The sequence below is a fragment of the Zosterops lateralis genome, assembly GCF_965231275.1.
Source record: "Zosterops lateralis genome assembly, chromosome: W".
Classification (NCBI taxonomy): domain Eukaryota; kingdom Metazoa; phylum Chordata; class Aves; order Passeriformes; family Zosteropidae; genus Zosterops; species Zosterops lateralis.
Window position 1 is genome coordinate 11,548,355 of NC_139801.1, and position 71,823 is coordinate 11,620,177.

The 71,823-nt window shown below is 47.1% G+C and overlaps 1 protein-coding gene and 1 pseudogene across 2 annotated transcripts; both read right to left on the minus strand.

The window, feature by feature from the left end:
* Positions 1–964: 964 nt before the first annotated feature.
* Positions 965–22,243, minus strand: LOC310922079 (FERM domain-containing protein 7-like; annotated as a pseudogene). Its single transcript has 13 exons — positions 22,187–22,243; positions 8,836–8,940; positions 8,447–8,489; positions 7,117–7,195; positions 6,365–6,462; positions 6,129–6,237; positions 4,967–5,114; positions 3,706–3,801; positions 3,283–3,447; positions 2,986–3,054; positions 2,814–2,889; positions 1,540–2,008; positions 965–1,224 (listed from the first exon to the last, which is right to left on the minus strand). The product of its transcript is annotated as an FERM domain-containing protein 7-like (transcript).
* A 34,604-nt stretch (positions 22,244–56,847) lies between these two features.
* Positions 56,848–59,184, minus strand: LOC310922314 (ras-related protein Rap-2c-like). The gene is made up of 2 exons (XM_083882780.1): positions 58,897–59,184; positions 56,848–57,166 (listed from the first exon to the last, which is right to left on the minus strand). Exons 1-2 carry the CDS (start codon positions 59,167–59,169, stop codon positions 56,888–56,890), a joined length of 552 nt encoding a protein of 183 aa, XP_083738906.1. The 5' UTR covers positions 59,170–59,184; the 3' UTR covers positions 56,848–56,887.
* Positions 59,185–71,823: the final 12,639 nt, after the last annotated feature.

Here is a 71,823-nt window from a genome sequence, read left to right on the forward strand (position 1 = left end):
TTTAGGGTAATAGTAAGGTTTTTTTAATAAAAATACTTCCAAGAAGCTGCCTGTTCATTTCCTACCTGTTCCTGATATATTTTTTCCCATGCTGCTTAACTGAGGACAGATTTGGAGAAGCAAAGGACCCCAAAGAACCTCCTTACACATCTCTCTCCCTCAGATTTAAGCAGAGCTCTGAGGTACTGCGGCTGTCATGGTGCTGTCAGGATGTCAGGAGATGATAGCTGATGTGCCTAAACAAAATACAGAGTATGAACCCACTTCCCAGTGCTCACCATGGGGTGCTTCTAAAAGCTTGACAAGCACTACTGAGATATTTCTGGAGAAGGATAATGCTCTAAACTGGCCAGGGAGAAGACAGCCACACACAGAGCCTTGTCTTTGAGTGCCAGGTGCTCCCTGCAGCACTGGAGGGAGGTGAGGCACGTGGAGGAGATGGTCTCTGTGCTGGGGTTTTGTTCTGTCCACATGGCATCAGCTCAAGGAGCAGCCTCCCTTGAAGATCTTGCTCCTTTCCAAAAGGGCCTGAAACACCCTTCCCTCCAGTGTGCTGCCCTGCAGCTGGGAAAAGCAGCAGCTGAAACTATTCTGTGAGAAGTCTCTTTTTCTCCCTCCCTCTCAATGAAGACTCCAGCAGCTGAGCTCCAAGCATCAGCTTGGGCAGGACATATGGGCTTAGTGGGGCTTTAGGAGATCCCTGGTCCCTGGCTGAAGCAAGACCCCCCTCTCAAAGTGTGGTGGCAGAGGCAAACCAGTTTCCAAATGTGGTACAGGGGTTGAATACTTCTGAACACACTCCTGATGTCCATTAACACATCCTCTATAGCTAAGAGCACTCACACAACACAATCCCATCAATGTTTCATAAGCTGTAAGCAGACCTGAAAACAAAGAGTGTCACCATTCTTTGACCCTGGGTCAGCACTGGCCACCTCTGCTCCCTCCGGCTGGTGTCAGGCACCTAGGTGAAATACTTGGAGGCCCCTCTGGAAATCCTCTCTTCAGCAGCACTGGTGGCAAAGGACACCTCCTCATCCTCCTCATCCAGTTGGAGGCTGCCCAAGGAGAGCCGCACACGGGCCATGGGTGAGTGCAGCACGCGGCCGTACAGGGAGCAGTAGTCAGCAGCCAGCAGGTCCGAGTCAGAGTTGCTGGACTCGGTGCTGCTGCCAAGGTAGCACTCGGTGAAGCCCCGCAGCCCCAGAGCCAGCCCTTGCTGGGCTGGGATGTGCCAAAAAACACCCCCTTTCCTGCTGCTCAGGGCAGGGCACAGCCTCAGGGGCCTGAACTCAGAGCCGTAGGGGAAGCAGATGGTTCTCATGTCTGACTGGCTCCAGGACCACCTGGGAGGCTGCTCCTGAAGGCCATAATCAAAGGAACGAGCCAGTGACCTGTTCTCCTCCACCATGCTCGTGCCCATGGCTGTGCCTGCAGCCTCACGGTGGAACTGCCCAGCCTGGGTCCCGCTCGGGCTCTGTTGGGGGGAGTTTGCTACCATGGGGCCACTTGCACCAGCCGGTCCTGCTGTGTCCTCACCAGGGGCCAGTGCAGGGCCTGGGGACTGCAGTGCCCTGTCCAGATAGAAGAGCACAGGGGGGGCCAGGGCCACCATGGGCAGGGGACAGGGCACATCCATGTACACCAGCGGCCAGGCGCTCACTTCCCTCATGTTGCCCACAGAGGTGCTTTTACTGTTCCCAACGAACTGGTGGTGGGGCCGAAAGGATGTCAAGGGATTCCTGGCTCCGAAGAGGTTGATGGGCTCCCACGCCCACTCCATCTCCAGCTTGGCGTAGAGCAGGGGGAAGGCAGATGAGCTTTTGGAGAGGGGCAGGAAGGTGAGGGATGCTTTGGGCTTGGAGCGCTCCAGCTCAGTGGCAAAGGTCACCTCCATGGTGGAGCTGAGACACCGGCTGTCCAGGGTGTGCTCAGAGCCATGCATTCCATTGGTGTGGTAGGAATCCCGGCTGCCATAGGCCAGGTGCAGTGAAGAGGTGTCTTGTCTCTGCCTCAGCTAGCCCTGACACCTCGACAGTAAAGGGTACGGCTTGGTAGCAGGATGAACCTCACCAATCCCTGTGAGTTCTTTCTTGCTCGAAGGAGTGAAGCAACGACAGCAGGAAAAAAGAGGGAGGCTGTTCTGGGTTAACTGCTGGCTTTATTCATCAGGGTATCTGCCCCAGCAGACACCCCTCAGCAGAAGCAGCGGGGAGGAAAAGCGAGGGAAAAAAAGCGGGAAACCCCCCAATGCAGCACCTTTTATTGGGGGGAGGAACTCAGGGATGGGTCTAACTGGGGACAAATCAGGGGCCAAGGGGGTATAACTCTCCAGGTAAATGACATACATTGTAACAAATCAATAACTCGGGTGGGGAGACAGCTGAAGTCTTGTCCAATCACTTGGGGTCCTTATTGGAACTTTCCAGACTTTTGGGAGAGACCCCAAAGTGACAGACAAGGCCCAGGGGCTGGATAACTTCTGATTGACATATAACTTGGGTTGGGGTAAAACTAAAATGGGTGGAACATGGGTGACATGGGGCAAACCATTACAACTTATAAAAAGGAACATAAAACAAGGAACAAATACATACATAAAACTGATAAAACCAAAACCACACCACTACAGTGCAGCTCCTCCATCTGGGCAGGGCACAGAGGGGGTGGGTGCCAGGTGGGTGCCCAGAGCGGGATGGGAAGGGAGCTTCCAGAGCTTAGGGTCTGGCTTGGCCTCCAGCTGAACTCCTCCAGCTGGGGCAGAAATGCCAAGACCTTGGCACAGAACTATTGCTGATGCCATGGGGACTTACCTGCTTTGAAACATCCATCAGGAGGTCCGGGGAGGAGAGGCACTGCCTCTCATCGTAGTGGGATGTGTAGTGTTTCCTGCAGGACAAGAGCATGGGTAGGTGTATGGCCAGGAGGGTCCTTCCCCTCTCCCCAGTCCCCTCAGGCACTGCCCCCCATCCATGCCCCTGGTACCTCTCGAAGGGCAGGCTCTTCTTCTTAGCTTTCCTCCTGTGCTCCAGCAGCTGCCGCTGAGTCCTCCCACTGCAGCATGGAAGAAGAAATGTGAGCAGCAGGACCATCAGCCCCAGCCCTGGGCAGGCCTTGTGCCCCATGTGAGGGGATGCAGCAGGACCAAGACAGGGGTCTCTCCAGGAGAAGTAGCTGTTTTCACCCCCTCAGATTCAGACAGGGCTGACATAAAAGGGAGGCTCAGAGCCATCCCCAAGCCCTTCCTAGCCCCAGCAGTTTGGGTTTCCCCTGGGAATTTACCTGTAGCGGAAGCTGGAACCTTTGCTGCACAGAAGGACTTTGGGCTTTGACTTGGGCTCTTCAGAGAGCCTGAAGAAGGCATGGTACTCCACACATGTCTTCCAGAAGGCCTTGCAGGTGTCCTGGCTCACCATAGTGAACTCCAGTGTGCCAGAGACAAGACAGCTGGGGTCAGGAGCATGGGACAAGCTCTGCCATTTGCCCTCCTGATCCCCCAAGGGTTATATGGGCTGTCAGTGGCTCCAGGCAGTGCACTGTCACCTCGCTGGGGACACAGGAGTAGCACCTGTTGCACTCAAGAAGGAGCATCATCATGAGCAGCAGGAATGCATTTTACTCAAAATTGGGGACTTTGCGTGACTGACCTTCCATCCACAGCTGTCTGCTCCCAAGCCCAGAAGCTGCCTGTGGTGTGGTACTTACAGAGATGTTTACATGGAGCTTGATGAGAAACTGCTTCCTCTTGAAACTCAGTTTGCGAATTTTGGACCAGTTGAAGGTGTTGATCTTTGTATTGCCCTGCAAGGACAAACACAGCAATTACAGCTTGATGGGGCAACCTGTGAATACAGAAATGCAGTGGGCCAAGCCCTGAGCTCACAGGACACTGCATAAGACTCCAATGCAGCTCTTGGAGCTGCTGGAGTCTGGGGAAAGGGTGCTGAGGTTTGGTGTTTGACTCTCCATCAGCTGGTTCTACAAGTAGAAATTGAGGTTCAGAGCTTAACTCTGCCTGCTGAAGCTCTTTGTAAAAGTCCAGGATCCCCAGACAAACCTCAGAGAGGTCAAGTCAGGGAGTCCTATCTGTGCCAGCTCAACTATCACATAAGTTAAGGCAGAATCAGCACTCCAAAGAACTAATATTCTCCCCTCCTTTGCTGGGAAGTGTAGCAGTGCTCAGCTCACCCCCACACCTTTAGACCTGGTTCGAGCAGGCTGCAAACACGCTTTACCCTATTATCATTTTGCACAAGGTTAGATGCAGCCACAAAACACTGGTGTCATGGCAGAACCAGGAAAAATTGTTACTCCACTCTGGCACCAGGATCCTCTCAGCTTTCTGGGAGAGCCCAGATTTTAATGAGCTCACAGATGCTCTAATCATGCATGAGGGGTGTTTATGGCTCTGAATAAATAACCAGGTCTGGCAGCACTAATTACCAACAGCAGACCCACAGCTAGGTTTTATGTTTGGGTTTGTTGGGGTTTTTTTTGCTGTGACAAGAGGTTCCCAGGTTGAAATCAGCTGGTGTGGGAGCAGAGCTCTGCCTCATACTAGCTGAGAGGAAGTCTGTATTTACTGTGCAGCTCGGCCATGATTACAGTGTTATGTAATTGCACAGACGTGGGGGGCTATTTTTGCTGGAAGATTGCACGGTGAACACATGTGACAGAGCTGTGGAACCTGTGCTGCTCACATGGCTACCACACTCGTGGGACGAGGACCAGCAGAGCTGGGGCAGGTTCAGTGGCATGCAGCAGGTGCTGGGGGGACGGTGGGGCTGAGTCCCGCAGCCACATCCCAGAGCATTGCCTTCACAGCTGTGGTCTGTGGAACACATGCCCTCTTGTAGGATTTGGGAGAGTTTGGAGAGCTCTAAGGGGAGAAGGGTTGCCCCCAGCTAGAGAGGCCACCCCACCTGGGTGCTGGCAGCCATCCCATGTGTGTCACACTGGGGCTCACCCGCAACACCAGCACCCCCATGTGTGTCACGGCCAGGTTTATCTGTGTCACCTTGCCATCACTGGTGGGATGCAGGTGGATCCCATACATCTCCAGCTTCCTGGCCACGTCCAGCAGCTGAACATCCGACTCGGCCGGCGTCTTCCCTCTGGAGACACAAACACACAGGAGGTAACAGGAGTGACAAGGTGTCCTAGGGTGATGTTATGATGCTTGTATCCCCAATCATCTGTTCTGTGTGGGCTGTATGTTGTGTTCTGTACCTTTAAGACTGGTTCTGAGAGCAAAGCAGGGAAAGAAGTGTGCAGTTTGTTTGAAAAACAGTGTTCACTCCTCTGCTTTTTTTTTTCTTTTTTTTTTTTTTTTTTCTTCCTCGGGACGGTGTGTTCGTCAGATGCATGGACAGCAGCCAGAGAGAGGGTTTGTTTTTCCTTTTAGTTAGTCTAGCTAGGTGAGGCAAAGAAGCTTCCTGGACTGTTTGGTTTTTTTTTCCTTTTTCTTGGGACTGTTTAAATCTGCTCTGAACTGAAAAACCCAGAGGAGTGAGGCATGGATTTAGAAGAATTAAAGACTGTAGTCAAAATAGATAGTGCTGAGATAATGTAGCTAGGACTTCCCTTTTGCTAACAGAAGCCAGACTGAAGGAACTGATAATCCTTGGAAGGAACCGATCAATCAGAGGAGCTGTCAAACTAGGCTTCTGCATCCTGAATAATCAATAGACCCTATGAACACAATACAATCATAAATCAAACAGTCCTGGGAAAAACAGGATTTAGCTGTCACGAACACTAAAGGTTAAAAAGTCAGAGCTGAGGAAGACAATCTTACTTCATCATTTTGGGACCCCACCCCATAAAAAGACCACCGACCCATTTCAAAGAACAAACTACGCATGCTTGGTGGCTTTTTGGGCTAATTACCATACGAAGCGGGGAATGGGAGGTATCAGAGCTATGAATATGCATTTGTAGTTTGTGTATTCAATACTCCTGTAGATAAAAGACCCTGTGATGATCTGTAAATTGTGCGTGTGTTTCTGGGAGCTATCCCGCACGCTGCCCGGCGTCGTAATAAACATACACTTTCTAACTTTAAACTATTAGAGAGTCTTTGTCCGTCATAGTTGGATATTGATATTAGATCAATGTCCATAGTTTTTTAATAAATCAGGTGGTAGTGCATGATCTTGTTGTCCAGGTACTCCTGGTTGGGCAGGTGTGTGACCAGGTGCTGCTGGTCTGTCTCCTTCTGGAAGTCGCCCAGCTCGGCTTTGGGGACACGGGGAGAGCATGGATTAGACTGTGAGGGGTCAGTGCAGTGGGAAGCCCTGGTTGCACAGCCAAGGCCTGCCTCAGGGAAGGGGCACTGTCCCTGCTGGCACTCGCTTGTCCTTACACTGCAGCAGGTGGGAGACAAGCAGCACCGCGCTCTTGTCACTGCAGGGCAGCCGCTCCTGTGCCATGTCCTTCTTGATCTGGAGGGTGAAGAGGTACCTGTGGAGGGGGACAGGAGCCCTGGGGGAAACTGGGTGTTGGGCTGAGCCATGAGGGCCATGCCTGTTCCCATATCTCAACCCATGGGATGCACATTGACAGGGTGACAGGATGAGCATGCAGCCCTTGCAGAAGGCTGCAGCTGGGCACCACTATGGCCAGCACATCCCTGTCATTGAAATGCTCATCAGTAGATTTCAAAATTAACATTCCTTTCTGTTTTGGAGGGCATGTGCCTCTCTTGGGGCTGACGTTCTGCAGAAGCACTGTCTTGGTTTTATTCTTAGTCCCTGTTTGCAATACTTTCTCTAAAATCATAAAAGCTAGCAATGTCATTTTTAAAAATAAAACTAAAGTTGTTCTTTCAGAACGCTGCTTGAGGCAGGAGCTAGACTGAGCAGTCAGACTGTGCCCAACTGCTAAAGTGTTTGGCAGTAAACAAATTGCAGCCTCATAAGACAGCTGATCCTTCAAATGGATTGTGTTTAAAAACAGAGGATCAAGAAAAGATATTCTCTGTTTTTGTTCTGTAAAGTGTAATACTTAGGGTACTTAGGATAACCACTGCTCACAGACAGTCTGGGGTGGATTAAGATAAAGAATTAACACACTGCAAAAACACAGAACTGTGTGGTAAGAAAACAAGCACTGTACCTGGTCAGTTCTTCTCTCAGGTGGCTGGGGTCCACTGGGAAAAATTTCACCATAAATTTGAAAAGAACCTCCTTAGGATCTTAAAACACAACATCTTCATAAGTTTTCTTTTACAAGTCTATTGAGAACATTTACAACTCTCTTCACACATGCTGCCTCCTTACAGATTAAATTAATCTGGACCCTTACAAATCAGGGACTACAGCCTGCCCCCCCCCCCAAACCAGCCTGCCCAGGCCCTCAGTATTACCAATGGATGCAAATAGAGATTTGGATATCTAAAGAATACTAAAGAGAAAAATCCCTCAGCAATTATTCAAATTGCAAAAATCCCTGTTGGGAGGAGGTTTCCATGAAATGGTGCCAGGGAACCTGGCCAGAGCCTTGGTTAATTGCCATCACTGGGTCTGTGTGTTAAACTCAGCTCTCCAAGCACTTGGGATGCAACAGCTCCATAGGAGGCTGCTTGGGCAAAGTTTTTTTTGTGGGATGAGTGAGAACAAGCAGCCAAGCCCAAGGCAAAGTGTGTGGAGGGAGGGAGGCAACTATGTAAGCACCGACTGTCACAGAACACCCTGGGATGGCTCAGAGGGACAGGCCAGCAGGCACTTGGTAAAGGAAATAGGTGCCTGCAACAATTCCATTTGTGGTGCACCCAGAAAGGGAAGGCTCCTTATCAGGCTTTCCCCTTTCAGGGAAATTCATGCAAACACTGTTCTCCAGCCTCCCCATGGCAAAGACTGGGGTCATGGCCCCAAGCTCTCAGTCACCTCCCAGCCATTGTGTACTTGGGGAAAATATATTGGGGATGGAAAGAGGCCTGTGCTGAAAGCAGCACTGTGTTAACACCGGTCATAGCCATGGCAGAGGAGGATGGGCCTGAATTCAGGTCAGGCTCTGCAGCATCTCCGTGGGGCTGGGGAGGAGTTGCAGGGCCTGCAGGGCAGAGGGGAGACCCTGCAGGTGCCTGGGCCACTCTGAGCTGCCAAGGGAAAAGGAGGGCATGCAGGAGAAGTGCCTGTCATGCTGCCAGCAGGGCCACACAGGCACTCAGCCACCCCTGCTCCTCTGCCAAGCTGTCAGGTTATTAACAGCTCCAGCCTAAAATGGTGCAGATACCAGATTGCAAAGGCAGTGGTATTTCCACGGGATTTTATATGGACTGAGATGTCCTTGCAAACAATCCTGCCTAGCTTCACCCTCTAAAATGAGCCTGGATAAGTGCTGGAAGCCAGAGATCCTGTCCCCAAGCAACAACACAGCATGAACATGTCTGTGTTAGACTCTCACTGGTAGTGATTAATAAGAATTCTATTCTTGAAATACTTACTTTTGACTTGCTTTGTTATGGGTTTTAGCGGTTCCAACCAGACCTGAAATAAGGCAATGAAGAGCTGGGTAAATAAACAGCACAAGAGATGGGAAATAAAAGCAGCAGCAGCATGGTAGAATGCAACATGAAAAAGTTGGCCAGCTTGGCTGCTGTGACAAGTATCCTGCTGGGCAGCATCACACAGATGGCTATGAATAGACCCCATGAGCTGTAGATATCACTGGGACTTGTGGCTCCCCTCCTAACTCTCATTTTCAGGCTTTTTCTGCCATCATGGCAAAACTTTCTATTTAATTTTCCATTTGGAATTTTAGGGAGGTGCTAACAATCCCCCAGCCACGCAGGTGATAGCAGCTCCAGGGTCCTGCATTGCCAGCTGCACTCACCTGGTTCCCAGCCTGGGTGTGAAACTCCAGCCTGAAGTACTCCTTCTCCACAAGATTGAGGTGGCTGCAGGTGAGGCTGAAGAGCCCTTTCCCACTGGATTTTTGCTAGCAAACAAACACAGCACAGAAGCAGCAGGTTAGGCAACGCTGACAGCAGCTGTGATGGGATTTCAGAGAGATGGGGAGAAGTTTCAGCTCCCTTCCTTCACCCCTTCCCTCACCATGCAGCAGCAAAATCTTACTCAGTAAATGCTGTTGGCTTCAGCATGTACAACAGGACAACTGCATGCTGTGTTCCCTGCTTCTGGAAATCAGATTCCTTCCCATCACTTCTCTCCTTTATTAAGGAACATAAACCAGAAAGGAGAGCAAGAGAAAATAAACCATGTTTTGACTCACTGTTTGCAGCTATCACTGTCTGGGCAGTTTGGTCTCTGGAAAACTGGTGAGTGATCCCCAGGACAAGCACCTGCTTGAACCAGGGACAGCCATGGCAAATGTGCTTAATTATGAGCCAACAGGAGCAGGCCTCAAACCTGTGCAGTGAGTCCATGTGCCCTAACAGGTGGGGATGAGTTACGATTATGGTTAATGGTAATTAACAGCAACAGGACCAGAGATTCTGTGCTGTGGGCTCTGAGTCATCCGTGGGCTTTAGCAATATGAATTAAGTGGTGCTACATGCTGATAAGGGAGGCCAGGCTGTAGTTATTCCCAGGAAACAGAAAGACTTGGAGGGTGTTTTCTTGACTTGTTGCCATGCTGTATGACTTGGCTGGAGAACAAACCAGGAGGCCCCTGAATCTGGAAAATGCTCCACAAAGCACCAGAAATTAAAATGGCAGTGAACCACCCCAACAAAACCCTGATAAACCTTCATCAGCTTGTGAAAAGCAGACCAAAAAGAAGTATGGGTTATTGCAAAAGCAAGCTGGAGCAGAGAGGCCAGATTAGACAGCTGCTAAATTATAGCATGTTGGGTGATGGAGGGGAAGACAGGCTGCAGCTCCTGGCTGTCCCCAGCAGGGATGGGAGGGACCTGGCTGCTGGTGGTGATGCACACTAATAACCACTTTTTCAGGGCTTCTCCTGGGATGAAATTGCTGACTCTGTGCTGAAAGGCTGCAGAAAAGTGATAGCATAATAACAGCATTTGCTCTGCAGCACTCCCAGTTCTCCTCAAAATTACTGGATCACAAGGATAATTAAAAAAATTATATATTTTTTTTTCCAAGCTAGAATTTTCTAGCATGAAAGGCCTTGGCCTTTGTCAGGCAGCCAGGAAAGACAAGCATTTCTCACTGGGTTATTACCTACCATATGTCTGCTGAGAGCAACCCACTCTGCTCCAAGCCCAGCACTGCCCAGGGACAGGAGCAGCCCCAAACCCAAGAAAACCTGCTCACTGGGAGACACAGCCCTGCTGATGCAGGGGATGCTTTAGAAGGAGAGCCTTTCTCTTGTAGAGTGTTGCTTGCAGGTGTCCTGTCCTGGATTTTGGGGTGCTGAGGCCAATGCTTCCTCAAGCACTGGGGTACAATCATGCTCAGCAGCGTCAGCCCTGCACTGCACCCAGTGAGAGAAGTGTGGTCTGTGCTGGAGGAGCACAGTGCAAGGCAGAAGCATGACATGTGGGGCTGTTTGTGCCATGTCCTCTGAGAATGAAGCAGGGACAGGTGAGCACCCATAGGCAGAAACTCCAGAGTAGAAGATGAAAAGGAGAGCCTGCACTGGCCCTTCACTCCTCGGTGAAAGCACCTGGGACTGTGAGCAGAATCAGAAAGCCAGAGGCACTTCCAGAGATAGACAGCAACACATGCGGCACATGGGACACACACACGCCCATGTCCCCAAAGGGACTCTGGCAACACCCGCAGTTGGATGGCAAAGCCCATTTCTGCATCATTCCCATAGGACAGGCTGCTACATCCAGGTCTGTGGTTTAGGGGTGAGCAACAGCTCATGGGATTTGGTGTGATCTCCCACCGTCTTGGGAGATGCCTGCCCTATCAGGCATGCTGCAGCCAGCACAGTGTGTCATGCACCAAAAGCCACCAACCCTAAGGCTCCCTGTGCCCTCGCTCCTCTATCACCAGGCCCACACACCTCATGTCAAGGAATTCCCAGCTTTACAGGGGACACACGACCACAGGAGACTCTGTCCTTCACTCAGCCTCAGCTACTAGTTTTTCTGGCTTGTTTGGTTTGCCCAGCAGCATCCCAGGCCCAGCCATGGGGTGTTCAGCAGGGAGGGCATAGTGAGGACATTCAGAGATGTGCCAAGCCCCTTCCCTCCCCTGCCCTGAGGGCTCAGACCTGTTATCCCAGGAACCACCTCCAGTGCTCAGCTGAAGGAAATCCTGGGAACTCAGTGTTCCCAACTGTCAGCAAGGATGCAGTGGAGGCAGAAGCCTTCCCGGGTCAGCATCCAACACCAGGAGAGGAACTTGTTCTCATGCAAAGCAGCCAGGAAATGAGACTCTGCTGCACATGCCTGCTGAGGTGTCTTTTTCTGCCTCGGCTAGCCCTGACACCTCAACAGTTAAAGGGGGCATGGCTCGGTAACAGGGTGAACCTCACCGACCCTGTGAGTTCTTGTCTTGCTTGAAGGAGTAAAGCAACGACAGCAGGAAAAAAGAGGAGGCTGTTCTGGGTTAACTGCTGGCTTTATTCATCAGGGTATCTGCCCCAGCAGACACCCCTCAGCAGAAGCAGCGGGGGAAAAACGAGGGAAAAGAATCTTTTTGAACCCCCCAATGCAGCACCTTTTATTGGGAGGAGGAACTCAGGGATGGGTCTAACTGGGGACAAATCAGGGGCCAAAGGGGCATGGCTCTCTGGATAAATGACATACATAGTAACAAATTAATAACTCAGGTGAGGAGACAGCTGAAGTCTTGTCCAATCACTTGGGATTTTTCATGGAAGTTTCCAGACTTTTGGGAGAGACCCCAAAGTGACAGACAAGGCCCAGGGGCTGGATAACTTCTGATTGACATAGAACTGGGGTTGGGATGAAACCAATGAGGGTGGAACATGGGTGCATGGGGCAAACCATTATAACTTATAAAAATGAACTTAATACAAAGAACAAATACATACATAAAACTGATAAAACCAAACCCACACCACTACATCTCCCCCTTTCTTTTTATTTAAAAGGACGTGGACTGCATTCAAGAGGAGGAGTATTCCGACTCGGACAGATCTTCATCCCATTGTTGGTCAGAGTGCCATTCCTCTGAAGGAATGGACCACTCTCTTAGATTGCCACCCTCCTCAGATGGAATGACTCCTTCTGGATCTGATCTATTTGTGGGAGCCGTTACTACAAAAACTTGGCGTACTTGAGAGGGTGTAGTGGTGTTGGAAATTAAACAGACAATTACACATCTAATTAACATAAAAGTAAATAAAATACTGACAAGGACAATCCAAATTAAAAGTCCAGCTTTGATCCTTGAACCCTGCCCATTTAGAAAGTCCCCAGCTCTCAAAAAGTTCATCCAGCCAGTCTTCAAGCTTTTCGTTGCCACTGCCGACCGTGTTTGATGGTGCTGTGGATGGAGACGACAGGCTGACCCAGGCGTCTGTCGTTGATTGTGGGACAAACCCTCCACTGGTCGGTATCTTGAGGCTGGCGAGCAGGAAGAGCTGCAGAAGGCTAACAGCCAGAGGGACCTCCATTTGGGACAGGGCAAGATCTGGCACAACTAAATAGAACTTGAAACAACAACACGGTTAGAGAGCCAATTGGGAAAGGGTAAGGGGAGGGAGAACTCTTCTTGGGAGTTTGAACCCTTCTTTTTCCTCCGCCAGGACACTACTGTGACTTGTGACACTTTTTGTCTGGAGACTTTGGGAATGTAGGGCCTCACCCACTTAGAAGGAATCCACCAAAGTCCGGTGGGAGTGGAGACACAGGCGTACCCACGCCCCCACGTCACTACACTGTGAGGACCTTCCGTTCTCAAAGTTTCCGGGTCTTTGACAAGGACCTTTGGCCTCGCCTTTAGAGCCAGTTGTTGATTTCCTGCAAAATGGCGCACGATTGGCGGGTTCAGCGTTTCGAAAGAACAATTCAAGAAATTAATGGTGAACAGGGCCTTGGCTAACCGAATTGAAGGGGGTTCAACTTTCAAAGCTTGTTGCTGTTGACACAGAACCCTTTTTAGATCTTTGTGGGTCCTTTCTACAATTGCTTGGCCTGTCGGGGAGTGGGGGATGCCTTTTTTATGTTCCACTCCCCATTGCTGCAGGAAGCTGCGGAACTCCTTGGATTTGTACGCAGGCCCGTTATCAGTTTTGAGAGACTTTGGGATGCCCAGGAAGGAGAAAGCCTGGATCAGGTGTCTGATTGCATCTCCAGACTTCTCTCCTGTGTGGGCAGAAGCATAGACAGCACCAGAAAAAGTGTCCACAGAGACATGCACGTACTTTTGTCTCCCAAACTGGGAGAAGTGCGTGACGTCTGTCTACCACACCTCGCAGCTGTTTAGTCCTCGGGGGTTCACTCCCGCACTCAGAGTGGGGAGCGCATGCTGTTGACAATGGGGGCAGGTGGCCACAATCACTTTGGCCTGGTCTCAGGTAAGGTGGAAACGCCGAACCAGGCCTGGTGCATTTTTGTGAAAGAGTTGGTGGCTGATTTTGGCCTGCTCAAAGATGTTTGGCAGCGGGGCCATTTCTGCAGGGGCAGCTAAAGCATCAGCCCTTCTGTTTCCCTCAGCAATGAACCCTGGCAAATCCGTGTGCGATCTCGTGTGCATCACATAGAATGGTTGCTCTCGGTAGGAAATCAGCTTGACCAGTTTCGAGAGCAACTCAAAGAGTGCGGTGTTGGACACTTCTTGCAATATAGATTGTTCTGCTCTGGACACTACTCCTGCTACGTAAGCCGAATCGGTTACCAAATTGAATGGAACAGAGAACCTCTCAAAGGTCCTGACGACAGCGGCCAACTCAGTGACTTGAGGCGATCCTTCAACCTCAGCAACATCTGATTCCCACCGCTGAGTTTGAGGGTCTTTCCAAGTCATCACTGACTTGTGGGACTTTCCGGAGGCGTCTGTAAAAACAGTCAAGGCATCTAGAGGTTTTTTGCTCTGAACATTTTTGAGAGCCAATGTAAATTGAGCATCCTGATGGAAAATTTTGTGGGCAGGCCGATGGATAGAAATTTGACCTGAGTAGCTGTCCAAGGCAAATTGCAACGCTTTGTTTTCTTGAAGCAAGTGCTCCAACATCACCTTTGTAATTTGGCCCGAATTAAGCCTAATTGGGATGTGTATGCATTCAAAATCGCAACCAGCCAATTCCCTAAGGTGGGTCTTGGCCTTCCGGATGAGATTTGCCACCAGCTCTTGTGGCCGTGTCATCCTTTTGGACCTTTGGTGGCTAAGAAAGACCCATTCTATGATGAGAAGAGGGTCTTTTTTGCCTTGGTCCTTCTTGGGAGAGGTGGTATTTCCCTTGTCCCATTGAAAAATCACCCCATGGAGGTGTGGCAACTTTCCAAGAATGATAAAACGGAATGGCAAGTCAGGGTCACAACGGCTTGCCTGCCTGGTGGACATTGTTGTCTGAACTCTTTCCAATGCTTTTTACTCCTCTGGGGTGAGAGACCTGGGGGAACTCAGCCCCTCTCCCCCTTTCAGTAAATTGAAAAGGGGGGCTAGGTCTTCTGTGGACAGACCCAGCCAAGGCCTCACCCAATTCAACGCCCCACACAGTTGGTGGACATCCGCAAGGGTCTCAATTTTGGTTTTTATTGTCAATTGTTGCGGAACAATGGTCCGCTTACCAATTTCCAGGCCTAGGTACTTCCATGGTGGCATCCGTTGAATCTTTGACTCCTGCAGCTCAAACCCTGCAGTAACCAGTGCAGTCACTGTCAGGTCAAGCGCGTGGGTCAACAGGTCGTCATTTGGGGCACACACAAGGACATCATCCATATAATGATGGATAATGGCCTTGCCCGCAGCTGCACACACTGGAGACAACAGGGAAGAGATGTACCATTGGCAGATCACAGGGCTGTTTTTCATTCCCTGAGGTAAAACTTTCCAATGGTACCTTTTCCTTGGGGCTTCTCGGTTGATGGTCGATACCGAGAATGCAAAGCGCGGGGCGTCGTCTGGGTGTAGGGGAATATGAAAGAAACAGTCTTTAATATCAATTATGGCTAGATTCCAATCTTTTGGGAGCATGGTTGGGGACGGCATCCCTGGCTGGAGAGAGCCCATATCTTCAATGACATTATTTATTTGGCGGAGGTCGTGGAGGAGCCGCCATCGGGTTTTATCCGACTTTTGAATGACAAACACTGGGGAGTTCCACGGTGAGGTAGTCTCCTCAATGTTGCCCTTTTTGAGCTGCTCCTCAACGAGCTCATTGAGCGCCTTCAATTTTTGTTTAGAAAGCGGCCACTGTTCCACCCAAACTGGTTCATCAGTCTTCCAATTCAGCTTCTGGGTGGGGCGCTCTGCAGTGACCGCCACTTGAAAATGTTGTGGGGAGTCAGGTATGCTAATGGTGACTCCCCACTGGGCCATGAGGTCTCTCCCCAGTAAGGGCTCCGGATAATCTAAAACAAAAGGACAGAGACTTGTCAATTGTCCTTTTGGCCCCTCAATTTGCACCACACTCTCTGACTGTCTTGCTAATTGAAGACCGCCTACGCCTTGGACGTGTCCAGGCACGCTCTGCAAAGCCCAATGTGACGGCCACATTCTTTCAGGAATGGCCGTCACATATGCTCCAGTGTCTAGGAGACCTTTAATGGTTTTGGTCTCCTCACCCATTACCAGCCTACACATTTCTTTAGGCTTGTCTTCCCCAATCGCCCTTACAGCGTTCACTTCAGGGACACCATCCTCCACAGGTATACTTGGAACTGGAATTACCTGGGCGATTACCTGTCCCTTAGGGAGGAAGACTGGTGGGTTTACACAATGCAGCCAGAGGACAAAACGCTCGGGATTCGATGTAATGAGACCCGGAGCAATTTCGACCTCATGCGGGGTGAATGTGCAGTCCCCAATGACTACAAACTTCCCTTCAATTTGGGACCAAGTACCTGGTTCTCCTGAATTGACTGAAACAAAATGCCAATCGCGGTCAGTCAGGTGCAACGACTCTGTCAGGCGAAGCCTGAAAGGCTCATAGATAGAGGTTGTTGTCAACAACGGTGAGGCTAGGTCCCTGTCGGAAGGTGTCACATCCGGTGAATTTGTCACAGTCGGTGTTGGCTCCTGAATTGGAGCTGGTGTCAATTCCTGGCTAGGAAAACAAGAGAGAGTATTATTTTCCTCCCTCAGTTCTCCTTTTCTCCCTCTTCCCCTTCTTCTCTCTTTGGCTTGGGCCACCCAATTTTTGTCTGCATGCTGGGTGGACCCACGCTCGCCCTTTAGTTTTTTTGATTTTTAAAGGTTTTCCCCCCACCTCCCTCATTCCCTCCCCTGTTCTTGAACTTGTCAAAGTCTTTTTTCATGGGACACTGTTGACACCAGTGTCCCATTTCCCCACACAGCGCACACGGCCTGCTTGCATTCTTCTTAAAAGATCGCTTGTTTTGGGCCGGTGCGTGTGGGGCAGATGAAGCACTCGATGACTCAGCTTCCACGGCAGCAGCAGTCCGGATGGCAGCTTTCCCTCTTGCATGACTCACTGGCTGGCCCAGCCACGGCACTTTGCGCTCACACACTTGCAGCATGTCCTGGAGTGTTGGTGGGGGCTCCCACGACAAACTTAGTATAGCTGTGCGACACTTTTCGTTTGCGTGAGAGAACGCCATCTCTTCTAAAGTTTCTTCTTTTGCATGCTCCTTGCGGACCTGCAACTCAATGGCTTGTGAGAGCCTTTCAACAAATTGAGTGTAAGGTTCTGCTGGGCCTTGGAAAATTGTGGAGTATGCAGGAGGGGGATCTGGGGGCTGCATCCCTAAAAATGCCTTTTCTGCTGTGTGCTTGACCTTGTCAAGACCTGGGATGGGGATGTCTGAGGCCTGGGTTGAAGCCAATGCCCACTGGCCATCACCACTCAGGTGGTCGAGGGTGAGTGTGACCCCTTTCTCATCAACAGCAGTTGTGGGATCTGCTAGCAAGCTTTGGAGGGCCCTCTTCAGCAGGTCTTTCCACGATGCCTCCCAGAGTTTGTACTCTGTGGAGTTTGTGAGGCATCGGAAAAGATGCTTGAGATCAGCTGGGACTGCTGTCATCCCAGTGAGCTGGGCATTCAGCAATCCTCTGAAGTAGGGACTGTAACGTCCATACTCCTTGAGGGCTTTGCAGAGATCCTTCACTGCATGCTGAGGAATGGGTTGCCAGGATGTACTGGTGACATTTCCACCCTTTGACCTGTGATAGGTGACTGGTGCAAGGGATGGAATCTGGCTTGGGCCTGAATTTCCAGGTTCCAGCTCATCTTCCTCTGAATTCCAATCATGGGAATCAGAGGGGAGGGCGTGGGAACCGGAATCCGGGCGGGGCTTCAGACCGTGGGAACCGGAAGCGGGGCGGGGCCTCCGGACGTCAGGGGGCGTGGTCTGGCACTCGGATGATGTCATCCGGTGGGCAGACCTTGGGGCGGAGCGAGAGGGAGGAGTTTGGGGAGAAGGCGGGAAGGGAACATTATTTGAAAAAGGCGGGAACTGGGTTTGGGGGAGGCAGGGGTCCGAGGGGTAGTACAGGGAATTGTGGGAAGAAGAAAGGGAACAAAGGGATGGCGAGCGTTGCACGCGGTCACCGCCGCCATTGTTGGGGGAAGGGGCCGCCAGTGCCACGCGGCACGGCGGGAAGGGCACCCGCGGCCACGGGGAGCGGTCACCGCGGGGGCTGGGGGACGCTGACCGCCCCGCGCCGCTGCCGCCTCTGCCGCGCAGGAGCGGGAACGGCGCCCGCAGCGAGCGACAGCTGCGGGGGCTGGGGGACAGCGCCTGCCGCGCGGTGCCGCCGCCGCGCGGGACGGGGGAGCGCCCTCGGGGCGAGCGGTCGCCGCGCGCCGCCGCCTCCGCGGGGGAGGGGGGAGCGAGCTCGCGGCGAGCGGCTCCCGCAGGGGGTGAGTGACGGAGACCGCCGCGCGCCGCCGCCGCCGGGTGGGAGCGGGGAGGGGCCGCGCGCCGCTGTCGGGGGAGGGGAAGGGCCGCGCCGCGCCAACTCGCTGTGGGAGTGCCCAGCGCCGGAGCTGGGGCAGGGCGGGGGAGGGGAGCGCTGCGCGCCGCAGTCAAAACAAGGCGCTTGAGGCTCCGCCGCGCGGGCGTTGCCAGGCAACGTGAACTGAACTCTGGGGTGACAACGGGGTAAAGGCGGGCAGGATGAATCTCTCTGTGCAGCGTGGCCAGTGCCGCAGCAGAGGTCCCGAGCCGTTTTGTTTTGACTCGGGCGGGATGGGGTCGGCACTTTCAAAAAGCCAGGGCAGGCGGGTTTTTTCGCCGCTTTTCGAAGAATACCGGTCCCAGGGAAACGGGGTTTGGAACAGGGGGAAGGAGGGCTCGAACACGAACAGGGGAACATGCGGTTTTGCTCTTTTTTCAAGTCCCTGCGGCATGACAGCGCCTCGCGAATCTGCTGCGGCCAAAGCAAAAACTTTTTTGCTTTTTCACCGGCTCGGACCGTCTCTGCGAACCTGGCGTGCACGGCGGTCCAAAAGCAGACACTGTGCACCAGGTCAGAAGTCATGTGGGGGAAACGAAGAAAGAGCAACTTAACGAATTTTTTTACCTCGTTTTTCGGAAACTTTACGTTCCCGTCTGCTAGAACGCCTAAAAGCTTGTAATAAAAACCTCTTTCGGCGGTAGAAAGCTTTGCGCCCATGTTAAATCTACCACTTCACAGCACAGCCGAGAAACTGAAAATTCTGAACACAAAACTGTGAAAAACGAGGTTCACTTTTTAGTAAATTTTAAGGAATATGTTTAATAAAATAATTAAGACAATTAGGAGATAAGAAAAAACCAAGAACGGCCGGCCGGGTGACTTGGCATTCAGCCAAGTCCACCCCTTGCTTTCTCAGGGATACTCGTTAAATACCCTTCTCGTTATATCGATATATGAATATTCATAAAATTCCATAAACTAGTTTCCATATTCCAGGAACTGCTTTGCATGGTCCCTCCTTGGGTCCACCTTTTTAGAGCATGCGTGTTTCGTGGCTGTGTCCTTTTTATCGCGTCCAGCTTGGGCCTTGGTCCGTGCTTTCTGCAGGTGGTAGATGCTGATAGTTGGTGTTATCAGTAGCAGAGTCTTCTTTACATGTTCACTGGATGTTATCCCAACCAAACAGACAGTTTAAGCAGCTGCTACATCAACTACTCCCTTTATATCTAGTCTTACCAATAGCAGAAATAAACTTATATCCTTACTATGTTATTAATCATATAGCATACATCTTGCGAAAAGCCAATTTTATAATACACACATATAACAAAACCAAGCGCCCCAGACACACTTAAAACCGGAGTGAGTTCCCAAGAACCCCCACCCCCGGGGTGCCGCGCACAAACAAAGGAGGAGTCGGCAACAAAAACCAAACTGACCACTTGTCAGGGGGCTCCGACTCGCAAAACTAAAAACGTAATAAAAAACGAAAGTAAATAAAAGCCGCAACCGGGAAAATTGCCGGGGGGGGGGGGCAAAAGGCACCTCCCCCGGGACCGCGCGGTCTGAGGCCGGCTCTAAAATGGAGCTGGCTTCTCCCCAAGTGAGACTTGAAGTTTCGTGAGTGTGTCTTCCACTAGGAACCGCCCAACACTCACCAATCCGGTGCGGGGTCTAGGAAAGTCGGACTGTGGTGGAAATTCCTGCTTGGAAAAAGGTTCTTCAGGGCACTTGAAGAATTGTCTTCTCCTTCCTGCTAGCAGTTCACCCTCACGCCGGGGGCTGGGCCACTAGCAGGTGCGTGGTGTGCCGAGGGTCCTCTGCAGCCACAAGTGGAACAGTTCCAAAAGGACCAGAAGTCCACGTCACGGGGTCTGGGGCTCTTCTCAGGCCAGCCGTCTCGGCCCCCACGCTGCTGCTTCACTCGAACAGCTGTTTGACACCCTCAGCAATGGCGTGCTGGTCTTCTTCAAAGCCAAGCCCCACGAACGGGCGCCAATCTTCAAAGCCAAGCCCCACGAATGGGCGCCAATCTGCTGAGGTGTCTTTTTCTGCCTCGGCTAGCCCTGACACCTCAACAGTAAAGGGGGCATGGCTCGGTAGCAGGATGAACCTCACCGACCCTGTGAGTTCTTGTCTTGCTTGAAGGAGTGAAGCAACGACGGCAGGAAAAAAGAGGAGGCTGTTCTGGGTTAACTGCTGGCTTTATTCATCAGGGTATCTGCCCCAGCAGACACCCCTCAGCAGAAGCAGTGGGGGAAAAACGAGGGAAAAGAATCTTTTCTAACCCCCCCAATGCAGCACCTTTTATTGGGGGGAGGAACTCAGGGATGGGTCTAACTGGGGACAAATCAGGGGCCAAAGGGGCAGGGCTCTCTGGATAAATGACATACATAGTAACAAATTAATAACTCAGGTGGGGAGACAGCTGAAGTCTTGTCCAATCACTTGGGGTTTTTCCTGGAACTTTCCAGACTTTTGGGAGAGACCCCAAAGTGACAGACAAGGCCCAGGGGCTGGATAACTTCTGATTGACATAGAACTGGGGTTGGGATGAAACCAATGAGGGTGGAACATGGGTGCATGGGGCAAACCATTATAACTTATAAAAATGAACTTAATACAAAGAACAAATACATACATAAAACTGATAAAACCAAACCCACACCACTACACATGCCAACAGCTGTGACACCCATGTGAGCCAGGTATATGTTTACACTGAGCGTGGGTGCCGGGGGAATCAGACCCTCTGTTTTCTCACTTTTGTCCTTTTACCTCCCATTATACTGAAGTACTTCGCATTTAAAAGAGCTTTCCAAAGTCAGGGGGGGTTTAGGAAGAGTTGTTTAAAATATCTTGCTCAAAACTTAGCCCAAAGCACTCCTTTTATACTGGAGAAGTCACTAATTCAGCTACTCATTTATCATACCCACACAGCAGCAAATGCATGAAATGCCTAAAAGGGGTTTCCAATACCATTCCATGCTAAAAAAGGAAATTACCAGGAGTTCCTCTAATGGAAGCTATTTGCTGCAATAACATGTGCAGAGCTATAGTACTGCATTTTGAGCAAATAGGAAAACAGAGATGGAAAAAAATGAAGCAACATTGTACCAGAAGCATCTTTTGAATTGTCTCACTATGACCTGATCTAATCAATGGGAGGAGGAGGGGAAAGCATTTTAAAATTACTAGTCTCATTTTTAAGGTGACTCCTGGACTAGGATAATTAAACAAAATCAAACAATTTCCATACTGTGTCAAACGATGGAATTGCTTTATAATCCTCTTTTGTGCAAAATACTGTCACAAAGAAATGGAGCTGTGCATCTGAGAGAGCAGTTCTCAGGCTGTGCTATAAACCACAGAAGAGGACAGTATAAGAAATGCAACAGAACTTGAAAGAAAACCCCATTTTATATTAAACACTGCTCACACAGGTGATACAGGTAAGTACTAGAATAAATCTACTTGAATTAGGTAATTCAATTAGATACTGTGATTATCAAACCCTAACCAACAGTAAATGTGCAATCACACTTGTAAAAAGAGTTTCTAACACACAGTGAAGAGATACCTACTTTCAGCTATCTATACGCATATGCATAAATCTAACACCATAGATATTAACACTTAACATTTTAAACCTAGTTCAGAGCTAGAATTTTTAAAATGTGAATTATTAATCACAATGTGTTGTGGGATGTGGGGTGTCCCATTGATGGGACACTGCCATGCAGAAAATAAGATAGTGATTTTTTTCCTCAGCTATTCACAAAACCACAGAGTTTTCTTTTTCAACTGAATGCCCAGGAAGAGATGTGTGCGGATGTTTCTCACCAGGGATAACTTGGACAAATATGCTATTTTTATTCTGTTCCCAGACTTTATGTCCTTGCTGAATGTTTACACTGGCAGCCAGACAAATGAGAGAACTCGACACTTGTCAAGACCATCACTTTGTATTCACTGATTTACTAAAGATCACACCAGGTAAGTAAAAACCATTCCTCCTTCTTAACAAATAATGCCAATAACAGGGGAGCGTAGGAGTGCATTGATACCAAAAAAACACTTACCAATTAGTACCATAAACTTTCATTTTGAATTTGAGATTGATTTTCTTGTTTGTTTGCTGGGCATTTTTTTTAAAGCTGAAAACCAGAAGCTATCAGAGACCATGCAATCCTTCAGAGCAACAATGCCTTAATAATTAACACCAAAAAATCAGTAAGAATATTATATCCACTTACATCAACTACAAAGATCTTCTGGGAATCATCCAGGAACTGGACTTTCAGGTGCAGCATCCTCGAGCACGCGGCTGGGTGTGTGGCAGGCACAGCAGTCATAGCAGTGTGAGCCAGGAGCCAGGAAAGGAGCCCTGACTCCTCTTGCACACATAATTCCCTCTCAGCTGGATGGAGAAGGCTTCAGTCACAAATGTGGAGCAAAGGCTGGAGCAAACAAGCTGACTACGTAAAAACGAATTTAAAAAAACCCCAACAAACCTCCCTTGGTTTAAATGTCACCACTCCAATAAAAGATGTTTTCTGCCTGTGAATTATTGATGTATTAATAGGGGGAAGATTGGCAGTAATGGGGCTGAGATAAACACTCAGATCTTACAGCTGGTGGTGAGCAATGTGAGGGCAAAGCAAGCCCATGTTTGGTACCACGGGGTCAGGGGAGATGAGCTGAGCATCTCTCCTGCCAAAGTCACCCAGCAGTGAGTGTCACCCTTTCTCTGTTCTGGTTAAGGTGCACTGGGAGAGCAGCCGGCTGGCATCTGTGCTGGCTCCATGGGGTGGGCAGATCATGTCTTGTCCACTGAGTGATGTGTGGACGGGCTGATGTACTTCACCAGAGACTGGAAAATGTTTCCAACTGGACTCAAAACCAGTTGTGAGTCCTTCCTGGAGAGGCAGAGGAGAACCTGCTCCTAATTCCCAGCTTACACCCTGGTTGAGCTTAGTGAAGTCTCACAAGCCTTTGTGACAACCTGATTCCCATTTCAAATTTGAAAAGTCCATGTCCCCACTCATCAGCTCATCCTTGGAGTGCCAGAGCCAGCCATCCACCCTCAGACCCTCGGGCTCAGCCCAGGCTGCTGTGTGCAGCCTTGCTTGGTGTGGTGGGTGCCTGGGGATGCTTGTGCTACTTCTCTGCCCCAGGTGCTGCAGGGCCACGAGGAGCTGTCTAACCCCTCTGGTTCCTCTCACCCATCAGAGACCGCCTCACTGAGCTTTTGGGTGAAAGCAGCCTTTGGGCAGGAGCCCCCACTTCCAGAAATAAATGCACTGGGCAGTGCCAAAGGCAGGCACTGGACTGGCATAGGGGATCATTATTGTTGCTGCTGGAAAAAGTCACTACACATGATCCTGTAGGACCCAGAGTGATAGAAAGATGACTCAGCAAACCAAAAAAATCCGCATTTAGTGCTGCAGAGATTTTGTTTGGTGGTCCCTTGTCTGTTTCTACTGAAACTTCCATTGTAAGTTGCTCCAGACCATTTGCCATAGCCTCTCTTACACTTCCCAAATATTCCTGGGGATGTCAAGACAGAGGCGGTCAGGGCAACGTAATACCTTGTCATCTCTGGTACAGAGAAAGACCATAGAGCTTTTTATCCACGGAAAAATGTAGTCTTCTGCTAACCAGGACAAAAAGGAGCCTGAAAGTCAAAGCCAACCTGCTTTTCCCCATGAAGCTGCTCCACAAAGCAGCTGAGTCCATCGTGCTCCACTGTCAGAAGGGGACAGCTGTGCCACGTGTGTCAACACCATGTCAAGGACCAAATTTCCAGCGCTGCACGTGGCCCTGGGGTCTGAGCTCTTTGTGTCACAGGAGAAGGGCAGCATCACGTACAAACCATCTGAGGGGGGGCTGAGTGCACTTTCCCTCTGCAGTTTAAAATGTTTGTGCTGTCAAATATTATCAGGCACCAAGGAGAGGAGCAGCTCTCCTGTGAGTGGCTCTCACGTTACAGTCACAGCTCCGCACTGGTAGCACAGCAGGGACACTGGACTGGCAGGAGGGGTGTATGAGGGTGCAACAGAGGACCCCCCAAAGCCCAGAAGAAGCCAAGTCTCTCTGCGACATGCTTTTCTGGCATGCCAGGAGCACTGACCCTGGACTCCACAGATGCTGTTAGAAGCTGGGCACTGGCCAGGCGGGTTGTGGGAGGAAGAAAAAGGTTTATTCCACTACTTTGCCATGAAGGAATAATGTTGTTTTGGGTCAGACAGGACCTCTGGCCACCCTATAAACTATCCATGGAGACAGCGTGGAGCCAGCAGCAGCAAACAGGATCAAACTACGTAAACAAGAACTTTTTGGCATAGGATGCTAAAGGACAGCAAGAAGAGATGTGGGACAAGCAAGGTTTGCTTGGGGCATGGAGACTGTTGCTGTCTGAGCAGATGAGAAACCTGTTTTACCTCCACCTATCTCCTTCTGGAGGCGACTTGGGGGCCAGCTGGAGCAGCACACAGGGGGAGCACCAGGAGTAATTCCACCTCCTGGTCTGAGCCAATGCCAAAGTCCAGCCTGGTATGTATGTCCTCCTTATCTGCAGGGGCAGGGAATAATGTGAAAATGGTGCAGGAAAGCACAGAACCTGTGAAGGGCAAGTGCAGCCATAGTGGCAGATGGGGAGGGGACCCCAAGCAGCAGCACCAGAGTATGTCCGCTATTTTGGGACACACAGAGGACAGCAGGCAGCAGCAGGTCAGACATGGAAAACTTCTTTATTTTCTGACTCCATCAACTTATATACACTTTGTACAAAAGCCAAAGATTGGCTAAAAAAGGTTAACACCTCATGAACCTCGTTGGTCACCATCACCATCAATCATGTTCTCCCAGAGGAGAATTATGCAAACACATAGATAAATTCTAAAAATACATATAGCTTACATGAAGCTGCGTGAGAATCATGCTGCAAAGATTTAAACACTCGAAAGCAAGAAAATTCAGGGCGACATCTCACCCTTTTACCATTAAAAAAAAGAAAAAAAGGAAAAAAGAAAATGAACATAGTTCCATTTCTGTTCCCACGGAAGGACCATCAGAGTGATCACCCGTGTCCTTGACATCAGAGTGATCACTCAGTGGTTCCTCCACTTGTTGACCTTCATTCGGTCACCGTTTCCTGCTTTCCACATGACAGGGCTAATGAAATTCTGTGGCACCTGTAAGGTGCTTGATGGCATGCAAAGCCTTTGCCAATTAAGTTTGTGGGGTTTTCACCCTGCATTCCCTGTTTTTGTTTTGAAGAACCAGGCCTCTGTGGCTCAACACAGGTTCTTCAGCAAATGGAACAAAGCAACATTGCTGACTCCCTTTAAAATTGAACAACCCAACTGTGTGCCATGTCGGCCACAGAAATGGAATCCGTGACTAAATGAAAAGGTTTCTGGGAAAACTGGAAATGCCATGACAGCAGCCCTCATTTCAACCAAATGGGCTGCCCATCCTCATGAGCTTCCAAAACTTGCCTCTCAAAACCATCCTGCCAAGCAACAATGGCCTACCTCGTCCTCCCCAAATCGTCTGTAAAGACAGTGGGTCCTTGCACTAACTTTGGGCTATTTTGGGCCGCGAAAAAAAATCCAAAGATTTTTTCCACTCGCAACAGCTCATGGCTCCAGAGTATTTGTCAGAAAAACACTGCTTGCAAAGCTCCAATCAAATTTCTCCCATAACACCGAGAGTATGAATTTTACAAAAATCCGCACCCATCAAATTTGCAAGCACTGTTGCCTGCATTTAATTATCAGTCGAGCAATGAGCTCATACAAAATGATTGCCATCTTTTGCGGCTGAAATCAAGAAATTAGCTCAAAGTATTTTGGGGGGGTTGTTTGTTTGTTTGTTTGTTTGTTTTTTGAAACAATATTTTTGCTGCCTCGTGGCAGATAGGGCAGAATGACCCAGTCCAGAATGTGCAAGGAATCGGACATCCATCAGCCAATGATACCTGTAGGATACAAATGAATCAAAGAAAACAATCATTCAGATTCACAATGAGGATTGGCCTTTCGGAGGTCTTATAAAAACTTCCGTTTCCCAGAGTTCTGTTTCGATGCAGAACACAGGAGTGTCCCAGGACTGGTTGAAGATTCCAGATGATCCTGGTCCAACAGCTCCTGAACCAAGTCACGAAGGGCAACAAATGTGTCTTGAAAGAGAGTCCATTCCAGATGCTGTTATAAACGCAACGGCAAAAATCGGATTAACAAAGAAACAATTTATTAATAAAACGATCCCAATCACTGATAAAAGAGAAAACCACAAATAGGATTCACAGCGCAGCGCCGGGTGGATGAGGGGACCGCACTCTAAGGCACAGTTTTCCCAAATCCACACGGAGCAGATCGCAGCTCGGGGTTTTATAGGGGTTTTCATGTCCCGAGGCGGAACAGGTGCCCAGGATAGTCCAGCAAATAGTCCAAATAATTTTCAGATGGGCTTCCCGGATTTGTCGAACTTTGCAGATCGTATTCCGGGAAGGTCCTTTCACATGCGGATGGAGCCCACCGGCCCATGGTTATTTCAATGTGTATTCCTCGGCGGAGAATTCTCTTTTTCGTTCGGAGAGGAATTTCTCTGTCTGGGTGTGATGACGATTCTTATCTGGGTTGGCTAGTGTCTTTGTTTCTCCTGATGGCCCTTGTCCTGTTCTTTTTGTCCCAGGACTGAGGACGGTGGAAACCTGGCTGGGGAAAAGTTTCTACGGACCATACCCTTTTCATATTTTATATTAACACCAATCTAACATATCTTGCTATATTCTTTTATCACGAATTTTTACCCAATGTCACATTTATCACAGTCCCCCACCTAATAATTTTATTAAATTAAAAATTCGTGCTTCTTTATTATATTTGTTTCCTGTGAAGAAGACTATTAATACCAGTTGGGATCATAGTCCTCTTGAGAAATTTCACCATATCCCTGGAGTGTTTCACTTTCTCCATTTACTTTCCCTTCAAATCTTTTCAGGGTCTTTGCTGCTCTTCCGTTCTCTCCTCTCTCTTCTAGTTTCATTAATTTTGATATTTAGGAGAGAGAGGTCGGCTTTCCTGAAGCATTTTCTGGGTCCATGGGCAGGGAAGCGATCTGCATTCCCTGGACAACAGAGTGGATTAGTCTAATGAAACAAGGGATCAAACAAGGAAGGAATATAATACCTGCGATAGAACAAGCTATGAAGAACACTAATTTCTTCCACCAAGCTCCTTGTCCAAATAACTGATCCCACCAAGAGGCTTGCAAGATGGAATTCCATTTTTGAACTGGCACATGCGCCACCTTTTTAATTTCAGCCGCCAGTCCTCTGATTGTCTCCCCATAATCATCTATCTCAATACAGCATTCTGATTCATTGAACCTCCCACATACCCCTCCTTCTTCGGCTAACAAATAGTCTAGGGCTAATCTGTTCTGGTATACAAAAGCCCTCATTTGTGAGTGTTGTTTTGCCAGAAGTTCTAAGGCATCTGAAGTGTGGTTGGAGACGATCTCGACCACTGCTTGCAGCTGGATAAGCCTGTTAAGGAGGTAAATGGGGGTCCTATATCCCCAACTGCCATCATTTGCCCAAGAGGCCGGCCCGTAATATTCAATGATTCTTTCAGCGGGCCACTCCTCTTCTCCCCATTTTTGACTGCCTCCTGCCATTGGTAATTCTCTTTTTAATTCTCTTTTGTGCCGATCCAGTGTCTCAAAGAGGGGGGCTCCTAGTAAATTACTCTCTGACCTAGGTAGAGTAAAGAAAAAGGGCCTAATCATTCTTAGAGTACAGGATCCCTTCCATTTTCTGGGGAGTTCACTGTATGCTTTTTTCCTGCATATCCAGTATATCCCATCAGGAGCTTTCCATCCTGTATTCATTTTCGTGGGTTCATTCCAATATTCTTTCAGGCCCTGTAGGTCTTGGAAGGGATTAGCCCCAGTACTTTTATACCAACATAACCCGATTATCTCGATCCACTCACAATTGTTTCCCCGACTGCGGCTCCAATAACCCGCAGGTGGTTCAGGTTGCCAAATCCTCGATTTGTCATTCGAGTTTACTGCAAGCGTGTTTATACATGGTGTATAACCCACCAGGTCAGTGAACTCTTTTATTTCTCTGCTGATGCAGATAGTGCCAATTATTCTTTTGTCCAATATCCATCCCTCTGGTCTTTGCATGGTTTTTGATATTTTAGATCCTTCCCATTTTAAGAGTTGCTCTGGGGTAAGTCCTTCTCCCTTCCAAGGCCACCTTTCAGCTGATTTTAATCCTCCACAAATCCAGCAATTAGATAATCCTAATTCAGTAGCTATCTCCTGTATCACATCTATAAAGAGATTCTGGTTAGGAGCTGGTAGCCCCCAATCACTGTATTGTTTTTCTAATTGCTCATAATGTTCACTGAGAGTTTTCAATCTCTCCTGTTCGATTCTCCTTTTTTTGGTTTCAGCTTCTTGCCTTTTTAATTCTAGATTTATTTCCCTCACCTTACTCTCTGGGTCCATCCCTTCCTTGTTCCTCGAAAAACAAAAGGTCTGATCAAATTGTAAACACACTCTGCTGTCATCATTTTTCATCATATCAAGAATGATAGGCTCATTGTTGAAGAAAACCTTTTCCTCATGTTTAAGGTTTCTTCCTTCCCAGTATAATTTTCCTCCCATGGTGCACATTCTTAATTTAGTCTTATCATAACATAAAGGGTTTACTCTGTAATATGCCGGGAAGGTTGATTGTCTTTTTCCTCCTACCCACACAGTTTTGTTGCATTGGTCACAAGCTGGGATTGGGGAAAGAATCTCGATCTCACGTTTGCGTATGACATGGGGAGTCTTTTCCCCTCCCACAACACGAATTTTTGACTGACCATCCTTAAAATTTACCCGAGTGTTGGCACCGGACTTCCCCCTCCAATTCACAGAGACTGAATCGAGTGCCATTAGACCAACAATAACCTCTTTGTTGCCCTGGAGGGCAGTCAATTATCTGTCCGGTTAATGTGGCAGTCAGACACTGCTCACACTTCCCTGGGGAACTCACCCCTATGAGCACCTCGGGGATGGCCCCCTTGGTCAAGCACACGGCTAGACTCAGGACAGTCAGGATTCCCCACAGATGTACCCCTCTGCCTCGCCCTTCGCCCATATGTGAACATACGGCGGGGAAGACCATCTTCTCGGCAGCAGGGATAAGCTTCAGGGGCCCTTGTTGTCTTGACAGCAAATCTCCTTTTATAGATCGCCCACCGAGACAGCTTAATTGTATCACTTCTGCACAGTACTTTGATAGTCCTTCAGCACTCAATTGTCAAAATCTCTGCCTTGGCATCCAATTTCCCTTTTATCCCCTTTTTGTAAATTTGGTACCACTCAGGAGAGTCTAGTTCCAAAAGTCCGGCCCGTGTGGCAAGTATTAAGAGACAGCCAGTATTCTCCTGTTCTTCGGTTAGACAATTGGTACACAGCCCCCTCGGTCTGTTCCCTCCCCAAAAATGAATTACCCAAACCTGTTTACAATAGACACGTTCGAAATGAATAAAAGGAAAGCAATCACAGTTAGGAGTGGTACAACTTATCTGATTTGTCATTTATGGTGACGCTGAAGCCTAATTTTCAGCTCTCCTGGAGGGGTGGTGATCCTCCAATCTGAGGTATTTGAGTCCTCAACCTTTTTTACTCTTGATGAATGAGTCCAGCCTTTTTCCGCAGTTCGGATCGCAGTATCAGTGGTGAGGAGAACAAGGAAGGGTCCTTCCCAGTGTGGGGTGAGGGGAAGTTCTTTCTAGGCTTTGATTAACACTTTATCTCCCGGCTGTATCTGATAGATTGCGAATCCCAGGGGAGCACTTTGGGGGATAAGTCCACGCCTTCGGAGATCCTGTAAATTTTTGTTTACAGCAATGAGATAAGGTTGTAATTGTGCATCTTCGACTTGAGGGTGTCCCACCGGCATTCCATGTTTGTAGGGCATTCCATACAACATTTCAAAGGGGGACAACCCGGTCTCAGAGTGCGGCATAGTTCTTATGTTAAGCAAAGCAAGAGGGAGGCATTTGATCCAAGACATTTTTGTTTCCAGCATAAGTTTAGACAATTGAGACTTTAGGGTTTGATTCATCCTTTCTACCTGTCCCGAGCTCTGAGGATGCCAAGGGGTGTGATACTGCCATCTGATGCCCAAGGCTTCTGAGGTTTGTTTGATAACTTTTGAAGTAAAATGTGTCCCTTGATCTGAATCAATATAGTCAATTATTCCATACCGAGGGATAAGTTCCTCTAGTAAAATTTTTGACACAGTCTGTGCAGTGGCTTTTGCCCTGGGGTAAGCTTCCACCCAATGAGTCAATTTGTCCACTATCACCAATAGAAATTTGTATCTCCCAATTTTTGGTAATTCAGTGAAATCTACCTGGATCCTTTCAAATGGCCTATATGAGAGAGGACGACCCTCCCAGGCAATTTGTCTGGATCTGGATCCATTTACTTTTTGGCAGACGACACACCCTTGTACCTCTTGTTTGGCAAGTTCAAAAATCCCTTTGCACCCGAAAAATTTCAGAAACTGTTCTGCCAACGCCCGAGTTCCCCAGTGTGTTTGTTTGTGCAATCTCTGCAAGATTTTTCTTGCCGCTTCCCTTGAAATTAATTCCCTCCCATCAGGCAGCCTCCATTTCCCCCTTTCTAGGACCCCTCCGATCTTTTTGAATTCCTCGGTTTCCTTTTCAGAAGGGGGTAGAGGGAATTCAGGGGCTTCCTCCATTGTCACCTCAGGGGCACTCACCATGAGCAGAGCTGCTCTTTTAGCTTCCCTGTCGGCTAGATTGTTACCACGGGTTTGGAATTGTAGTCTTGTTTGATGCCCCCTTACATGGACCACAGAGATTTCTTTTGGTTCTCGAATGGCCTCTAGGATTTGTTTAATTATTTCTCCATGGATTAAGCCTCTTCCCTTCGTATTTATCAGCCCTCTTTCTTCCCAAATTTTCCCAAAAGTATGTACCACTCCAAAGGCATACCGGGAGTCGGTATAGATAGTTCCCCTTTTACCTTTCAGCTGCCGAAGGGCCCTTAAAAGAGCATAAAGCTCACAGGCTTGGGCTGACCAACTCGCTTCTAGGGGACTTGATTCCACCACCTCTCTCGATTTACCATCCACAACCGCATATCCCGACTTCCTCTTTCCTTCCACTACCTTTGCAGAACCATCTATGATCCACTTCTCTCCTCCTTCCAATTCCTGATCTTCCAAATCAGGTCTTACTTTCGTCTGAAGCTCCACAATCTCAATACAATCATGTAATAATTTTTCCAAGGCTTCTCCAAATAAAAACTGAGCCGGGTTCTGTGCAGAGGTAGTTTTTAACTCCAAACCCGAAGAGCTGATTAGAATGGCTTTGTATTTCAGAAGCCTGGAATCAGTTAACCACTTCTCTGCTTTTTGTTGCAAGATATTTCTCACATCATGAGGGGTATAAACTACCAAAGGTGCTCCGAAGGTTACTTTCTTAGCCTCCTCAACCAAAAGAGCAACTACCACAATCGCCTGCAGGCATGTTGGCCACCCTCGACTGACAGGATCCAAAATTTTGGACACAAAACCTATAGGTTTTCTTTTTCCTGCCCATTCTTGGGTTAAGACTCCTTGTGCTGTCTGTCCACTCACATCCACAAATAACTGAAATTCTTTATTTATGTCTGGTAACGTCAGCACCGGAGCAGTCATGAGGATATTCTTTAATTTCTGAAAATCTGATTCGTCCTATTCAGTCCACTTCACTCTGTCAGTGTTTAACCTCTCATACAGAAATTTTACCTTTTTACTGAAGCCCTCAATCCACTGCCTGCAATATCCCAGGAGCCCCAGAATCTGCCTGATTTGTCTTTTGGTTTTTGGTGCAGGTAATGCGATGATACCTGCCACACTTTCAGGATCCAATTTCTTTTTCCCCCTGGTTAGCCAATGTCCTAAATATTTTACTTCGGGCTCTGTGAATTGCAGCTTGGATTTTGAGACCTTCAAACCCTTCTTTCCCCAAAAATTCAACAAAGCTACAGTACATTCCCTCACACTTTCCTCGGTGGGTCCAGCTATTAACAAGTCATCCACATACTGCAAAAGCTTTGTTCCTTCCCTCGGGGTGAATTGGGTCAACAATTGTTCTAACGCTTGTCCAAAAAGGTTCGGGGATTCTACAAATCCCTGGAGGAGGACTGTCCACCTTAACTGCTGTTTTCTGTTTGTATCCGGATCCTCCCACTGAAAAGCAAAGTAATTTCTACTTCTTTCGTCCAAAGGGCAAGTCCAAAAGGCGTCCTTCAAATCTATCACACTGTACTATACATCCTCGGGAGAGAGTCTATTTAGCAGGGTATAGGGATTTGCCACCACCGGGAATCTAGTTCGGGTTCTGGCATTCACAGCTCTTAAATCCTGCACCAGTCGAAAACTTCCGTTGGTTTTTCTCACAGCCAGTATGGGGGTGTTATGTTGAGACATGCACGGCTCTAGAGTACCTCCCTTCAGGAGATCATCTATTACCTGTTTCAACCCCTTTCTCCTTTCCATCGGGATGGGATACTGTTTGACCCTTATGGGGTCCTCTGGGTTTTCAATCTCAGTGTGAATGGGTTCGATTTCCAACCTCCCTACTTCTCCTTTCGAGTGCCAAACCTCCGGATTAATCTCTTCCTCGTCCTTCACAGTGAGCCTAAACATTTTTACCACTAGTTCTGAACTTTCTGCAATCACACTAATTCCTAATGCACTGATCATATCTCTTCCTAATAAATTATAATCAGCTTCTTCTACCAGCAACAAATCTCCCAAGCAAATTTTATTTCCAGACTCAATTTCCACATTCTTTATTACAGGTACTTTAAAGGGATCCCCCTTAGCACCAATCACCATCACTCTCTCCCGACTAGTCTCACATCCACACGGCAAATTCTGCAAGGTACTTCTCTCTGCCCTAGTGTCTACCAAAAAAATCACCTCTTGTCATTGGGGGCCCACTTTTAATTTTACCAGGGGCTCTCTGGATGTTCTGGTCCCCAAAGTGAAGAGCCTCTGACACCCCTAATCTTCCTGAAAGATTTTCTCATCCTTTATCCTTTTTCGGCAGTCCCGCCGAAGGTGTCCTGCCTTTTTACAATAATAACATTCTGGAAGTTCCCTCGGGGTGGCCGGGGTTACTTTGCGAAAACCCTGAGGCTTTCGGGGCATCGTTCTATACTTACCCTGTGCCTGTTCTTGCTTCTGAACCTCCTTTACTGCAGCCACTAGGACCTTAGCCTGTAATTTCTGTACCTCCTCTTCCCTTGTCATGTATACCTTCTGGGCCTCTCTTAGGAGTTCCTGTAAGGTCTTGTCTTGCCACCCATCTATCTTTTCTAATTTCCTCCTAATGTCCTCCCAAGATTTAGCAACAAACTGAGTTTTTAACAGAACCTCCCCCACCGGAGAGTTCGGATCGGTTCCAGAGTACATCTGCAAACTTCGCCGCAATCTCTCAATCCATTCAGTGGGAGATTCGTCTTTCCCTTGACATTCACCAAAAACTTTGCTAATGTTTTGGCCCTTTGGAACCGCTTCTCTTACACCTTGAATTATGATATTTCTCAAGTCTACCATATTCTGCCTCCCATCCTCTGTTTGCGCATTCCAACTTGGACTAGTGCTGGGCCACTTTTGGTCGCCTGGTGTCCCCTGTGGATTGCGCCGGTCCCAGTCTCTAATACCTGCCTGCTTTATCATTTCTCTCTCCTCGTTGTTAAACAAAGACCTTAGGATTGCCATGAGATCGTCATAGGTATAGATACTACTTCCTAAGAACTCATCCAACCTCTCAGCCACACCAAAAGGATCATCCAACAACCTTCCCATCTCTTTCTTAAAAGCTCTCACATCTCCTGTATTGAGAGGAACATTCACAAACCCGATAACCCCGGGGGCCGTCAGTACTTCCCTTAAAGGAAGTGAACTGTGTCCTTCATTTTCACTCTCTCCCCATTCATCACCCATCAGCCTCGCTTTCAAACGTGTTCTGCTAGCAGGAGGGGAACTGATGGCTGTGGGTTGTCTCCCTTTTGTGGGCTGCAGGGGTGGAACCACCATTTGTGGGGCAGAGGTGATTCTCTCCTCTGCTCGGGCGGACCCTGGTTGCGGCAGCAGTGCCGGCAAGGGTGAGTAAGGCTGTTCGCGTCTTTGCGCGGACGGGATCTCAGAGGGGACTCCAGTGGTCATGACGTCCACCGGCGGGGGCGCCGCTGACGGACCCAGACCGGACGGTAGGGGAAGAAGAGGGAGTGGCAGCAGGGAAACTGCCAGTGGGGACAAGGGATGGGAAGCCTGTGTCGTTACGGACATAGGGCTTCCCACTTGGGATACTTGTGCCCCCATAGGTTGGTTTCAGGGGTCCAAGGGAGCCGTAGGCACCACTTGATCCAGCAAGGGCGGTGAGTTCGGCCCATTGTAAGGGGGTGGGAGATGGTCTAGAGTTTCCCAGGGCTCGGTCCCAGTTCCAGGCTGTCCTTTCTGTTTTATCGGGAACAATCCTGCTCAGGTATTCAGTCAGAGCCGAGCATATTCCCTCTCCTCAGGGTCTGAGGGGCTTTTGTTTTCTACATAGAAATTTAATTCATTGCACGTCCATTTTTCAAATGTTCCCAACACCGGCCACGTAAGGTGGCTCCTCAGCTCTTTGCCTCCCCACACATCAACACAATAATATATCATCTTTTCTTTGGATTTTTCTCTCCTCTGGGGACAATCTCCCCAATGCTCTAACATCCAGCCCAAAGGGCTAGTTCGAGGGATGTTGAGCGTTCCCTCCTCCTTTTCGGAGAGAGGTTTCCCTGATGTCTTTTTCTGAGGTTTACTCTTTCTCTGTCCCATGCTTCTTGTGTATGTGATTTCTTACCAGTCTTCGACTCCTTCCTGAGTCAGTTCTCTGCCTTTGCGTTGTGTTTTGACTTTCTCTGAGGGATTTGGGGCTTTTTGCCGATTACTCGCCCCTCCAGCGAGCTGTGCCGAGGGGTCCCCTGATCGGCGTTCGATCTCCTTCTGGATTTTTACCTGGACCCTTACCTTGGTCCGTTGGCTAAAAGGGTTTACCAATTCCCAAGCTCAATAGGACGTATCCTTCCCCTTTTAGCCCCTTGTGATCGGTCCCCTGAGACTTTCCCTAGTCCCAGGCTTGACGAGCGATATGAGAGAAAACTTTCACACAGAATCGCTTCCTTCGCGGCCGACCGCTTCTCTCGCGAGAATATGGAACTGTGACCTTGAAGCCCACACTCGCTTAGTGATCAGATCACGTCTCACACACTCGCCCGATCACCCACTCAACCAGCAGTACTTACAGCTCCTTTTCCTGCGTGGATGTCTTCGTGCACTTAGACGTTTTATGAGCAAAATCAGCCACGGCTTTTGAAGGCTTTTTGCCTTTCCCGAGCTCTCTTTGCCCCTGGATCCGTTTTCCCTCTGTCCTTTTGTGGTTTTCTTGTTCCTAAATTTGGTTCAGGTGTTCGGAGGGAGCTACAGGGTTTCCCGACTCACCAGGCCGCCGAAATCAGCAGGGGTACCCTCCTGGACAGCAGGTCCCCGCAGCTCCTTCGAATCCGAGTCACGGCACCAAATCTGTTATAAACGCAACGGCAAAAATCGGATTAACAAAGAAACAATTTATTAATAAAACGATCCAAATCGCCAATAAAAGAGAAAACCACAAATAGGATTCACAGCGCAGCGCCGGGTGGATGAGGGGACCGCACTCTAAGGCACAGTTTTCCCAAATCCACACGGAGCAGATCGCAGCTCGGGGTTTTATAGGGGTTTTCATGTCCCGAGGCGGAACAGGTGCCCAGGATAGTCCAGCAAATAGTCCAAATAATTTTCGGATGGGCTTCCCGGATTTGTCGAACTTTGCAGATTGTATTCCGGGAAGGTCCTTTCACATGCGGATGGAGCTCGCCGGCCCATGTTTATTTCAATGTGTATTCCTCAGCGGAGAATTCTCTTTTTCGTTCGGAGAGGAATTTCTCTGTCTGGGTGCGATGCCGATTCTTATCTGGGTTGGCTAGTGTCTTTGTTTCTCCTGATGGCCCTTGTCCTGTTCTTTTTGTCCCAGGACTGAGGATGGTGGAAACCTGGCTGGGGAAAAGTTTCTATGGACCATACCCTTTTCATATTTTATATTAACACCAATCTAACATATCTTGCTATATTCTTTTATCACGAATTTTTACCCAATGTCACATTTATCACAATGCCAAACAGCAAAGGAGAGAATCACAATGTCCACTTCAAAATCATTCCAGGACAGTCTCTGATCAGAGCAACAGTCCAGTGAACTTGAGGCAGCTCAGTAACTTCAGAGCAACTGCCTTCTCACCACCAACTCTTCGTCCTGTGAACAGAAGACTCAAAAAACACAAATTAAACAATTCTGATCCCTTCAGGGACAATGACAGGGAGAGGTGGGTGTGGAGACATAACTTGCCCACGTTGCCTTACAAACATTTGCCATATGATTTGGGCGTCCACACTGTTCACAAAGAAACAAAGGAGTGATCCCTTTTTGCACTCTCTTCCCTTGTTTCTTGCTGGCCTGAGCATTTGCCTGTGTCTGCTTCCCACCCTGCTGCCCCTTCCAGGTTGGCCACAGGGTGGTAGCCATGGCAGCCACCTTAACACCCGTGGTGCCCATTCTCACACAGGCCTCGGCCATCTGCAAGAGTGAGGGATTGCCTGGCAGGGCCTCGATGATCCTCCTGCACTCTGCATTACAATTGCTCCTTGCCAAAGTCTTGAGCAACAATGTTCTGGCAGCAGAATCATCCACCTGCTGCTCAACTGAAGCTGTCAGCCTCTCTGCAAAGCTCAGGAAGGGTTCGTCTGTCCTCTGGACAATTGTGGCAAACGATTGCTCCGGTGCAGACATCTCCATTGTCTGTACCAATGCTGCCATGCCAGTTTTTTGGCACTGCTCCAGTACCAAGGGGTCATAGGAGACTTGCTTATTTTAATCTGCAAATTCACCTACACCCAGCAGCATGTCTGGCCTGACCCCATACCTAGGGTCATCTTGATGAGCCATCCAATTCTGTGCTGTAGTGTTTTCAGCCAATTGAGTCCACTTAGACTCAAAAATGTCATATTTGACCGGCTGAAAAAGAACCTTGGCCAAACACCGGATGTCATAGGGAAGTAACACGTCTGTGTCTACCAGTCGTAGCACTTGCATCATCTCAGGAGACCCCAGACCGTATTTACCGACCCTATCTCAGAGATAATCAGTGCCTGCCACGACAAATGGGCATGGTTTTTTTCGGCCAGCATCCCTTATCACAGGGAAAGCTTTCAGACTGGCTGTCGAGGCATCATCAGCTTCTGAATCCTGTCCCGTGTGCTCCACAGAGACAGAAGCGAGAGCATGTCTTGCACCACGTGCAGAGCTAGGGAATCCATCCCTGCCCTGCAGGGGGCGCCGTGCCGACCCATGGCCACCCACTGCATCAGCCTTGGCTCGGACATCATCAGAAAATGAGGGAGACCCGGCACGCCGGGACCCTTTGCCCCGGGGGAACACCCGCCTGTCACCGGCTGCGCTGCACTGTCCCTTTAAAATGAACACTGCAGAGCCAGCAGCCGCTTTCTGACTGGCGGCAGCTGCGTGCGCAGCACCGCCCTGTCTCCGCACGGGAGGAGATCGCAGCGCTGGGAGGGGCATGTCCCGTGGCGCCTCAGCACTGCCAAGCGCCATTCTCAGAGGCGCGGGCAATTCGGGGAGAGAGGAGATCAAGGGGGAGGTGCCGCGATCGGCACAGGAAAGGGAGGGGCTCGGGGAGGGTGACGAGCTCTCCAAAGAAGCCGCCCGCAACGCCTGGAGGCCACCTGAATGCCACTCCACCCCCGCATTCCTCTCCGGCAGAGCCGCGGCCGCAGGTGGGGGTGCGGGAACTGCCCCCAACGAGGTCCCTTCGGCGACGCGGACTCCAATGGCGGCGGTCTGTGCCACTCATCCAGGGTTGATTCCTCCACTCTCCGGGACTGCGCCGCCCTCCCACGCGGGCTCAGCCGGCTGCCGTGGGGGAGATCTCTCAAGCTCCAGGGCCGCGCCCCCTTGCATGGGCTCGGCGGGCCGCCACCGTAAGGCCCGTGGCTGCTCGCCAGGCTGCCCGGAGCTATGTGCACACCAGGGGTCCCCGCCGGCCACGCGAGCCCGGAGCCGCCTCACTCAGCACCCCGGGATGGCTCGCTCTCGTGCCGTCCTGTTCCACAGAATATCTTGTCGAAATCCCACAGTGTTGGCAGTCCACCATGACCACCCCCCATCCCGATCCAAGAGCGCTCTTGGCACTTCCAATGCCGGGAAAGCATGGGGGGGGAAGCGGAGGGGCAACCCCTCGCTGCCGTCTCCGCCGCCGCTGCGGCACGGGACTCAGCGGCGCTGATGGCGCCGGTCCCACGGGGCTTCCGCAAGCCCCAAATTCTCCCACACCCCAGCGCCGACGTGGCGTGGGTGCGGGCGGGGTCTGCTCTACAGACTCTGTGCCCACCTCAGCTGCTGTGCTGAAGGCAGGCAGGCTTTCCACACTGCGCCTGCGAGGGAGAGGGGTCGGCTGTCCCGCCGACATCGCGGGCCCAAGGGAGGGGGCTGATAAAGCCTCTGCACTCCAGCAGTGCTTCTGTGGGACAGGGACAGGAGCAACGACTCCAACATCTCCCCTGGCATCCAGCACGATCAGGCTGGAGCCATCCTCAGAGACCTCAAAACTGGGAGGCTGCGATTTATGCGGCACCTTCTCCAGCCTTTTCCAGGTCATTAACAATTCCAAAAACTCCACACTGCGATCTGCAATGAAAAACTGAAGCAAATGGTCACCCAGAGACTCCCACTCTGCTGTAGAAAAAGCTTTTTGAAGGCTGCGAAAAACCCCGAGAGTTCTAGCATAATAGAACAATTTTTGGAGAGCACCTCTGAGAACGGAGGCTCCCTCCCTCTGTAGGACCTCAAGCCAAAGGTCCAACATGAGGGCCTCATCATCTTCTGAGGAGGGGTTAGAGATCACCATCTCTTACCACTCGAATCCTCAGGCACACAGCAGGCTGCAGTCTTACACTGGGCACAGATGCAGTCCAGACACGGAGAGGTCCACCCGATGTGCAGTTCTCACACAGAAAGGGTCACCAAATGTGCAGTTCAGACATGGACAGGGTCACCAAATGTGTCTGCTATTTCAGGACACACAGAGGACAGCAGGCAGCAGCAGGTCAGACATGGAAAGCTTCTTTATTTTCTGACTCCATCAACTTATATACACTTTGTACAAAAGCCAAAGATTGGCTAAAAATGGTTAACACCTCATGAACCTCGTTAGTCACCATTACCATCAATCATGTTCTCCTCCCAGAGGAGGACTATGTAAACACATAGATAAATTCTAAAAACACATATAGCTTATATGAAGCTGCGTGAGAATCATGCTGCGAAGATTTAAACATTCGAAAGCAAGAAAATTCAGGGTGACACCAGAGCACAGTGGGGCCTGAGCAGCAGCATGGTGGAGTGAGTTCTGCTTCAGGGCTCCTTGCTCAGCCAGCTCAGCCCTTGATTTTAAATACTCTGGACCTTGCTACCACCATCCCGCATTGCACCAGCTCTCCCAGGAAGGACTTTCTTCCACCGAGTGCATCTGACCCCATATTAGGCTGGATACATTGGCTCAAGGTCTTCTTCAGCCTCTCAAATACTCTGCAGCTTGCTGGGATGGACTGAGCAGAGCAAGAAATAAGTTTCCTTCCTCCCAAACCCTGTTGCCCCTTTCTCCAAGGAGAATACTCACACCGATGTTTGGGGGTTTCTCCTTTGTTCCCCGTTGGTGGTGGAGTGAGGGCAGAGAGCTGGGCACTGCAGCTACAGCCTGCAGAGCCTCCTGGAATGGTGAGCCATTGTCACTGGGCAGCAATCGAGCCAGTTCAGAGCTGCTGTCCTTGTTTGGGGCTGGGGATGGGCAAGGAAATGGCCCAAACCTCCCCACTGCCTCCCAAGAGAGGAACAGGCTGTGAGAGAACGAACTCTGGCAGAGAAGGGGCATAACATGCTACCCCTGCATCACTGCAGCTCTGTGCATTGCTGTCTCTTGGGCTTTTGTTGTGGTGTGCATTTGAGTTTTCTGAAGTTCTGTATGTTTTTTGTTATGTTTTATTATTTGTTTATAATACTTTATCCCTAACACCCCCGTCTCCAAACCCCCTGATGGTCTCTTCCCCGTGGAACCCTGTCAATCACCTTGTAAGATCTGGAAACTTCTGGGGAAAAAGCCCTGGGATTCGGTTAGGTGAGGGGGCAACACCTTTTTCCTTTGTTCTGTTAAGTTCCCCTGTTCTGGGTCACACCTTCTCTCCCTTGCTATTGGTTCTGGGTTCTCCCCTCCTGGGGGACACCCCCCAGGTTTTTAAGGGGAAGACAGAAGCCTGGAGCTTTGCACTTGCATGTGGACAGCTTCCGGGACAGGAATAAAGCCTGGTCAAACCCAAGCAAGTGTCCACTCTTTCTTCCACACCGCCAATCACGCTCCAGCCTGGGGTCCAGACCTGCCAAAACCTCCATCATATCGTGGCCAAGGGCAGGCTAGCCGGTGAAGCAGCTCTGAAGCCATGATAGGCTTTGTCATGTTTATCTTCAAATTTGGTTTAGAGGAAAGGAAATGAAGATGGATAGATAAAGTCATTGAATAGAGATTTACCACAGGATTTTAAACACCACAGTCCAAGAGGCAAGAACCCACATCCAGCTGATTGCTGAGCAGACAGAAGTGCACACTCAAAATACCACAGGATTTGCCCAGGTGGACTCTGGTCAGCTGTGACCTTTCATGCACTCACATTTCACCTCCTCTTCCTCAGCTGGAGCTGCATCGAACATCCACATTCCCTCCTTAACCAGCCATAACTCCCCTAGCTGCAGGGCCAGGGAGCAACCCAGCTCTTGGCTGCATCGCTGAAAGCAGGCTCTGGCACAGCCAAAGTCCTTCTGAACAGCTCCAGACTCACAACAGGATATCCCAGCTGGTTAATGAATCCAAGGCATGGCACCAACACTGTAAACAGGGATATTTCTTTCCAGAATAGGGTACCTAACACATTCCTTCTGCCCCTCCAGGAGGAATGGCTTCACTCTCAGGTGGGGTCCCAGCTTATACACAGTTGCTTTAAACTTTTTATAAAATATACCCCCTAGAAAGTATTTTCAAAAAACAAAGCCTGAAAAAATTGAGTTTGTTTAGCTTAAAAAGAGAAGAAAGGAACAACAATCACCCAATTGATGCAGAGCCACTCCAGGACAAATCAGCTGTGCTCCCAAGCTAAAGAGAAAATAAAGAATTTGCTGGAAATTGCAGGGAAGATCTGAGTTAGGTCCTAGGAAACACCCTTAAATTGTGAGGCAGAAAAAATACTGGACCAGGCTGGAAAAACCAGAGTTGATTTAGACACGCCTGTTTGGAACAGTCCAGGGACATGGTCTTTACTTTAAACCTTTAACAATGATCATTGTTTTACATTTACTCCACATTACATTTTGAACATATCTCAACAGTTATACCTAACTTGCCATGTCCTGCCCTTCTAAAAACTTCTGCCTCAAAACTGTTCTATTTATTGAATATAATAAACAATGATATGCTTACATTTTCATCAAATTTTGCTTGCCAACCATCAGCTAAATAAACTGACATCAGTGTGCTGAAACTCATTACTCATAAGTAATCACTGGGAAAATGGAAATAGTTGCATTTTTTATTTTGTGTTTAAGTGGGGTTCACCCATTACCTTCCAACTGCAGGATAAGACTTCTCTGAGCAGCATTTTCCTCTCCAGTTTGCCCCAGTCCCACTCAAGGCAAAATTAGTACATAATCTCATGCTCAAGGAATCATAGAATAAAAGCAAATCTTGTTCTTGTGATTATATTTTTATTTCAGCTTCAGCAGCTAAGAGGCCCTTTTTACCTACCTGCAATAAGAGAGTAGGAAATCTCAAATAACCTTAATTATGCACTAAAGAATCCAAGCACGACTGCAATTCCAGACATCTGAGACAAATTAACCCTAAGTGCAAAACATTCTTTGAAGTCCCAAAGCCCTGAAATATAAATTTATTTCCATTTCTGTTCTGTTTTCAACCTGTGCCAAACCGTGTTTGACTCCCAGGGCCGGAGCACCACCCCACTCTGAGCCAGACCATCCTAGCACAAGCCACTCATTGCTTCCATGCTTCCTCTTGTGGTGTTGGTAGTGCCCCACAACAAACATAGGAGAGGACTCGGTGTGCAGGGATGAACAGGTCAGTCCAGCAATCACACATTCCAGCATGCATCCATGGGCATTGTTGACTTTTCCTCCTTTTTCAGATTTTACATGTTATGTAAAAACTATTACCAGGACTGCAGAAGGCAGCTTGCTGTAAGCAAATACAAATGACAGCACAAGCTGTACAAGAACCTAAATACCACCCTAACTGGTGATATCCAGACCACTTTATGTCATTTTTGATAAACCAGTTGCACTGTGTTGTTGGCACAGCTATATAAAAGAAGCATTCTGTGATGTTTAATTCAAACAGGTCACTTCAAAGACACGAGAAAGCAATTTATGCAGCAAGAGAAAGGCTCTTAAATGTATTGAATCAAAGGAGCACTGATGCCTCCAAGGACTTGGGTATCACACAGCATCCCGTGATTTCCAGCTGGGGAGAGGCACCTCACCACACCTGTGTAGCAGAGCATAGCACTGGGCTGGTACCTTTACTTTTTGCTGTCCTTTATTTTTTCACACATGTTGTTGCTGGGCCCCTTGCTGAGCATCAGGAAGGATCCTACAGCCAACGTCTTTGTCTGAGAAAGCTGCCAAATGGAGTCTGCAATGCCAGGTGAATCCTAGTGGAAAGGATAGAGTTCTAAGGAACTATACTGCTTATTTTCATGACAGATGTGGTTTCCCTCTTGGCTCAAGACAAATAACTCTGGTTGAGTTGATTACATCTAGACAAAGAAACGCACATGTTCTCCAGGTACCTCCAGGCAAATGGATCAGACCCATTCCACCATATGGATCTTGATCCTGAGTTTTATTAACACTTCCCTTCCAGGTAACCTCTCTACCCCCACTCTTTTTTTTCTTTATTCTTTCTCAAAAGACCCTTATCACACTTCAGTCCTACCAGGGTGCACCAAATTCCAGGAATACAGCTCACAGCAGAGGGAAAGGTGTATTAAAGCCACTCTTCACAGCAGGAAATGGAGGACAACACAGCAGTATCTACCTGAAGCTGGGAGCTTGCTACTTTTGTAGTGATCAAAGGTGATTCCCACTTTGTCTGTCTTGTAGCTGCCACCACCTGCCAGAAGGCCCTGGAAGAGGAGCTGCATATTTCCAAAACCAGGAAACATTCCTACATTGTGACTGTCCCAAGGTCTCAGGGGTACATTCACAAAACCTTTCCAGATTATTAAACTGGGCCCCAAGATGGAGCCATTTGGATGATCCTGTGCTGACAACTACTTCACAGACATCTAAAAGGAAAGGAATGCAGCTGGACATCCAAGCACTTCTAACCACAGCCTGACACTGGGCAGGCCTGTAGTAAAGCACCCCCCACACCCCCCACAGGTGCTTCCAAATAGGGAAATAGTTTCAGTTTACCTTTAGACATTTTAGGAAGTTTACCTAGAAACTTCCATGCCCTTCTGACAGTAATTGGCTCAGTGCCAGCACAAGGACATGGATTGGGCTCTGAGAGTGTAAGTCAAAGCCTCTTGGTGATCTTATTGGCAGCAAGCCAAATTGTCCCTCCTAGAACATTCAGTATTTAGGAAGGAACACAAAAGGAAGTAAGAGCTTTTTGGGGTGTCTTAGCAAGGTGCAAGAGATTTCTCAGACACCTGTGTGCAGCTTTTCATTTGTTTTCTGTAACATTTGTTATTTTGGTATTTTTTACTTATTAAACCTTTTGCTTTACAAAACACCTCCAAGGAGCAGTCTTGCTAATTAATTATAGCCGCTTCTCTGCAGAAGGCTGGTCCCTCAGAGATTGATATATTAGCATGTGGCTTATTACACTCTGGCCATGTGTTACTCAGTATCACAGGCCCTCTGATTCGCAGAAGACTTTAGAACTCAAAGACAAAGTGAGTTTTAAAGTAGGTATGTAATTTATTCGGCAGCCAGGCACACAGGGGATATCTCCGCCAAAGACGCGCACCCACTTGCTCACTCGCATCTTCTTTTATCCTCTAGAATGTTACATATGCCTCAAGTTTTGCACTACACCTATACATATTCATTCCCTGGCTCCACTCCTCCCTGCTTCATATGCTAATCGTTTTATCAGTCCTTTGTGCCTGTGCAGTTGTCTCTGGTGGTTGTCTCAAGGGTCCCAAAGGATGAAGTAAAGTGGTCTTCCTCAGAGCTGACCTTATCCCATTCCCTTATGCATGCTTACTGATCCTTTGGCCACAGTCGAAGCCATGAGGCCAGTTTCATCTGGTTCCAGGGGCCCCAGGAGCCTCGTTATTTCAGCATCCTTGGCAGTTTTGCATATTTGTGTCCTATTCTGGTAAGCATCCTTCCCCTTATCAGGCATCCTTGCATTTCTTCTTGCTGTTCTTATACATAGTCCTGCCCTTTTCCTTCTCAAGTAACTAATACAGTAAAAGGCGCAGCAAATATTAAGCAATACACATCATCTAAATGCCTATCCTTATTCAATACCTTCTAATTTCTGTGATTAATATCCTCTAGTTTCTAACCCCATGTTTCACCTGCAGCTGAAATCTTTCTTCTAACCTATTAAAACATCTGCATTACTGAGATTAGACCTAGAGCATTTGGCAAGGCTGTGCTAATTTCTGGAACAATGAATGGAAAATAATGACAGAATCGGTAATGTGACTGTGGTCACTGAGACATGGCACTCCAAGGGACTTCAGAGATCCCATGTGACAGCCCAACACACAGAGGCAGGAGCTACACATGCCTCACACACTCCTTCCTCCAGCAGTGGTTATCCAATATCATCTTAGAAAATCCTTCACCACCTCACATAGCTGCAACTTGCTCCAGCACTTATGTGTGCTCTGTAAGCAGCTTTCTCTCTTTTCCAACATAAATCAGCTTTCTGAAAATTCTGTTAAATTCTTCTTGTTTTCCCACAGAAGCCAGGCTGTTTGTGATTACACAATCATTATTAATTCGAAGAAAAGGGGTCTAAGATCTGTCCCAGCAGTAGGATGAATCCCAAGCTGATCATCCTATCTTGCCAGTTCCCAAAAAGACAAGTAGCCCTTCAGGAATGTCACAGACAGCAAGTGTATTTTTTCTGGGCTGACCAAATAATTTAAACGTAATGTCAAGGTAGATCTTCTAAGGACATAAAACTGTATGAACTAGTCTAGTGGCAGGAAAAAAGAAACAATTTCTGGAAAAGCCAGAAATTTCCCAGAAAGCTGACTGTTTGCTTTACTGAGTTGCAGTCATAAATCAAACCTTTAAGTAGACTCATGAGTCTTAAGACTGAACAAGTTACATTGTAGTCTCACAAATGTATGAAATACTAATCCTTTTCATAAGTCTGAGAATTTTTCAACTTTGTTATTTAAGTTCTAGTCCACTTATTTATTTACATGCAAGTCCAATTTCCAAATTATTCTACAATGCTGGTGCATCTGATTCCAAGCAAGCCCAAGCACCTCCACATCTCTAACACACCCTTCCCCATATGCCCTCAGGAGGGAAGTGCTACAGTTATGATTTTTCTTCCAAGGCAAGAACAATTGAGGTCACCCAGTAACTGGCAGTGTCGTGGAGTCTCAAATCCCACACAAGCCTAATCACTAGAAATATGCTTAGGAGGAAGTAAGGCACTGCTAAGACAGCTGTCACAACACACTCAGACTGAACCAGCAGAACACCAAGGAGCACAGACATGCCGCAAAACAAACAAGCAGCAAAGCCTCCCCATTAGTGAATATTTTACAAGTTCCTACAACATGAGAGACTCTTTCCCATCAATTATTTCAGTTATTGCTCCAGACCCTTTGGAGGGACTTGAAGAAAACAGCTTTGAAGGAGAGCACCAGTGGCAAGTAAGCTGATTCCATACGAAATACATCGTTTCCACAGAAAACAAGTTTCATCCCTTACAATCCTGCAATCAGCACTGTCACTGCCAGCCAAGCTCAGTGCTGCCCTCAGCAGCACCAACACACTACTGCCAGTGGGACATCACCTCTGAATCGAACGCTGTGCTGATTTACAGCTCTGAGTCCTTCCCTGCTCCTTGCTGCTGTATTGGCCAGGCAGAGATACAAGTGGCTATGTAAAACACCTGAAACCCACATTATTTCAGTTTCAGAGCACAGAACATCGGGCTACATCATCTGACAGAGCCTGCCCCCAGCTCCAGGAGTTGTTCGGCTTCCTCTAGCCAGCAAGCGAGCTGTGACTCAGCCAGCCCCAGCAACTACCCAGGCTGCTGCTTTTCCAGCACAGATAACTCACACAGGTCAACACGTACTGCTTTGGAGCCCATATCTCATTTTAATTAAGACTAGACACTTCCACCTAGTTTCACACTGTAATTACAGCCCAGCCTCCTGGGGCAGATGCCAGCATGCAGCTCCACGTGAGGTGTGGCCGGTGGTTCACCCTCCGCCCTGGCAGTCTCTCTGTCCCAGCTGTGGGTTGTAGCCCTGCACATCCAGCCAGGCTGCAGGGCCCAGCTCTACCCTGGGCAGTGACACAGTTACATGTCACCTGTGCTGGTTGGGGGAGCAGAGTGGGGACATGCCTCTTGCCCACGCTGCAGTTGGCTCCTGCTCTCTGATGGCTCTGGGGAGACATCCCTGTCCTCTGGCTGCATGAGAGAAGGAGGACACTGGGAGATTTCTGCAGGCACCTGTATAGCAAGACTTGGTAGACCAAAGAAAAAGCTGCCATGAAACACTATATAAACAGCTCCAAAACCAGACAGAGCAACATGACATTGCCACACCTATTTAACAAAGGATGCTACACAAGTCTGTGTAGCAGCAACTGAGTTCACTCTCAGCACCAAGACTTATAAAAGATAATAGTGTTAAATAAGAATCTTATGTCCATCCTTAAAATCCCCAACCCAGCCTGTATTACACTGTCAACTGGAAACAAACCAGTGGTGTAAGTCACAGGGGCTTAACAGCTGTACTCACATCACTTCCCAACCTACAAGTAGAAACAGGAAGCAGCTTCCTAAGTTATACTGAGTGCCATCAGGAATTGGGAGTATTATTGCTGCATTCTGACTTCTTTTAAACCACATGAGAAGTCAGACTCACACAGCAATGAACCCAATATTAACACCTCAAAGCAGACTGATCCTAGTGTCAGCTCCCACCCTCAGTGACACTAATGAGAACAGGGCATGCTTCACCCTCACCTCTCAGCTAGGTTAGGGAAGCAGACATTTCACCCAAAGTCACTTAGAAGCACACCCTGCTCTTCTCTATCATTTTCCTCTCGAGATGGAAACTACTTCTCTATTTCAGCAAAGGAAGTGTGAGCAGGAAGAAGAAACATCACAGAAACCTACGTACAAGATAAGGCTAACGCTGTTTCAGCCGGGGGAGGGGTGGTGAGCAGGCTACATGGTTTTTCCTGTTGACACATTGCTGAGGACTGAAGGTACCAAGGTATCAACTTTTTCTCAACTTGAAATCACATTTTCCATTAACGCACAGCTTTAGTTACAAACACAATACTAAAGGTCAGTGCCTAGACTGTATGTCCTGAGGAAGATGCACTTTTTGTTACAGGGCCCAGATGACAATCATTGACTTGGCAAATTCAGGGCTTTTACTGAGCATTTAAGATAATTGTTATCAAATAGCTTTGGGCACTTTGGTTTTCTGGAAAAATCTTGTGCCTCTCCTGTGGCAGAGCTTCAAGAGCACTCACTCTGCCAGGGTGATAGAAAGATGTCAGCTCTGGCTGGAAGGCAGCTACAGACACTGCAAGGTGATGTCAAGACTCGTGGGCATCTTGTCCTGGGTTGACAGTGCTTCCTATCCCATATCGTGGACTACCTTGTTATGTCTAACAGCTGTCCCTGTTTTCCTGTTGGCTGGGCAGGCACTGTCTGCCCCCCCTTTTCTTGGCTTGCTGGCTTTCAGGCAGCTGGTTCCGCTCTTTGCTGCTTGCAATTTTTGCCTTTTTTTTTTTTTTTTTTTTTTCCCTTCTTTCTCTTTCTGCCACCTCTGTGCCTCTGTTTGTTTGTTTGTTTTTTCCTTTCCCTCTTTTCCCCTTCCCCCCCCCCCTTTAAGATTTTGGACCAGCACCAGACCTGACCTGACCGGAGAAGTCTGAGGATCTCCGGGGCCCGTGAAAGAAGCTCTGCGCCCTCCCCCTCACAGTAACCTGAGCCTTTTTTTTTTCTTTTTTCCCTTGTGTGTGTGGGGGGGGTGTTTATTCATTTGTTAATAAACCGTTTTTTTCCACTTTGTTCGAGAAATTCCTTCCCAAACCCAGGGTTGGGGGAGGGGTGGTAGAGGTTTTGTTATTAGGGGATTCCTTTGGAGGTTCTCCCCTAATTCAACCTAAACCAGGACACCTTTTGGTGTGTTGGCCCGGGAAACCGAGTCAAAGAAAGTGGAAAAAACCTTAATAATAATATTAGTGGTTCTAATTGTTTTGTGGGTGTATCAGGATGTTTTTTTCTGGACTCATAATGGCATTCGGGGTGAAAGCCTGCCAATATTTCTGGTCCCTAGGGTTTTTTGAGGTTTTACTACCTCTGTGGTGTCTAGGGTTATTTCCTTACCCGGAGATAGCTTTGGTATTTCTCCTTCTACGTAATTTATGTAGCCGTGGGGCACTAACCAGAATTTTGACCGGGCTCGGGTTGTTTGTGATTGTTTACAAGAAGGCTGTAAATATGCTTGATGATTCGTTGTTATGGTTGGGCACTCAGTTTGTTAGGGGAGAAGCAGGGGAAGAGGTTTTTCAGCCTCTGTTTTCCCTCTTCTCCTTTGAATTGTTTATATCTCTATTAGAAAATATTCAGTTTCCCCTGAGTGTTAAAGAGACCATCTTTCTGGCATTTAATTTAGTAAGTGTTCTCTATACTGTCTGCAGTTTATATAAAATGAAAGCTGAGATTTCCAAAGGGGCTAATAAGACTTCTGAACAAAGCTCCATCACACTGGCCTGTGAGGAGGCTGCTCTGAACCGGCCCTCAGCTTAGGGAGTGCCTGCCTTGCACAGGAAGACGATGCACAGCCCTTGCTCCCCCCCTTCTCTCTCCTCAGAGCACCTGAGACCCTGAGCTTTACACCCAGCTGGGGCACAGTTGTACACCCTGTTCCCCCACACCAGGACTCACTCAAGAAAATTCAGATGTGGTTACTGCATTCAGAACAACCAGGACCTCAAAAACAACCCGCAAAACAAAAAGCAGCAGCAGCTTGTTAGTTCAGCCTACTCCAGGAGAAATTGAACACAAACTACTCACCCCAGTTTGGTAATACAGGTATCTATTTTATTAAAAAAGTTACAAACAAGTGGACTGTAGGGTTGTCTTACAAAATGACAAGAATGAATTCTACTGGAAAAAACTTTTTACAAAGCATTATAGGTATTTGTTCCATTTTCGCACTTGTTATTCCAGATTTCACCTATCACTGATAAAGATACAGTACATTAGATACAAGCTGTTAGATTACATTTTTATTTGTAGAGCCCTACTGCAGTGATTTGAACAACTCCTAAACAGATGCCATAGTAAAGACAATACATATTGCATTTATTATTAGCCTCTTACTCTAATAAGCAACTTCACATGCAAACTATTGAGGAAGCCTAAATCAACTTTTGGTCCCTTTTTCCCCCCAAAGTGTGCTGAAGAAACCATCTCTCATTTTCCCAGTCCTGTCACTCTAAGCTAGTTCAAGTTTAAGGGTTTTTTTCATTTGTTTGTTTTTTCTGTGGTTTTTTTTTTTCTTTTTTCCCTTTTTTCCTTTTTTTTTTTTTTTTCTGAGGTCAATGAAAATGAACACTGCTTTGAAAACTACCCATAGGAATGAACCACTGATCAATATTGACCAACTTTTTCCTTCTTAGACAAAGGAAAACTAGGATCTTTATGAATTACTTTCAGATCCTATTACTTCCTTACAATCTACAAAAAAGTTCAACAACCACCACTTAAAAAAAACCTACTTTGAATACAAGGTTTGGTTTAATTCTGATATTAAAGTGCAAACCTAAGTATTAGCCTCAGCCTGTTTATAAAGTTTGTACAAACAGGAAAAAAAATATTTCAAGTAACCCTATAGAAAAAGAATCAGGTGTTTCAATAACCAGGCAGAAATCCTGGTGTCCTCTTCTTTTCAGGATTCAAATTCAACACTGAATGTAGACATAGATTCTTTATTTCTGCTAATATTGTAAAGTCAGCCTGCATTATTACCAATAAAACACATTAATATTGAGATACTGTACCAGCGATCTTTTATTGTTTTAAATGCCATCATCCACAATACAATTTGTGAGTTTTCAACTGCTTAACCTCATATATCCATCGCTGCTTTTACTGGAGCATTTCTCATAGATATTTAGCTATTACAGGGAAAGAATGTACATTTCTAGAAGCATGTTCAAATTACTAAAGCTGGGCTCCTAAAAACCTAGAACTTTGGTGCAGTAGGTGAGCTGCAGTTATTAAATTTCTGCAAAAAAATTTACAAATTTTAAACCACTGCTAGAAAAAGCTCTCATGTATGCAACACGTTAATAAAGGTGAACAAAAAGATTTTGTCTGTTCTTTGTACATTTTCATTCTGCTCTTTATACCTGTGTTATTGTTAAAATTTTCAAGTATTCAGAGAAAATGTTGATCAGGTAAACAATAAGGAAGGCAACGGCTGTTTAAAGTATGCTTGCAATTAGTATCACTGAAACCTGGTGCTTTTCCCCTTGTTACACCAACGTGTCTCTAATATTAAACTTGTTTGCTAGGGAATAAAAAAAAAAAAAAACAAACTAAAAAGCAATTTGTGACAGTGCAAGAAAAACTTTAACAAATATTGCTTAAAAATATTATTCAGAAAGACAAATATTAGGAACTATAAAATGTAACATGATCTTATTTGCATTAGATTTACATATGCAGAAGTCTACTAGCTGTCTCTTACTGTGCCAGGCAAAGCTGAGCTGACAGAGTAGGCATAGAGCCCATTTTGAAGGATACATTATCCCTTTTCAAAGGCATAGAGAAGCAATTTGTAAACATGCAAGTTTAGAAACTCAGTAGAAGGAAAAGTGTGCTGCGGTTTTTCAATGCTACAATTGTCATGTTCAATTAAGAAACCCAAGATTGCAAGAAACATCAGCTGGAGACTTTATATCCCAGTCCAAGTAATCCCTACTGTTGAATCGGACTGGTTACAAACACATTGTCACAGTTGCATTTGCCAAGAAAAGGGATATTACATCCATACAACAGAAGTGCCTTCAGTATCTTTTCATTACACTGTCACATGTAAACAAAAAGTCTCAAAGAATGACCAACTACATTGTAGGAGAAAACCTTGCAAAGAGAAATAAGCACTGATGCGAGGTAATATACAGAAGTAACCATTTGTTTAAGGCTCAATTTATTCTCCATTAAAACTCTCTTCTTTTAAAAGGCATTGAGTAGGCAATACTGAGTAAGTATTTAATAAATACAAGTTCAGAATTTATTAAAGAAATCAATTAAAATATTAAAAATGAACTCTTGCATATTAACCATTGTATGAACTTAGAAAGCTATAAAAGGACTGATAGATAAAGAACAGATTTTAAAATTTATGGTAAACATGCTAAACATTCTGATTAAGGTGTGTGGATCCTGGAGGCCACCAACCTTATGCACTTAGATGTATGGCAATGTGCTGTAATAGAAACAGGTTTACCAAGGCTCAGCTCTGCAACCTGGGCTGAAAGTTCTCCAAAGCAGCATCTGTGCAAGTTTCCTCTGAGTTTTATCTGCAATTTAAACAAAACAAAACAAACAAACAAACAAAAAACCTAATGAAAACCATATTCAATTCAATACATATCCAAAGTGAACACGGCTCCTCCCCTGCCTGGAATGGCCAGTTTTCCATCCTGAGTTCCAAAGGACTGTTTTCCACAGCAGCATTCCCAAATGCTCCACTAACTATGGTAATAACAAGAGGCAAGCAGGTAACAACCTGCTGCTATTCACTTTGTAACAGCTGCTGCTGTGGGATATGAAATTGCATCTAAAGATCTGAAAAAGCCAGGAAATTTAAGTTCTCTTGTACATATGCACCAATGTAGGACCTAGTGTATGTATAATACCCAGTAACATACAGCAATGGCCTTTAGCACAAGTTCTGGGAACAGGCAGATGAGCCAACTAACTCAGTTTTGACATATGTTACCAGCAATCAGACCCTCTAAATGACTCCTAAAAAAGCCCCTTAGCATTCAGACAACCTCAGCAGGGACAGAGCTGTACACCACCATCCTCAATCAAGTACACCAACACGTTATCATTGTGACCAAAACATCTTTGCATTTCAGATAACTTGCTTGTAGCTCCCAGGATTTATTTGCAGAGATATCCTAAAAGCCTCAGGCGAAGCTCAAAGTCTGTAGAAAACTGTCATATGTACATGCATGTACTTCACTCTAGCTTGATCCATGACTTTTCAGGAGCCTTCTCAATTCTTGAAGTAATTGCTCCAAATGAGTCAGGACCTTATGTTTCCGACTGCACCATTTCTTTTCAGCTGTTGATTTGCTCTCGGCTAACAGTTTGTCATGACAGAGTGCTTTGACAAAGCCAGGGTTCCCCTTCTTGCCTAACAACTGGTCAACCCCAACATTCAGGAGCAGCACTCCTGCCCTGACAGGAGCCAACAGCCAGGTTTTTCTTACTTGTTTGTATGTTTTCTAACTAACAGCAATTCTCTCCCAGTCTAGTGAGATTACTCCCACCCCACACACTTGCTGGTCCACAAATTTTAGACAGAGGGACCCTGTACTGTCAAAAGCAGCAAACCAACATTTAGCTTCTAATGGGGATAGATTGGACCTGCTTAATAGATGTTTTATCTTTGCTTAGAGCACAGAAGAGGCAAACTATTTACAGTGTAGCTCCTCATCCTACCAGTTAGATCCACCCCAAAACCTTCATCTAAACCGAGCATTCAATAATGTGGCCAGCAAAGAATTGCTGGGAATAGTAAGAACAGAAAAATGAAGTAATGATATTTTCTTCCACATGTCCTTCAGCATCCTTGCATTTGCAAGTTAGGGACCTCCCAATTCAGATTTGTCATCTCTCCGTTTGTGTTTAGTTACTAAAATTAACACTACACAATACCTTATCTGGCTTCATTTGCCTGTGATATTTTATACCACTCCCTGGTCTCTTTTGTGAGCTGGCAGAAGAGAAGGGGAAGTTAGACAATATAGTATAATAAATGTGTCTGTGTTGCACAGACACATAGACCAGAAGAGAGTACATTTTCAGTTTTTATTCCTAGAGAGGAATACTCTTCCTTCAACTTTGCTAATACCAGTTACTCATGAACACAGGGGACAGAAATCACTAATCAGAGCCAGTCTTTCATCCTAAGGTTAAGGTGTTACCAATGCTATTAGTATCAGAAAGACTTTAGTGTATGAGCACTGTACCAGTTACCATACTTTAAAGAAGATTCAAAATACAAAACAGTGTCATACTGAAAATTCAAGAGAAATACTGGAGCAAGGAACACAAAACAGGTCCTGGAACTCTCCTATCTCTGAATGCAAGAGCAAAACAACAGAAGACCACTGCAGAAACAGGAAAGGGAAGGTGGGAAGCAGGATGTGAGAAAAACACACATTTTTAAAAGGAACTATGGGTTATTCTGACTATGCAGTTATGTTCCATCCTTCATCTCATCCAAGGCAGCTGACTGGAACAGCAGCTTAGCAAATGCTTCTCAAAAATGTCATTAAAGAATCTACACATCAAGCTGACAGACAGGCCGAGGTATCAGCACCAAAAAGAGGTTAAGTGGTACCTGTGAGTTAAAACTGACACTGGAACAGCCTCAGGCAAAGCCAGGCCCAGCAGAAAAATCCACCCCCACCCCTCCTGTGGGTTTCTGCACCAGAACTGCAGGAACACAAACTGTTGTATGTATTGCTCTGTGAACTGACACACCCAAGACTCCTCCTGGACAAAGCCAGGTTACAGAACTCAGAGATGATGATGATGATCCCAGGACACAGCTGCAGTTCAAGCCCACTTGCTACACACAGATTTTCAGACAGCTGGTTCTACTTCCTCAGTTTCAATTTACCTACGAGGGGTCACTCCTAAAGCAGAGGCCTGACAAGCAGTAATTGTTTCCTGGATCACAGATAAGCAGGATTACAAAGCTGATTAGAGCTATCACATGACACCATCAGCACCTCTCCTACTAGAGCACATCAGACAGAAATTATCAAGCAGCAAAGGCTTACGAGAAAGTTAATGAGATCCTACATCCACTCAATCAAAAAACAAGGATAGAGTGGGAGCCAGGAAGAGAAAAGTACCCCAAAAGTGTCAGGCTGAAATGAAATATACAGAGCATGAAGCCTGTGAAAAGCCAGAATGAATAATAAAAGTTCCAGACATGGTGAGAACTGGACTGAATAGGAAATGGATCAGGAAGGAAAGACTTGTTTGGCACAGGTGATGAGACTATACTGGGCAGAGATAGCATTCCCCAGAAACAAGGAAGCAGTTTGCTGCTAAAGGCTTGGGGTGATTGTCTAAGCCGGGCAGAAGGAAGGAGAGGAAATTCCTATCACAAAAGCTGATCCTCTGTTTCAAGAGCTCACAAAGACATAAGAATACAGATGTTTCTTCTGAAGCAAGAACATGTTTAGGAAACCCACCAAATCTAGGCATAAGTTATCATTTAAAGGAATAATGTGGCCCTGCCCCTTCTTCAATTTCACCTTTAAATGTGCTACTTAGTGCTAAATCCAGAAGCAGATAGATTACAAAGCCTCCCTTGGAAGCAATCAATTCCAGAACTATAAATTTCAAGGATGAAAGGCCTGATTTTGTCAGTTTAAGACAGTAACCTGCACAAGATGGACCATTAGCAACCCAGGGGATTGCCATATCCTTTGGCATGATACTTGTAGTCCATATAATCTTGTTTGTGAAGCTGCCTCAGAAATAGCTGTAACATTGCATTACTATACACAATTCAGGATACTACTCATGCAGCACTCAAAAAAAAAAAAAAAAGGCAGTAATTTCTTAGATTCATTTCTTCCTAGAACTCTAGAGACTGCAGGTGTGATTAATGTACAATGAAAGACTTTATTTGTATTTTCTTTGGCTCCAAAACAACAAGCTTGCTCACCTTTCAACAAGCAAATCTCAAACTTACACACACCTCTTACACGGTGACAACAGCCCTTCCTAATTTCACAGAACTGGAGATAAAAACATCATGTATTATCTGTAGCATGACAGTGCTAGGGCCATGAGCACCTAAAACTTTATATTTACAGAGCACTTGATAACAATCTCAAAGACAAGCCTTGAGACTCCACTCTCTGACCTTGCACTCAAGATTAAAGAGGATACATGGTCCAAAGCTTCCAGTAATCTATTTTCCCTCTTGTCACTCAGACATAAAAAAGTTCCTTTGAGTTAAGCAAGTTACTAACATGGCAGTGGGAGTCTGAGCCTCAAGCAGTGCAGCTGTCAGGAGGGGCAGTTCCTTCCCCTGAATTTCCACATCCTCCCTCATTCCTGCACTTGCCCTCAAAGATCACGATGAGTTGTTTGCAAAGACAGGTCCAACAGACAACTGGAGGTCTGAGGGACCAGCTGGCTGCACACAGAGCACACCAACAGTGCTTTGCAGAAATGTGGATTAGAGCCAGCACTGAAACAAGGCCTGCAACAGCTACAGGGGAAACAGGACTGTGGGGGGGTTCAGAACTACCTCACAGGAATGCACATCAGGAACAGACCCATTCACAGTCAGGTGAAAAAGGTGCTGAAAAAGACCACACGTGAAAGGCCAAAGGCAGCTGTCCTGGAGGAAAAAAATAAACATCAAAGCAACACCTGACACAGGGGAAGCTTTACAGAGGGCCCTCTGAAAGCTGCACTCTCATCACACCTCTTACGAGTCACTGGGAGAATTGTGCATTGGGAAGCCATTTTACAGTGTGTTCTCTGCTCTGGAGATTTGAGATGAAGAGCACTTTGTACATGCCCTTGACTATTACATGTGGGCTTTGAGCCACTTTTCGCTACTCAGGGTGGTTCTCTTGCAAAAGAAACTTATTCCACTGATAAGGCAGAAGGGTATTGTCAGTTTCTGTACTACAGAACTTTATTTCTTTTAAACAAGCTCAAAGTCTCAGAAAAACTACTGGGAAACTTAGTCACAATAGTCCCATTGAACTCCAAACTAACTCCCATTACTTGAAAATAATTCAGATACCAGCTACAAGTGGGTTTATACCCACTGCAACATCACAAAGCACTTATGCAGAACAACAGCATTAAATACAGCACTGACAGTCAAAATAGGTGCAGATGAGATCATTCGCTTTGTGTCACTGTAAAATCACTGCAAGCAAATGCAGTGTTCCCTGACTAATCCTACTGAGGTAACACAAGAAGTCCATTTGACTCAATCGTGTGCACAAGCTCCCATCTCTTTTGGAGGATGGCTGCCTCCAGGTTAGACTGCCTCATTTCAGACTCCCTGTCCCTTTATCTCTTACTGAAACACCATGTTTAGGCATCTCAGTTAGTTGACTGTTCCACCAACCTGCTCTGTATGGCCATGGTTGAGGTTTTTTTAATTTCTCTCACTGGACGATGCAAGTTGTACAACATTGATCTTGTTTTTCAGGCAGGGAGGCATAGTTCATTTGCCTGACGATCTCAGCAAACAGTTCATCCACCATTGTCTTGCTCTTGGCTGATGTCTCCATGAAGGGACAGCCCCACTCCTGAGCCAGGGCTCTGCCTTCTGCAGATAAGACTTCCCTCTCCGACTCCAGATCCACTTTGTTCCCCACCAGGATCAGAGGAATTTTCTCATATCTCTTCACCCGGACAATCTGGTCCCTCATCGGCTTGATGTCCTGGTCAAACAATCCAGCTGGTTAGTACATGCAAGGAATCACATGGAATTGCTGTAGAACCACTAAACACATTTTAATAACCCTCATGTGCAACTGAACATTAAAAATACATCAGAAGACTTCTTAAACTCAGTCACGCAGATCTAGAATTCAGAGAAAATTTACTACCTATCACTAAGTTACTTCTTTTATATAAAAGCATGCACATTTTATAGAATTTATGTGCATATACAAACAGAAAGTGACTGCTGTGCTCTCAGACAGTCGGTTCAGCCAGAGGAGGACACGGTATTGCTGCTCTGAAGGGTGGTTTCAGCTTTCTGAAGAAGTTGTCTCAAGTCTAAGGACCTGTAACCCCAGCAGGGGCATGCCATTACACAACCATTTAGGAAGTTTGTGCTTAGTTTACAGCTTGAGAAATCCATCAATTTAAATAAAGCCTTCTCAGTCCTGGAATGCTTAGAATATTTCACTGTGAACACATTTAATCACATGTAAGTAACCAAATTAGATGCTGTAAAGATATTTTATTACCTAGAGATGCATTTATTCAAGTCTGAGCCAACATGGGGAGTTTACACTTGAAAGTCTGAGTCAGCCTCCTCTGCCCCCTGAGTCTTTCAAGTTACTATCAGTATTACAAATTCTTGCATAGTTCTGAGACAAAGCAATCCCAATCCCAGAGTTTGAAGTTACCACTGTGTAAAGAACTGCAGAGTGATTTTCAACTACAGCCTTCAGAGCAAACACACTACAGACAGATGTGAATAATTAAATATTAACAAGGTGGATTACTGTACATCCATTCCTCAAATAATGTGGGCTCACTGGAACCCAAAAATCAGTGAAAATGAGAGCAGAAGCATCCCAGTGCCACTACTGATGTTTTCCAGAGATAAGCATGTCTTCAGTTCGCACAGGGTTGTTTTGAGGCCTCTGCTGAGATAAGGTTTAGCCTTCAGCAGAAGCAAACAGTGGGGGTGTGCAAGGTCTTCCCAAGCAGCTGGAACACACCAGCTCAGCAGCCCAAGCCAAGGCAGGAGTTGCAAATCCCTGCGCTGCATGGAGTGCTGCTAAACTCACTGCCCAAAAACAAAGCCCCGCTTCTACAGGCAGCTTAGACCAGTTACTGGCTGAGACATTTCCTTTTATTTTTTGGAGAATTTCAATAGTAAAAATCAAATCCAGATCCACAAATTATCGTGTATAGCTAGTTCTCCTCTCCAGTACTCCACCTATGCTGTGAGAGCATCGAGCTCGTGCTGGACAGGAATATATTTTGGGGGGAGGGAGCAGAATATAGCAGCTCACTTAACAAGTCACAACTGCAGAACAATGAGACTCTCTTCAAGAGCAACTGCAGAAACATGCCTTTTAGGAAGGAGAGGTGGTTGGAAGGGGAAGTCACGATTTTAATATCGAGTGATTTCTTCACAAAAGGGGATTGCCAAGAGACTTCTGTTGGGGAAGTAGGAGCTAGTCATTGTTCTCCAGCACTGCGTGGGATTTAACAATGGTGGCATCCTGATAAGTACCTGCAAAGCAAGCAGTTTTCCATCAGGAAGCAGGGCTGGTAAACGCACTTTCGAGCTAGGCACTTACACCTTTGCCCTTCGGAGATAAAGCGTTTCTACGCACACATGGCTACCCCTAAAACTTCCTCCTCGGCCCAGCGCCTTCCCCGGGGCAGGGTCAGCTTCATCAGAGGACGGGACATCGGGAGAGATTACCTGGAAGGACTGCTGGTTGACCAGGCTGTAGACGAGGATGAACCCCTGCCCGTTCTTGATGTAGAGGTCGCGCATGGAGGCGAACTGCTCGGTGCCCGCCGTGTCCAGGATCTCCAGCACCGAGGGGGACGAGTCCACCTCGATCTCCTTGCGGTAGAAGTCCTCGATGGTGGGGTCGTACTTCTCGATGAAGGTCCCGGTGACGAACTGCACCGTCAGGGCGGACTTCCCCACCCCCCCGCTGCCCAGCACCACCACCTTGTACTCCCGCATCAGGCCCCGCTCGCCGCTCCCCACCGGGCCCGGGCCTAGGGCAGGCGGCACCGCGGCCCTCGCATAGCCCCGGCCCGCCTCAGGTGAAGGGCGAGACCCCACTGCTCCCGCGCCGTCCTGGGGGGAGCGAGACCCCCGTCAGCGCCCGGCGCGGCCCCAGCCCCGCTGCGCTCCTTCACCGCCGCGCTCCCGCCATCGCCGCTTCGGCCGCGAGACCCACCCGCCAGGGCCACCTCCACCCGGAAGGGTTTTGCTAAGGCACCGGAGGCGGCCCCGCCCCGCCCCCGCCCGCTCACTTCCGGCGTACTGCGTCACGGCCCGCCCGGCCTGCGCCCGGGGGGCGGATTAGAGTGTGGCACCGAGGCACCCGCCCTGTGACAGGGGACAGATTTGCATGAGGCACCGAGGCACTGTCCCAACCCGGCCCCCCAACATGGCGGCCTTACTATGGCGGTCGTGGCCGCAGCCTCTTCAAAGGCGGCTCTGTGAGGGGCGCGTTGTTCCTCCACGAGCTCCTGCTCGGCACCCGATAACTTAAATGACTTAACAAACTCCTCTGAGCTCCCTGCCGGGAAAAGACCCGTGGGAGAGAGGATCCGGTCTATGATACCGGCGGGTGTCGAGAGTGGGACACCGGCACCGTGGTTCTTCATCCCTGGAAGCCCGCTGGGCTGGTGACAAAGAGGGTCACCAAGTTGATCAGAGGGATGGAGCACCTCAAATATGAGGAAAGACTGGGAGAATTGAGATTGTTCAGCCTAGAGATGAGAAAGCTTCTGGATGACCTAATTGCCCCTTCCAGTGCCTGAAGGGAATTTACAGGAAAGACAGAGAGAGACTGTTTACAAATACATGTAGTGGCAGGAAAGGGGGAATGCGTTTGGATTGAAAGAGTGTAGGTTTAGATTAGATATTAGGAAGAAGATCTTTACTGTGAGGGTGGTGAGGCCCTGGCACAGGCCGTGCAGAGAAGCTGTGGCTGCCCCAATCCCTGGAAGTATCCAAGGCCATCCATGGCAGGGAGTGAAACGAGATCATCTTTAAGATCCTTGCCAACCCAAACCACTCCGTGATTCTGTGAAAGTTGTTACCTCTACCTATAAGATTCGTCCCGCGTCTGTGCGCTTCCACAGCTGCCACAAGCCTCACTGCTCGGCTGCCACGCGCTTTCCCCCGTTTCCGTCGGAGCCCTTTCCACGAGAATCCTCCCAGAGCCGGCACGAGTTTTGGCGGCTGAGCTCGGGACGCTGAGCTAGGCGGCTCCGCAGTCCTGCGGCAGGGCTGACAGCAGGTGTCAGCACGGCACCAGAGCCATAACCGGCCGCGGCGGGGACCGGCCCCGCCGCTTCCCCCGTCAATGAAACTCCTCCGTTGTTAAGAGGAAGTAACTAAAAAGAATCAACGTTTGTTTTCTTTCTAAAATAAATCCCCCAGTCACATCAGACCCAACTTGATGATTCCCACCCGTAGGAGAAGCTACCCTCCAATAAAACCACATTTGTTTCTGCTGCTCCCTGCGGTCTGCAGAATTTCAGCAGGCACGTGTGAGGTGCTGGATTTGTCCCTTTCCCCTCTGCATCACCTGTTTGTTTCCAAGTCCAAGGCAGACACAGCTGCCGCGTTGTGTCCATCCTGGGCTTCCAGCAGCCCTAGAGAGGTGCCTGGTTAAGGCTAAAACCATCCAAAGGTACTGAGGAGGTGACTCTGCATGTGGTTGTTTTCACAAACAGCTTTATTTTATTCACTTACTTTCCATAAAGAGAACATGTCCATTATGGGAAAAGGTTAGTGAGGACTTTTATTCTCCAGAGCAAATCATACTCAAGTTACACCAAATTTGATTCACTTTTATTTATTACATGTAAGTAAAAAGCCCTTTCCTTCCTTCGCTGTTGCCTCTAGAATTGTGTTGACAAGTGAATTGCTGGCAGGAGGCAGACGTGCCTGGATGGAAGATTTTCATGTGGCTGGTGAATAAACTTGAAAATGTAAAAAGGGGAGCATTAAAACAGGCTGCCTCCTACCTTAACCCCATTAAAAATCACGAGTTGTTGCAAAGTACCTTAATGCACTCAGGATGCTCTGGATAAGGAAAGCTGTAGTTGCTCCCAGAGGAGCTTCCCATCTAATATTAACCATGACATAATCAGCGACAGTGACAAATGGAGGGAGGGATAAAAGGGGCAAGGGAGGATGAGGGTGAAAATAAGATTAAACGGTCACTTAGGTTCATTATGTGCATGTCTTTGTGGAACTGCTGGTCCATTATGTTTGTGATGGGTGGAGGAATGACTGCGGGAGAGGAAGGGGCAAAGAGCACAGCAGGAGAAAACCAAATATATTTTTGTGCAATTGACTTTAACCAGCAGCGCCTTGCTCTTGGGCTGAGGGGAAGCCCAAGCAGGTGGATTAGGAAACTGGACTTTTTTCCCTCCTCCAGTATTGATTTGGATTGTCAAGATTTATTTCCCAGCTCATGGCACTTTATACCTGGGCATAGATGCCTACAGCTGAAAAAAAGGACCGATCTCAAAGTGCACCAGGTTGTTTGTTATCCTTAAGACGAGTCATTCCCTTCATTAAACAGTTTGCACAGCTCTTTCACCGCCTTGTGCCCTACCGCATATCCTGAGCCACAAAAATAGCTGGTGATGTAAAAGGTTTTGAAACTCTGGATGGGAAGAGCTGCCTCTGCCAGAAATGGCCAAGCCCTGAGCCAGCCATGCAGAGCACCTCCTATCAATACCACCTCTGCCACTCCCTCGCTATCACCATCTCCTCCCAGTGAGGTGCAACACATCCCGGGTCAAAGGCCTGATTTAATCTCGGCTGCCACTTTCTCCACGGCTCCTGCCAAGGAGAAAGGAGAAGGGCTCAGCCCTCAGTGCTGCCCCAGGAGGGTTTGCCCTTTCTCAGCAAAAACAACCTTCCCAAATGAACATCCGGGCAGGATTTGATCACTGCCACAGCAGCTTTGTGCTGTTGATGGACTCAGCTGCTCTATGCTGTGCCTGCAGCCATCAACAATAAAGCAGGCTCTTATTAAATTAATCTGCTAAGACACAGATCCTGCAGGGATGTTCAGGAAACAGATGGCACAAGCAAGGGCCAGCAATAATTGCAATCCCCATCTCACCAATGTGAGAGATGAATCCTGCCCAGACCTGTGCCCAACAGGGAGGTGGGATTGGGAGCAGTACCCCGAGAGATGACAAAGGAGCATCTCCAAGCTATGGATGGAGTGAGGAGCCTGGAACATGTCCTGTGGATGCCAGGGTAGGACTGCAACACCCCCTCAGCAGCCAAAGCCTCCCCACTGCAGCCACAGTAGGGATGCTGCATGGCCATCACCACCTCTTGTGGGCTGTCCCCACTGCCATCATTGATTGACTCTGACTCCCTGTGTCTGCCTGAGCTACAAACCAGGCTCTCCTCTGCCAGGAAGCCTGCAACAGGCTGCTGCGCCAGGGCAGCAGAGATAGCCCAGGTTTCACTCAGTTACCATCTAGCTGGGGACATGATTTGCATAAATACACGTAAAACCAGCTTAAGACCTAGTGTAATTTCTTCATCACCTCTTCCAGCAGTTTTGCTAATCCACTTATTGTGCCTTATGGTGTTCAGCATGGAAGCTGCAGGGTAGGGACCAGCTCCTCAGGGCTCGAATGGCTACTGGAGCACCAGGGGCTGCTCTCATGTGCAGCTCATTCAAGGAGGTCATGTCACACCAGTCACATAACTGCAATGACAGCTTTTTATCTCAGCCCTGTCATGTTCCAATGAAATGTGTCTTAGGAGTTGAATGTGTCCACCTGGCCCAGACTCCTAATTCTGGGGCTGTTTCAGAACCTGCAGAGATACTTTTATTTTTTTGCCAGCTTTTCCTGCCAATATAGAAATGACTCAGAGGCAAATCCAGAGGACCTTTCTCAGAAATTTCTGATTTTTTGCCATCCATCAGCTTTTAGCCATTACTTTAGCAGCAACAAAAGGCATGATGGTGTTTCAAAAGAGCTTTGGACATTTTCCAAAGCAATTACTGATTCTGAAGCAGAAGTAGGGCTGCACTGATACAACAAGGAGGCTATTGGAATTTCTGGGAGAAGCATCTCTCTGACTTGCAGACATAGTACCAGATCACCAGCCATTTAGAAGAGTTTGGCCCAGGAGCTGAACAGCACCACAAGGGAAGATGCTGTTGATACACCCTGCCACACTCACTGCCTGCAGCCCCTCACCTCCCCACCAGCCCTCTCTCCTGGATATCCCCTCTGATGCTGCATATGCCTGCAGGATCAGCATCTGAACAGATCTCTGGGTCTCTGGGTGGTGATGAGTCACCACTCCATGTGAACAAGCCAGTGGTGGTGAAGCCAGAAATGTGGTTTCACGGGTCATTCCTCTTCCTGTTTTCTCCAGACGTTGAGCTCTCTCCTTGTTGCCCTTCACAGTCCAAGCTGCTGTAATCCTTTCTGCAGTGCCTGGGAAGTACCTCCAGCTATTGCCCACTGGGTCTGTGTTGGGTTCATGAGCTGCAGCTCCATGGCTCTCCAAAAGTGGCCTGTCCTCCACTGTCTTAGTTTGGAAAGACAGGTGTCTGTCAGGGAAAAAAGTTGGAGCTTCCCTTGGAATGGAGAATGTAAACCCCTTCCCTCTGAATGATTATAATTTTGAAATTAAGGGGCTTTCAGGCAAAGATATGGGAATAGGAATAACAGTTCTTTACCAGGAATAGTAAAAATGCAGTAGTGTACAAAAAAAAAAAAAAAAAAAAAAAAGCAAACAAACAAAAAAAGAAAAAACCCTGACAGTCAGAACACGACCTGACAACCCTGTTGGTCAGGGTGTTGGTAACAGTCCAATTAAGTCCTCCTGGAGTGACAGATGTGGTTCTGTTGAAGTAGAGATGATCCTGTAGAAGGATCCAGTGGTAGTGAGATGGGTCTGGTCTTCCTCTGGGAATCCAGTGGAAACAGGCTGTCCTGCTGTTCTGAATCTCAGCTTTTATCCAGGTAGGAATGCTTGGCTCCTCCCACTGGATGGAACATCTCACAATGGGATGATGTAATTTTATCAGTCATGTGGTGAGCCTTAATGGCCCATTAACAGCAGATATCCCCCTGGAGGGAGGATGGGTTGTGGAAGAAATAAAGAAACACTGCCCCACCTGGTTTTAACAGCTGGCCCATTAACAGAAAGACGACCCCCCCCCCCCCCCCCCCCGGAGTTATGAGATAAAGAAAAACACCTCTTCAACCAGTTTCAACAGATAGGAATAGAATACATCTCACATTGCAACCCAAGACATCCACACATCTGACATGATGCCAGCACAGCATCCTCTCCTTGGGTACCACCTTCCACAAATTTTTTGCAAAGCTGAGGGGACGGGGCTGTCCTCAGAATTGCCTTTGTTAAATCATCAACTCATGGGATAGCCTCTTCATAGAAATACATACACATACATATTTAAAAGTTTCTAGCCAACAGTAGAGTAAAACTGAAAATACAGCTCCTTAAGGCTAAAAAGCCAGAAGGCAACAGTGAACACATAAACCAAACCTGTTGCTTTAAAATCCAAATGAAAAGAAAGGAGGGGGAAGGTACTCTGTCAAGATATATTTTTAAGATTTGTAAAAATAAAGCAATTTTAAACTGATGTCTTACAGAAAGGTTCCCATTTGTTTTTAGAATTCCATGTGTTTTCCTTTTTTAAATCATATTCCTGCAGCATTTGCAATTGAAATGCTACAGAAATGTGTAATCTTGCTCATGAAATTTGCTGGTCAAATAAAGCAGCTAACAATTTGAGTGAACTCCTCTGCTTTATTCCCATTGGTGAGAACAAGAGAGAGAAAATGTAAAATTCAACCCAAATAGAGTATTGAGAAAATACTTTAATATGATGTTGATCTTAATAAGCAAAACCATTTCTTTCTTCCCTCTTTTTTAGTAAATTTCTTTTCACTCAACAATTTCCTCACAGCAAAATGACAAGTATTATTCTGAGTAGTTAATTCCTCTATGCAGACTCTGGCGCTGAGCTCATTAAAGCGTGCTGAGTCCCCAGGCGGGCACTGCCAGGTTGTGCTGTGACCTGAGACCAGAACACCCACTGCCTTGTCCTGTCCCCAGCCCAGGGACAGGCAGTGTCACTGAGACAGCTGAGCACCTTGTCTTCGTGGCAGGGCCTCAGTGCCTTGGGTAGGTGACACGGGGACATTTTTGTTGGAATACTGGTGGCTCTTTCCTGGAGCATGACTCCTGGCTGGCATGAGATTTACAATATCTGAGTTCTGGCAGCACTCGTGGCATGTGGGAGATACACTTCCCAGGTGGGCAATGCCACTGTCACCAAATGATGCAGGGTGGCACATCCTACTTGATTTAGAATCATGGAATATCAAATCAGAATATCACAGACCATCTTCCTGGCATGGCCCTGTTCCCCATGCTGATGACACTCACTTTCCCATCCATCTCTTTGCCACAGCAGAGGATGTGCAAACACATCAGCAGAGAGTCCCTGTGCCTGGCACATATCCCCAAATGGCTGCGGGGGATCAGGACTTCTGAGCGACAGAACCAGTTTGATTTCAGCAGAAGCTGTTTATTGTTTACGTTAAGCTACAGTTATAAATTCTAAGGCTGCTTGTTCATGTGTTCATGCATTATCTGATTGGTTCTTCCGTCTTGTCCATGCGTTCAGCATGCACCCTCCAGGAAACATGATTGGTCCCAGGTTATTGCTCTGTGGGCCTCCTTTATCTAGGTCTTGCATTCCTGGTATTTTTTCTCAGGCTCTTCTTTTCTTATTTTAGCCCTGTTTTTCTCAGTAACCTTGAGAAATTCCTGAGGGTTCTGATAGCAATAACTGCGGGTGGTTTGGCTGGAGCACATTCTGGTCCAAGCTGTTCAAATACATTGCAACATTTCCCCCTTCTTCCTGCACCAGTGAAACCACCTTTAGTGCATTTTCTACCAAGCGAGTCACCAATTTAATTATGCATGGAATAATACAAAGCAACAAAATAATGACTAATAATAATAACAGAGCTCCCTTTGTAATATCTTTCAACCATCCAGTGATTCCTCATCCCTTAAGCCATTCATCCAACCCCTAGTCATTAACAGTCAACTTCTTCATATTATCTTGTGGTTGTTTGAGTTTCCTGTGAATGGATGCAGAATGGTCAGAGAGGTTCATACAACACATTCCTTCAAAATCCTCACACCCATGCCTATGTTGTTACCCCTGCACTTTGAGGGGCAACATGTTGCGACGTGGGTGTGGACCCTCACAGAGGACAAGCAGGCAAGCAGGAGGGTCAAACATGGAAGGCTCCTTTATTATCTGACTCCAATAACTTATATACACTTTTTACAGAGGGCCAGGATTGGCCCAAGGAGGTTACAACCTCCTGACCTGATTGGTCACTCTTACTTTCAATCAAGTTCTCCTATCAGAGAACAACTATGCAAAACATACAGATAAATTCTAAGAATACACATTGTTTACATCAAGCAGCGTGAGAATGGTGCTGCAAAGGTTCAAGCACTTGAAAGCAAGAAAATCAGGGGCAACACTGTGATAATAGCAAAACGCTATAACAGCTCTATTTTGCAGTGTGTTGTGTCTAATACTATCTACATCAGTGAGCATCTGATTTGAAATAGCTAAAGTTATATTTAACTACTTGGCTGCCTAGCATCCCAACTTATTAAGCATAACTAAAGCTTGAGCAGCAACAACACCTGGAGTAAGGAATGATGCTACATAAAAACCCAATTACAATCAACAAAACTTGTTAAATCCAATCATGCCACTGACTCAGGGTCTCACAGCATGAGGAAAATAAAAATAATGTCCAATGTTTCTAGGGGAAATTGAGATAAAGTTCATTATTTTAAAGTTCAAGTAGTTGAGACTCAGGAGAAAGTCTATTAGCTGGAAATGTTGATCTTGACATCACTGAATGTCTTTTTGGGAACCTGGAACAGGAAATAGCCGAAGAAGGATAGTAGGAACACTATACCATGATGATGACATAAGGCTTTTGTTGACAAGTTTCCTCTCTAAGTCTTCAGACACAGCCATGTTCTGGTAGTCTTACTTTTGTTCCTGTTCTGATTATGAAGGCTGGGTGGCGATTAAGTATTTTCTTGTCTCACTGAGCCTCATTTTCTCATTAATTGATGTCTGATCAAATGAATAGATGACTACTTTTAACCTGTTGATGATAAAACACAGGCATATCTTCTCCTTAAGTTAATGAATCAATTAGGCCTTGCCATTGCACATTCACTTAAGGGTATGTACCTAGCAACCTTTTTTAAAAAAAATAAATTGTTGTATAAATATTGCATTACTCACACTTCTTTAGGAGCTAATTCCCCTTTCTTTTTTGTTTTAAAAACAGCATGCATGACTTTTGCTAAGAACATGAAGATAATAACAAAACAAAACTATATATGTAGTAAAACAAGAAACTGACAGCAATCAGGAATAAGTCAGGTACAACCAATAGGAATATTTCAGATAATACACATAATCATTAACACATGTGAAATTAGGTAATTAGCAATCTCTGAAATCCTGTACCATCATCCCAGAGTCTGCAAATAGCCAATAAACCGCAAATCAGTGAAGATTTGGAGAATCATTCTCCGGATAATGATTCTCCAAGCTCTTGTCAAAGATAGGTCCAGTTGTCATATCCACAGGGTCAAATTGCCAAGTCAAGGCAACTTAAATATTGTTTTAAGGCAGAAAACACCTGGGTCTGATGGCAAATTTCTCATCCACATAGAGCTAAGACCTGGCCACTGCCTGAGCTCTACCTGGGAGAGAATTTCCTAGACATATTTTAAAACAAGGCTCTTAAGATTCATGGGGTGACAGACTAATTGAATCAGCTAATAGCTGGTCTCCTCCGAAATTCTTTCAGGATAGGGATGCTTTAAACACAACAAACTGTTGGAGTGCTATGGTAACAAAAATTAATACTGCATCTGATTAATGGGAGTAAAGGTCACGATACCACTGGTTCAGAGGAGGCTTTCGACGAAGCTCAGATATTGTTTCTTGGAACTCTGAAAAATACTTAGAGATCATGAGACAGCACTGGGTCAAACCACTGAGCTAGTGGAGAAACTAGCGTAAACAGCTAGAGAACAATGTAACACATATTTAAAACAAGGTCCTTAACAATAGCAGTTATGAAATACTTAAAGCAGTTAAAAAAATATAAACAAATTCCTGAAACAACACGTGTTTTCTAAGAAGCTGGCTATAAAACAATAATATCAACTTATGAATAATGTCTATTATAATATGTCCTGGGTTGCAGTGTAGGATGTACACAAAGTATTTATTCTATCACCATCTTCATGAACTATTGAAACCAGGTGGGCTAGTGTTTTCCCAAGCCCCCTGCCTTTTCTGCTAATGGCCCATTAACGCCTTTGGGGTGTTTTCTGCTAATGACCCATGAGTCACAGGTAACTCCCTCCAGGGGTTATCTCTGTTAATGGGCCATCAAGGACCCATTTTCACACTTCTCATGCTATTGTGAGATGCTCTGCCCAGGGGGAGGAGCCAAGCATTCTCACCTGGATATAAACTGGGATTTGGGACAGTGCATTTGGCACTTACCCACTGGATTCCCAGAGGACCAGAGCTCCCAGACCTTTCTACAGGATCACTGCTTCAGGAAGAGCACTTCATCTGGACTGCTTCCACCATCCTGCTCAGGTTGTATTCTGACCCTGTCAGTGATTCTTTGTGTTATTGCATTTATTTTATTTTATTTTTACCTTTTTACCTTTCTTCTTATTAAATTATATCTCTGACTTGGAGCCTCTCACTCGTTTTGCTTTCAAACCACAACATAATATCAGTAAGTTTACACTATGGAATTAATATTCGGACTTCATGTTTGAGATGGAGACAGTCAAGCCACAGACTCTTGTCTAAAAATGTGAAAAGGTCCTGGTTTATTCTTCTTTATAATTCAGCCATCCTGATCCTAACTATTCACTGACCTTTGACTGCAGTAAACTCCCACCATAGGGTTCTTTTTGCTAACTCTGACTGCTGGTTATCTCCTACTAGAATATGACTGCAAGTATTTCTTTGCCTCCTCTGACTGTAGGCCTTCACTTAGCTTGACTATGACTACAAACTCCCACTGCAGGGTCCAACTACAGACCCAGACTGACCTCACGGCAGATTCTTCACAGCAGTAAGTGTCTCTCCCATTTGGTCAGTTGTCTAGTCTTTCTAAACCTTTCTTTCAATACTTTCAATTCCTTCTTCCTCAGGATCTTCTCCTGATTAGCTATCCCATTCTTTTATCACATTCATAACACAGCTGTGACTTATCAGGGGTGAGGTCATCTGTATCTTTTTCTGCTAAAAATAGATCAGGAGTGTTATAAATGCATATTATATAGTTGGCTTTTCACAAATATTAACATGAATACTATATGTATAATTGTACGGTACTATGTTTTATTAATAAGAGTTTAGAAAGATAATGAATGTATATTTTTTGATTGTACCAGAGAGTTAACAGTAAAAAGACTGGGTTTTTTTTTTTTTTTTTCTTCTTTGTAACATCTAAACTGACCAAGACAGAAGGTATGGGGGGGGAGGGGGGTCGTCACCTTGTAACCCTGCATAAAGACTCCTAACTTTCTGGGGTTTTTTATCCAAATGAAAATAACAAAAAAACCTCAAGAGAAAGATTTATGAGACCCATGTTACCAGACAGAGTGGAGCCACCCACAAATAAATCTACCAGATAAGATGATTTGGGATACTTGAAACAGATAAAAAGAATGTTTGAATCATTTATTAAGGTCTATTGAATATGTAACACAGCAATCCTTAAAAATAGAAATCTGAAAGGGTGTGTGTGCTGCTGGTTAGCCTTGTGCCAAGCACCCTTGGCCAAGATACTTTTGCCTTTCTGTCTCCCAATTGTCTATTTTTATTTTTTATTAAACTTATAAATTTCTCTAAGAGAGTGGAGCTCATTTTTCACAGTAGTAACTGTTACAGATTTCCTCAGGAAAGGAGGACATGATTTATATTTAGACCTTGAACTACCCTAACTGAGGCCTGACCTGAGGCCTTGTTGAAGCCTTGAAGCCTGTGACACAGATAAAATTACTTGGTAAAGTTGTGGCGCAGTTAGAATTAGATATTCTGATAAATTTCGGGTAAAAATTCATGTATAAAATAATAACCTGATGTGTAATGGGAATAATGTTAATAAAAATCGTGAAATCCAGTATAGGGCTAATCGTTTCCCCCCCAGCCTGCCAGTCTCGGTTGCAAAGACAGGATGAACATCATCAAGCTAGACAAAGACACTGGCCAACCTCGATAAGAATCACTTCCTTGCCAATGCAAGGAGAAATTCCTTTGTGACAACGATGCCAATCTCATCAACTCTCAGGCGATCTCATCAACTCTCCGGCGCAACAAGCAAAATGAAATCAGCATAAGACTAACACATGAAATTGACATAAGAAAGAGTTTTTCCCGGAATGAGACAATGAGACCTGACGAGATCCAGGAAGGCCATCGAAAAGAAATTTGGACTATTCAGCCCATCCTAGACACCTGGACTGCCTAAGGGCAGAAAAACCCTATAAAATGCTGGACTGAAAGCTGCATCGGTGTGGATTTGGGAGTCTTGTACCCCGGTGCGGACCCCTATCCACCCAGCGCGGCGCTGATATTCTCCTAATTTGTGGCTTTCTCATTTTTCTGGTGTTCGATATTTTGTTATTAATAAATTGTCTTTTATTTATCCGATATTTGCCATTGCATTTATAACAGATTTGGTGCCGTGACTCGGATTCGGAGGAAGCTGCGGGGACCTGCGACCCAGGAGGGTACCCCTGCTGAGTTCGGCGGCCTGGTGAGTGAGGAGACCCCGCGGCTCCACCCGAACCTCCGAACCAAATTTAGGAACGAGAAAGCCACAAATTAGGACAGGGGAGAGAACGGATCCGGGGGCAAAAGAGAGCTCGGGAAGGCAAAGGGCCTTCGGAAAAGCCGCGGCTTGCAATTGCTCGTAAAACGGCTACGTGCACGAAGACATCCACGCAGGAAAAGGAGCTGTAAGTACTGCTGGTTGAGCGGGTGATCGGGCGAGTGTGTGAGACGTGATCTGATCACGAAGCGAGTGTGGGCTTCAAGGTCACATTTCCGTCTTCCCGCGAGGGAACAGTCGGCCGCGAAGGAAGCGATTTCGTGTGAAACTCTCTTACATCGCTCGTCAAAACCGGGACGAGGGAAGTCTTGGGGACCGATCACGGAGTGGGCAAAAGGGGGAAGGGTACGTCCTGTTGAGCTTGGGAATTGGTAAACCCTTTTTGCCAGCGGACCAAGGTAAGGGTCCAAAAGGAATCCGAAAGGATTGAGAACCGATCAGGAACCCCCGGCACAGCTCGCTGGAGGGGTGAGTGATCGAAAAAGCCCCATCCCCTGAAAAAGAAAAAAAACACAACGCACAGGCAGAAAAGTCGACTCGCAGGGAAATTTGAAGATTTGGTAAGGAGAATTCGCGAAACATGGGACAGAGAAAGAGTAAGCCCCAGAAAAAGACCTCAGAAAAATGCCCCTCTGGTAAGGGAAAG

Coding starts and splice junctions, on each gene's coding strand:
- LOC310922314 (XM_083882780.1), bottom strand. CDS start 59,169: ATGCGGGAGTACAAGGTGGTGGTGCTGGGCAGCGGGGGGGTGGGGAAG. Junction 57,167..58,896: donor TCAACCAGCAGTCCTTCCAG/GTAATCTCTCCC, acceptor TTGTTTGACCAG/GACATCAAGCCGATGAGGGA.